Here is a 68,051-nt window from a genome sequence, read left to right on the forward strand (position 1 = left end):
CTCTTACTGGAAAGGGTTGAAGAGCCGTGCAGATAAACCACAGCATGTGGTTGCAACCAAAGGGAGTGTCCTTCCTGATAGCCTTCCTCTTCTCGCTAAGTTCAAGTTCACACAGATTCTGACATGAAAAAACTCAAGAGCTTTTTTTCAACAAACCTTGTGAGATATTTTGTGGTTAATACTTCAGAGCTTGTATATACATTTAAATAATTTTATATTTTTGCCATTTATTCCATATGACATCTCGAGAGGGGTCAGACACACTCTAATATTACACATTAAAGATGCAGTGAGTAGGACTAAGGGCATCTAGTGGTGAGGTTGCATATTGCAACTAGCTTTATACCCCCTCCTTTTTCAAGCATTACCTTAGTTAAAGAAAAGGCCTTCTCTAGAGCCTGTGTTTATCCTCTCTAGGCATCTGTAGAAAAATGGTGGGCTATGTGCAGGACGACCCTCTTCTTATGTGTAAAGGACTCCTCAATGCTGAGGTGACAGGAACAGAATGAATGTTTCAGGTGATTTATGCAGAAATGAAAACTATAAATAAATATATGGGTGTGTGAATTCAGAGCTGACAGAGGAATGGAAGTTATGCAAGGTAACTCATTACCTTTGCTGTTGAGTAATCAGCAAAGTAACACTCTCTTTTTTAAGGACTAATGTAATGTCATCAGTTTTAACAGCATAAAAACAAAAACAAAAATATCAGAGATGGGAAAAAGCAGCTGTCTGCCTCTGAGCTGGTTAACTGATTCTTGACTATATTTAGCCCCATCTACAGAAATTGGATCAATGAAATTACAGAGCACTAACAGTTAGACGCGAATGATCACACTCCCGGGGGAACACCAATGTCCGGATCACTATCACAGCAGGGGAAAAAAGGATTACAATGGTTTCTTACAATAATTTCTTAAATTTGATTTTAAATACACACGGATTTAAGCTACACACACATTAAATAATAAAGGAACAGAAATATTTAAACAAAAATGACCCCCCCAACATGACAAATATACACAACCTGTGCTTGTTGACACTGCATGTTAGTGGGGCAAATTATAGATCAAATTAACAAAGGCAACTTTGAGGACTTTTTAGATTAGGGCAATGCACTGCAAAAATACTTTGATCTATTCGATTCATTTTTGTATAGTCAGTATTGTTTAGATGGCAATCAACAGGATTGGAAAAAAAACTACAAAATAAACTAATGTCCTGACAAAGTTCATTTTCAGATCAAACTTGAGCTCTGTCATCCTTTCATCTTTGAATAGAGCCTTGATTTGATTTATAATCACTTCACAAAAGTATTGAGTCCAAGAAACATAACAAGCACTTTTGAAGCCTAGAGAGTGATTATAGTCAAAAGCTTTCACCATGATATATTATGTATGAGCCCCTCTCTCTATCTCTGACATTGACACCACTGATTAAACACAATTATATACTCCAATGGACACACAAAGAGAAAAGTCTGACACTACATTACTTGTCATTATAGAATAGAATAAACAATTGAATCTGAACATTTGAACTTACATAAGCCTTGTCTATGTACATGACAGTGACGGGTCTATGCAGAGACCGAACTCTCCCTCTAGTGGTTCATGTGTATAGTAAATATGCTGAAAATTAAAAATTCTATCTAAATTTTAATGATAGTCAAACTGGAAAGGAAGAAGGGAACTTTTATATTCGTGCGCATCTGTTCAGTAAAAATTATAAATTACCGCTTAAGATGGCGCATCAACACTAGTGTACAGTGAGCATGAACCTAACAGAGGAGAAGATATAGGTATTCTAACCCTTTAGCAGGCATGTAAGAATATTTAATATATTATATGTGTTTAGTCTGATTAAGTTTTAAATGCTGTTTTGAACAATGGTGTCTTGTGGAAATAACTCATGATACTTGATAAATGTGGTTTTACCAGAAGGCTCTAAAACAATAGTCAAAAAGAGAAAAACTGTTTTTCTCTCGGATCGACGTATAAGTTCCAAGAGACCTTGGGGGCCCCAGGCGATAGAATCACATGATACCAAACCACATAATTCCAATCTCCAAATGATGCTTTTAATATCAAAATTATAGACAAAACGTCAAACTGGGCCCACATAAATAATAGTAAAGTAGTAAAGTTTTAGTACAAGCCCACAGCACCAACCGAGGCACATCACATGTATTTAGACAGCTCACAGCCATTTGTCTGCTTTGCCTACCCTGTTGTAACGCCCCTGTCACCATAAACTCTGCTCTCAAATGCTGACAATGTTCAAGTTGTGTTTGCAGTTTGTTTTGATGCCCCTAAGTTACAGTTTAAACAAAGTTGTAAAGACTTTTAAAGTTTTGGGATAAATGCTGAAAAAGGCATTTCGAGCATGCTAACGGTAGTTGTTATGTTCTGAAACAGTGGTGGTGTACGTTTTGGATTTTGATTGGAAGTCATATCGAGGGAGATCTTAGTAGAAAATTGAAAAGAAGTCTAACAAATGAATAACGCTTACCCAAACTTGAATGATTCATGTACACAATAATATCTAATAATTCAATTATTTAACCTGTTAATGATCATATGTATATATGCTTTACCATGTCCTGTTTTTCTTGTTATTCATTCTTTAACACAATCATTCTGTGTCTCTTAAGTCACTATTAAGAGCATTATGACTCGAGAGGATTTGCTACTTTCATAGTGTGGAAAGATTCACACTCTCTGTTACAAGTACAGCACGTTCAACATGGTTCTAAAATGTGACACTTTCATTTACACCCACACCGAACTTGTGCTAAATCCGGGCAAGTGAGTCGGCCAACGTCACGTGTCAGGAGGTCACCACAGGATCATTCCTACTGACACACTGAGAGCATTTTAACTGTGAGACAGCATGCAGTGGCTAATATTTATTAGCAGCACTTAGCATTGCTGCATTGTAATATGGTTATTAGCACTTTAATTCCTGGGCCACTATCTCGATGCCTCAATGCTGTTCTGTGAAACAGGATAATAAAGAAAAATTGTAAATCTGTCGAGATTGAGTCCGTTTGACATTTCGATTTCCCAAGAGGTGTCATAAAGACTGAAGCTTTTCCCTTCTCTGACAAGCTAATACACACGCCTCAGTTCGTCCTACCAACTTGCTTTGGTGAGGATAGGACATTAAAGCAGGTGTTTACATGTAGGAACTAAGACCAGGTTACAATTTGGTGATTACAAAACATCTCCTTCATCATCAGTGTTTGTGTACAGTTGTGATATGGTTTTTAGTGGGAAGGACAGAAAGTTGTGTGTCTTTGCACTTTTAACGGCTTGTGTGTTTGTTAGTGTACGTGGGAGAAGGAGAGGGAGGTGAGAGAGACACCAAAAAACTGGGTCTAGTCAAAATTTAACTGGGACTAAATGCAGCAATAAAAAGGCACATTGACTGTTTACACGCTCCAACATGTGCATCACACTAATCCGCTGAAATTCTTCTACCAAACAGCATGGTGCAGTTCAACGTGTTAAGTTGTCACCCTTTTCTTTCATTTCAGTTCATTCGATCATGAAATTAGATTTTCCCAAGAGATGTCACCTTCAGCATTATTGATGAATAGAGAGTATTTTCTTAGAAGGTAGTTCGAGTGAAGCATGCTCACTTGTTATGGACACGTAAATTTTAACTTTTAGATTGGATGTCATGACGGCTCCCGAAAGTTAAGCCAAACCATCGCCAGCTGGTTGTGGGACTTTAATACTGCAGCTCTAGACCATGATCACACTGTGCAGACTGGTGCCCAAGTGGAGATCTTTGGTGCAGGATGGCAGCCTTTGTAGTCTGGATATTTTGGCTTAATTTTTGGACAGTGGGAGTAAATGTCAGAACACCCTTATAGCATGTCCTGGTACTTACCAGAGAAGAATAATTATGTACTTTTTCCTGTGGACCACACACAACACACTTTTAAGTAATAATTCTGCGAGTACAAATATTTTATATTTTTCTGTCTCAACTTTTTCTTTACTCCAAAGAAACTAGTTTTATTTTATTTTGGTGCCTTTTTCAACAAGATTCTCCCTCTCAAACAGAGACGTGATGTTTTAATCTTTATAACATCTGTTCCTTGCTCACCACCCTCCCCTCTCTGTCCCTTCTTCCTGCAATGCAATAACATATTTGGTCATTACATTGATTCCCAGGTGATGATGTATACGCCCAGGCAGACGTGAGAGAGTTCTCTCTTTCACTTCATCTATCTCTTCCCTCCCTTCATCCATCTCTACGGAGTCTCTAATAGGTTACTTAGTCATATGAGGTTTTTCAGGTGTGTTGCTGATTCAGAGCTGTTGCTCTGCTTTAATTAGTTTCTGTCTCAACCATATCTGTCACCATCTATCACAACAAGCACACAGACACACACGCACACACACACACACACACAAACACAGATTATCCTCGAAGCCCAGCTTCATCCAGCCTACATATTGTGCGACACTATAACATTATGGCCAAATGTGTCTTGCTATTTTTTCAATACGCATACCCACATGCAGACCAGTAAAGACAGCATTGGTATTGAGGGGATATTTGAATGAGTTAACAATAATCAGCTGTACTTTAAATCAGGTTCATCATCTCATCTCAACTTGCCCAAGCTAGGGGTCTGGACCCCCTTAAGGGAGGGTTGTAAGAGGATTTCTAGAATACAAATTTAAAACAATTAAGAATGACTATTATTATTATTAGTAGTATTATATGGTGTTTATTTGATCATGTTATGTCATTGTGAATACATTAAAACAACATTATATCTCAAACTGATCTCATCAATAAGTTGTGGTGGGATAATAAGAATAATTCAACATTCGTGACCAGACTGCCATATTTGTTTAAAATATTGGAAGAAATATTAGCCATCTGCTCTGTATACACACACACACACACACACACACACACACACAGACAATAAAACATCTACTGCATGCACGTACACAGAAGGATGAGGTGCAGCTATTTTCCTCTGTATCTTATAATGTGATCTGAATAAGGCTCATGCATTGTTTTGACATGCATGACTCATTTTCACAGACGCAGGAACATAATGCAAATATTTATGATTTTGTTGATGTCATTTACATAACTCTTTACAACAACCAGCTTCTCCCTCATCAAAAATAATCATTGTGTTTAATGAAGTTAGTTGAAGTATTGTAAAATGCACCATTTCACACGCCCCATGTGGATTTTATTAGAAACTAGATTTACCCAGTAATGTGTCTCCAGCATGAAACCACTTACACTGAAGATTGAAGTAAATTAAACTGCTTTTCTAACCACAAGGTACCAAACAGAGTAAAGCTCGACGCGGAGCAGGTACAGAATGCTGCAGGGATGATGTATTTTTGTGGTAGCATCCTTCTGGTTTCCATGACAAAACAAGATTTTACCATTGGCTTTTCCACTATTGGAGACGTTTGAATGTTCATGACACTTATTCATGCTGTCAAGTCACCACTTTTATAAATTTTGAAGCCTTGATAAAATCTCCAGAGGTCAAAAATATAAAATAATGTTGAGCTGCAAATGAAATCCAACATGGTTGCACAATTTCAGCATCAACACCATTAACTCTCCAATTGAATTCTGGTCTTGTGGTTTGCCACTGAATGTAAAAGCCTGCAACAGTTTAAAAGTGTGTGACAATTTATTTATTGTGGTATTTATTGATGCATTTAATGTCACAAAGTCAATTATTGAAATGTTAACTACATACCTTAATTGTTGTATTTTACCAGAAAACAAGGAAGACCCTCATTGAAAAAATGTACAACACAACCTGTTGGGCCCCAAATCAGTGATTAAACGATAGTGGTGCTTTTTTAGAGCTTTGCCAAGCTCTAATACATTTTGAGGTGTCGAAGGATTATTCACATATATTTCAAGAGTGTGGAGAGGACAAACAGGCAGTGGGGTAGAAATTTATATCAATCTCAAAAATAAAATAAACTATTTTCACATGTCAAATTTTTCATTTGTGCAAACACAGCATGGAGAAGTTATGCACTTTATTGACCAACAACTCAAGAAGAAAAAGCATCCTATTCTCTTTGAAATTCACTCATCGCTGTGACCAAGAGCACATTGTATACAAACGGTTTATTCTAAATCTATTATTGCTTTGGCTTGTTCCTAGTTTAAATTTTCTTCTAGCCTTCTTAAAGGATTTCAACTTCTCATTGTTTATAATCCGCAATCTATCACTCCTCACTAAACCTTCCTCTTGTTTGCATTCTATTTTTATCTCCCCCTCAAAGTTTCTCCGTCTAGTGGTGGATGTTAGCGAAAGTGACAGCAAAGCCCACCCATAAACCCACTCTTCCAGATCTCAAACACACACACACACACACAAACACACACACACAAACAAACACACGCACACACACACACACACACACACACACACACACACACACACACACACACACACACACACACACACACACACACACACATACACAAAGTGTACACGTACATACCTAGAACCATCCACAGATACTGGAGTAGTAGCTGCAGACACGTGTGCACATACATGCACACAACTTAACAAGCTGTGACATGTGCACAGAGACACACACACACATTCACTGCACCTCCTCCACCCACAGCCTCTATGATGCCTTCAGTCCTCCTCCCTCCCGTTGTTCACTCTTCCAGACAACATTGATCAGAGAAAAACATCCATTAAATTCACGTACTTCCCCTTCACTGCAGAGCTGGGAGGCAGGAGGGGCTTTTAAGAGCTACACGTAGACCCTGGATGTTGAAAATACAATGAGAAACACCCACAGGGCCGACTGCAGAAGATCAGCCCACACACAAGCTTTTTAATCAGCCGTACACTGAGAACATGGCCCTTTCTCACACTTATCTTTTCCCTTTACTGGGAAGACACAAATACCCAAGTGAAACCCCCTGCAGCTGCGGTGACTCATTTGACACCATATCAAAGTTTTCATTGATCGCTTCACCAAAGTCATTGAGGAAAAAGAGGATGGTGGAAAGGACAGATTTGGTTTGAAATCAATCAGTGCCAAAGAGAAAAAGAAGATTAAAAAACTACACAGCAACAAATTAGACTTGATCACCAGAGGAGCATATGTGTGGGAGAGGAAGAAAGGATGTGCAATAAGAGGGAAAAGATGAGAGAGGGAACATGGGAACTGAGAAGTGTTGACAGACTGAGGGTGGATTATTACAGTAATGAAGGATGGTTAATGACAGGTGGAGAAAAGAGGAGAGGGGGACTGAAGCTCGGAGGTCTTTGTTCACGTTTGACTTTTATATGTGCTCAAGTGCACAACTGCTGTCGTTATGGGATAAAAGAGACGGGGAGCGTGGGCACGATGTAAAAATAGATGATATGTTTTACTTGAGTTCAAGTATTTTAACTTGAGCAAATGAACCGAGTGATGCAAATGTTGCGCCAATCAGAAATGCATGACGTGTGCCAGACGACACGAACAGCACACATGATTCTAGTCATGTCTTTTTGCATCCTTGCACTGACTTTTTATGTAATTTCATAGTACTGAAAATTTGCATCACACCATAATGAAGCATTGTAACCTATTATAGCTTGAAAGGGGAATATGTGAGGGTCTGTTTTTCTGCTCTTTCTGCAGATGCCTCCACAGTGGGAACATATATATTCATAAGATGGCATTCAGGGACACTATTTGCAAGTGCATACCTGTCTGCATGCTTGTACACATTTAAATAAGTGGGACAAATCCTGAATTCATACCATCTAAGAAGCGTCGATTAGCCATCATCTATTTTGAGCTGACACCAGGTCGGGCCGTGGATTTCACACTGCAGAAATGGAGCGACGCCTGCGAGCTAGTTCAGGCAGCCAACTCGAGCTGAGCTGCTCCAATCATGTGACATACATCATGTGACATACCTCACTCTCCACAATCATATATAATACACACACAGAACATTTTCCATCACCCCCCTTCGCTTGCCCCCCTTGCAAATTTCTTCAGCCCCTCCACCACTACAGCATCCACCTGGAGGATCCGACGAGAGGGGTAACAAGTGTTTGCTCATCACTCCCATCACGTCTGTGTAATCATATCGTGGGGGAGTGATCGAGTCGGAGCCTCTCAACGCCAAACACTAACCTATTCTACTGTTGCAATAAACATTTCATTATGAGATGTCTGACTGAACTGCAGATTTGTCAAACCTCCGACTGTGAGGATGCTGTGTCTTATAAATAGAACTTTTGAATAGTGTTATTTTCAGTCTCACTTTTAAAATCTGTATACTATACACAACAGAAAACAACTAAAGTGAATTCCTGATTTAGTGCTCCTCATTAGTTATCATCCGTATAAATACTCAAAGGCACATGTAGTCATCTGATGCTCGTACAACTTAACCTTCCTCTTCAGCAAAAGAAATGAATGAACACATGAATCTCCTGCTAGTTGTCTTGAACAATTTTATATGTCGGCTATAACCACAAGCACAGTGCTTCCTCTGGGGAAACAGACGCATGAACCACCCACTGCCTCTCCCCCCTGCACTGCTGCTGCGTGCAGTATAGGGACCACGTTTCCTAGGGGGGACTTCTGCTTACACATATTAAACAACTCATCATGAACTATATGTGCACATGAACATGAATGAGAGCCCTCTGGCGTGCACACGCACACACTGGGAAAAACATGGGTCGGAGAAGTCGTTTATCCTTTGGCTGACACACAGTTCAGAACACACTTCACATGCTATTTACATGGGGAAAAAATTACGTCAATTCCCCCCCTCCAATCAAATTTGCACAAACACACACAGACAAACACACACACAGGCACACACACAGACACATACATGAACATACATCTATATAACGCAATAGTCTCATTAACTGTCAAAAAGCGTAACTCCAAATTGTAGCACGGTTGCAGGCTTAAAATAAATAATTTACGTTACACCATGCTGTCTCTCAGCCTTACACAACCGCAAACACACACACAAACACACAACTTTAAAGAGGATGAAGAACCTCAGAAATCAATTTTCCACTTCACCTTTTTTGTGTGTGCATGCAGATCACAAGTGTCCTAACCTGCAACTCACTCAGACTGCCTACTCCAGCTGGAGAGTTCGCACATAAATCAGCTCACCCACACACACTCACTCACACACACACACACACACACACACACACACACACACACACACACACACACACACACACACACATACATACACAAACACACTCACGCTCTCCCCATCAGTCATCTGGCTTGCAGTTTGCTGCTGCCAGCGACAGCAGTTAATGTTTGTCCTGTGTTTCTGCTCCAGCGTAGAAGGAGTGTGAAAGCCTCACCTCGGCTCCCCTGCAGATCCTTTACAAGCTGGGGTGAACATCTCGCAGTCAGAGGATGGTGCAGCATGTAGCAACAGACCAGTGGCCAGAGCGGGAGAGCGTGAGTGAATGTGCGTGAGAAAGAAAAGGAGAGAGAGGAGGAGGGAGAGAGAATAGTGGGAGAGGCAGTGCATATAGGGGGAGGGTACAGCGATAAGGCACAGGCTAGAGCAGAATTATGAGATGAGAGAAGGCGAGAAAATGTGTGTGTGTGTGTGTGTTAGAGTGGGAGATGGTGTTACCATGGAGAGGGCTACGCCTAAACTCCCTTCAAAGCCTTTATAAGACAGAGGGAGTAGAAGATGGATGAAAGAGGATGTCAGGCTGTAAAAGGAAGAAAAGGGAAGGAAATGTTTTGGCAAAGGCAAAGGAGACAGACTGAAGGAATAAAGAAAGTGGATCAGAAGAAAAAGGAAATTAATAAGGGAGGCGTGGGGAGGGACGGATGAGGGCCCTGAAAAGTTGAAAGGCCGTGACCTATAGGGTGAGATGAGCTCTCCACTCATTATTATCACTGACAGCAGCATTCCACTTCACACACACACACACACACACACGTACACACACACACACACACACACACACAAGCTCAACTTGAATTCCTCTGAACGAATACGCAAACCAAATCCGAACATTTTAATTCATGTCTTGACATGGGAGCAACCTGTGCTGCTGAATTGGAGAGAGAAAGAAAGAAAGAAACCACGGCCAAATAAAAAAACTTTGCAATACAAATTAAAAAGTACTGCCTTCAATTTAAGCTGTTTTTGGATTATTTGACTGGTAGGATAAAGAAAAACATTCTGCACTCTGCCTTTGACTGCATGTCCCTCCGACCATCAGATGTTTCTATTTATCGACCTGCGCCAGGCCTGTGATCACTGAACTGGAATAAATGAATTATGATTCTCAGCACAGTAAACATTTGCAGTTCACACTGTGCTCCCTGTGAATAAAACATTAACATTACTCATCTTGCATTTCGGTTTTAGCATTTTGATATTTTTTTCATCCAGATTTGTTTTTATATTGCACCCTACTTAATTGTCTCATGGCTGCTATCAATCCTTCACAGTGTTCAGGTGCAACAAAATTTGTTCAGCTTTCTCATCCAACTGAGGTACTTGGTTCAAAAAAATGAACTTTATATTAATAAATCCAGCCGAAATTCTTAGAACAAATGTTTCTCCAACATTATCTGTCCGTCCATCTGCTATAAAAACAATTTGAGGGGAAATCAAATTATCAAAATATGTCAATTTCTCCACAAGCATATAAATCTCTTTAAAAAGAGTCAGCAGGAAGTCTGGGGGAGCCTTTGTGAGAACAGAGCAGATCATCCGCAGGGTTCACCTCAAGTGAGTGGGTGTGTCGATGACGTTTCTAACACCCGACGGACACAAAAATTAAAGAACAAAAGACAAAAACTAGATGAAAAAAAAAAATACCTCAGGATAAAAACGTAGAGCCACACCTGTATAAGCCATCTTCATGTGCTGTAAATGAAAACATGCGATGTCCACAGCAAAATTAAACAATACATCCTGACTCTGCCTGCTGAATGTTCAGGAATATTTGTTGTTGTTGTGAATGCGTATGAGTGCATAATGTCTTGCTGCAAACTCGGGAGCTGCACAAGGATCAGAATGTTGGTTTGTAGCGTGCTGGAGTTTCCTGTGTCCTCCCTCCACACTCTTGCTGACCTAGACTCACTTTAACTAATAAACACCAACACTCATCACAAGTTATCAGGACCTGATCAGTACATGAAGTTTACTTCGTGTTTTTCTCAGTACAACATGAGACCTGACCAGAGGATCCGGATTAAAGATTAATGGTCATTCGTTTGTCATCTAAATCATAACCCACCCAATAAAAGAAGAAGAACAGAACAAATGAACATGAACTAATGATCATTTTCATCTGGATGAACTGAACTTTGAACAATTTCATTTTCATCTGGATGAACTGAACTTTGAAGTAATTATTTTTTGGGAGAACTAAGGTGGACTATGGGAGAGGCGGTGGACTAGTGGCAGAAAAATTGGACTATGGGTAGAAAGCTAGGGACATCGGACTGGAAGGTCTCTGGTTCGACTCCTCGCAGTGACAATAAAAAACATACCTGGATGGACAACACCTGGATCTGTTCCAAATCCCAAAGAGCAATGTCCCTACCCCCACTGTTTAAGTGCCCCTGAGCAAGGCACCTTAGTCCCCCAACATCTGCTCCCTAGGCGCCGTGCATGGCTGCCCACTGCTCTGTGTGTCCTGTGATGTTCACCAGATGGGACAAAAGCAGAGGACAAATTTCCCACATCTGCATGTAGTGTGACTGTGCATGTGTTTGGGATCAATAAAAAAAAAAATGACATAACAAAAAATGACCCAGGGGAAGCCATTTCTCGAACCTATGGTTAATGCGAACACAATGTTGTAACAGCTGATCTACATCACAGTTATTTAATAATCAGCTGTTTATCAAGTGTTTGTCATTATCTGCTCATCAAAAAGAGTTGACAACTACAACCACATAAAATGTGCAATAACTTTACTACAGCGATTTGCAATTGTTCATCTGGTTTTACACTTACATCCTCCAATGTGTATAGTTTCTTTGTAGAGTATCTTACTTTTTTTATAAAGCTTTTTTTACTTTACCTTTGTTTTTATTTAAACTACTGCTCTAATTGCCCTGCTGAGCTGACCTGCTTCTTCTCTTCCAACACTTTTTTAAATTGTTTCATTGTTCTGTTGTCCCTGTGTTAACTTACATTTAACAATACAACTCAATACAACTTGACAACTTGAATATCATACAACCTTAAAGGTTCAGTGTGTAGAATTTAGTGACATCTAGTCGCTTTGTGAACACCTCACCTTCCAAACATGAAAGAGAACCTGTTGAAACCTTCAGTTGTCATACAAACTTAGAAGCTGCAGTAAAAACCATGGCGGCCTGCGTAGAGAGGACCTGCTCCTAATGTAAATATAAAGTATTTAAATATAAAGGTCTAATACTAGAGTATATCGAACAACAAGCCAGATGAAACACACTAGTGAATAGTGAAAAATAGATTCCCTAAATCTTATATACTGGACCTTTACTTCATGCTATTATAACTCTGATTCATGCAGAGAAAAAACAGTGATGATGATGATGTTATATATATTTTGTATTTAGTCCTAATTATAATATTGTATTGTTTTAAAGCACCTTGTTACGTGTTAGTGTAAAGTACTATACAAATAAAGTTATTTTTTATTGTTATTATATTATAACTATTCATTTTAATTTTATTGTAATTATTATTATTATTACAACTGAATCGACAGCTTCTGGAGCCCAGAGATTTACTGATCCTGAGCTTGCAGCCTCAGCAGCGACTGCTCTGCTCTGTGCTCACCTCAGAGTTAACAGTAAAGGTCAATGATTTTCATATTTGACACACATTTCAACTCAGAGACACACAGGCACACAAAAGCCAACAAACACCACAGGATCACAGGTGTCACTTTATCAGCACAGTAGATCCCCCATTGAAGTACAAAGGCTATCAGATCAATCTCACACACACACACAATCACACAAACACAAACACACAGCTTGTGATTGATGTGTGGCTCAGAGGCCACAGTGTTCAACTAATGGCCTTAACAGAAGAAAAAAAACATCAGCCACTGTGAACTATTTCTTATTGATCTGGTTTCCAGCCCGTGGCTCAAATAACACACATGGATAAACAGCGGTCCTAAACAGAGAGAGGGAAACAGAGAGCGGGACGGAGAGATAGATGCTTTAATTAAATCCTCTCTCCCATAATGGATTGACCAGAGGAAACACAGCTGAGCCCATAGGTGCATGCTCATGCAAGGACACTCCCTCTGTGTCGCACACATGCGCAGTGATATGCACAGTATATTAATGTGTATGTTTTAAGTGTGTTTCTTCTTTTCCTCTAATCTCCAGGCAGTTTAGCACTCGGGTATCCTTTATCAGTTCTAATTGGTCCTGCTGGTTGGGTTTCCTTGGAAACCAGTTAGAAAGTGTTGGTTGGAGGTTGGCCAAAGTTTCAGATTAGACCAGCTGTTATGACCATAGCAACACTGCACTGTTCAGGTTACGGAGAATCTCTAACATTAAAATGGTTAAAGCGTTGTTTACACTCAGACACCTGCCGTCTTTACTCAACTTCTAATGCAGCTCCAATGACCTGATCACACAGTTCACTTTTTGGGGGATCCGGAGTGCAACGCCTTAACACGAGAATTCAAACCATCCTTTACAAAAACAGGATTCATATGATGTAAATTTGAGGAGCCTGGGCTGGTGTTAGTTTGTGACACTGAGTATCACTGTTGCATGCTGTCTGTCACAGTAACAAGACCCCTGCAGGCCTAAATCTGTCTCCGTGAGCTTCAGTAACAAGCCACGTGTCATGACAGGACTTTTTTTGTCGAGGAGTGGGCTGATGGCAGCCGTCTTCTGCTTAATGCAAGCAAGGGTTTACAGGTCTTTTAATTAGAATTTAAATTCAATTCAGCCATCCCTGAAGAGAAAAGCTTTCCATTGGACCCTTTTCCATCTGCAGCGATATTTAATTACTGTGTGACATATACACAAAAACACCACAAGCAGTGTGATGTTAACTGGAATCATAATCACCATGTTTCATGTTTCTCTCTGAACAAAAATTAGTAACTAACAGCTAATCCATATAAATAAACCATCAATCTGAATGTGAACGGTAAATGAAAAACAGCATCTCAAACATGTCAGCCTCTTCCATTCTCTGGGTAATATTCTGTGCTTCAATTTGAATGTGATTTTGTTCTTATTTTATAATCATCCGATAGTAAATGTAAGTTGTCGGTGGGGGTTTATATTTTTTTAAGTTTTAATAAACGTTGGACTCATGGACTACAAAGATGGACGACACAGATGGTGTGTCTCCACTTTCTCCAATGCTAAATTATCATGGATGCAGGCTTTGCCCTCTTGCGCTATTGACATCATTTGGGAACAGAGTCGGCGCAGTAGTGACTACGGTTTGGAGCATACAGTTGTATCTGTGGCTACAAATACATGTATCAATGATGTTGCACTGTATACTCAGATGTTTCTACAGTGAACATGAAACACATGAAAATGTACAGAATGATAATATTGTTAGTCTTGTTTAAGTGTAACTTGATATATTCTCTCATGGTATTAATATTTCTTTCACTTGCTGTGTACAAATATTCTGTCCTTCTTCCACCACTGCCGACACAAAAAAAGAAAGATAAAAGCAGTCATCTGTGTTCTTTCTCAAGGAGATTTTAGTGTGAATTATATATCAAGACACATCATATCATATCTCCTCAGTGAGGACAGTCACAGTAGGTGAGCGATATTAATGAATGTGTCTACGGGCTCTGAATCTTGATGGATTCTCGACAGGGTCAGTTATTTTCTGCCATCAATATCTCCTCAGATTTATGTCTGGGTCATAAGGACAGCAAGAGCATGTGTTATGGCAACAAAAACAAGTGGGCCAAACCAATGTGGGAAGGAGTGAGGAAATCAAACATCTTGTGAGGAATATAGAACAGAACCTGCTCCTGACTCGCACTGAGATGAGCACAGAGCGACGACCTTTGACTACAGAGGAGGGACAGAGAGCTGACAGGCAGTTCCTTTGGTGCATCCCACACACTCTCTATATCTGCACAGCAAGCTGAAAAGCACAACGATTGACATGAAGCAAAGGGAGCCTTCGTTTTTTTGCCCTTAAAAGTAAAATGTATTTAAAACACAGTAAGAATGTAGTGTAGATGTATGTCACTTACAATATGATTCATAAAACCTTCTGTCCATCACGTTATCTGGATGCCTATAATTAAATATAGTACAACATTAACTGATTACATTTTATTGGTCAAAGGTCAGGGTTATGGCAACCTCATGTTTGTCCCATTATCATGAACATTATCTATCGGGAGAGTCAGACGGCATTGGCATTCCAGTATTACAGTACAACTGTCCAAAAAACATAAAGACTAATTTCCACCAGACACTTTTGAGATATCATGTTCACAAGAAGACGCACGAGCAGCCCGACAACATCCATGCAGCCACTTTTTTAAGTGTGCATGTATATATGGAGTGTTAATGCTGATAGTCAGCTGATGTCTGACTATCAGCTCTTTTACCTTGTGTCCTCTACAGGTTTGAGCGTGATATGGAGCTAGTTGTGAGAGGGATGACCCACTGGGCTGTACTTCACAGTCAAACAGGCCTCTGTTGCCTCTGAACTGTGACAAAACATCACCGTCCTAGAAACCATGTTAAATAAATGAAACAACTAAATAAATATAAATAAATATGCATATTCTAAAAACTTTACATTTTACAATCAAAAGTATTCATGTCATATTCCAACTCAAAAATCATTCTGTCAGAGTGAAACATTGGTAAATTAAAGCAATCATTATACAGAAACTAAATGATAATATTAAATAAACAGTAATTCATTGAACAAAATATCGGCCTTACAAAATAAACTTTCCCACCATCCTAAAATAAAAAATTAGCTTTATCATCTCGTTTTCAAGGAGGGGTTCCAAGTACATACAAAACTATACGAGGGACATTAATAATAAAAACAGCTAAAGAGTTTTCTAATCTATTAAATTATATGTTTTCAGATTTGAATTGGAAAAGCACCTTTGCTTCCTCCTGGTGGCCAAGCTCACATACTACAACGTTTAGGCACAATTGGCCTTTTTTTTTCACACACAGAAGCAATGATAGGCAGGCATTAGAAAAAACATATACAAGACAATGCCAGAACTGAAATGGCAGATGATAGTGTTTGTTTCACAGAGAGCGAAACACAGAACAAAAAAGTGAATTCAAACGAAGGATGTTGGGATTTGATCTTTAATAATTGTACATGTAAGTTTCCTTTGAAAATATTTATGTTTAAAATCGATGCTCCGATAACAACCAAATAAGACAATTACATAGGGTGAATAAGAGTAACTAACCTCAGGCTCTTACTTAAAAGACTCACAAATAAAATAAATTTAGACCTTTCTCATGTTCCTCACGACATGGGGATGCTTGGTGATGATATGAGGAAAACAGCTTTTTTATAATACATGAAGTTATAATTTTTCAAATGGGAATAATGATTCTATACATTTTTGTGCTGTGTAACACAAAACTAAATGCTGACCCTTTCTCATGTTCCTCACGACATGGGGATGCTTGGTGATGATATGAGGAAAACAGCTTTTTATAATACATGAAGTTGTAATTTTTCAAATGGGAATAATGATTCTATACATGTTTGTGCTGTGTAACACAAAACTAAATGCTGACCCTTGTCTTATAAGAATGCATCAAATGCATCAAACATTAACATAAACCTAACCTTGTTGTCCTTAACATTTAATTTGAGTATTACATTATGGAGACTTTATTTTTGTCCCCGTAAAGGCAATTTCCTATAATGTGACTGTCCTCACAACATGAGTAAAACCCTGATGAGGAACCAGAGTAGCCCGAGGAGTACAGTCCAAAGAACCCTTATTATTCCTGTACAAGAGAAGTGGTTCACAAATGAGTTTACACAAATAACATATCCTACCAAATCCATTATATAATTGATTTTTAAGATTTTATTTTGAAGGTCAATCGTGGACTTGCATCTAAGAACATTACAGATATTTATATAGCATATTGAACATAGTTTCAATCTTGTTTTTATGTGCCACCTGTGTTTTACATGCATTGATCTTACAACCCTGTTCTTATGTAGGTTTTATCTTCCATGTGTTAAGTGGCAGTTAACTAGCAGACCCAAGTACAGACACAAAAAATTACAAAAGATGTAAAAGGAGATAGAAGCATCGAACTGTTGACTGAATCTCCGAACTGGCTGCGTGGCGATGGCAGGGTCTACAGTCTACAGTCTATAAAGGAGCCGGGTTACTGATGAAGTGCAACAGGTGTTCTGTCTCGACTCCAGCCCACCTGTGGGTTCTATATTTCATGTTTTGTTGTTTTTATATTGACTCTGTATTGTTTGATTTTCATTCCAGATAACACTTAGTAAATAACAATAATAAAGTAACTAAATAAAGTGATTATCACTATTACTTGTGTCTGTTCATAACCTGCAGGCCTACTCTCCATATCACAGTCCCGTCTGAAGACCCATGACCAATCTCTGGATCAATCTCCCTGATGTGTTTCTGTTAAGGAGGTTATGTTTTTTCTGTTTGTTTGTAGGCAGCATTACACAAAAACTAGACAACCAATTTCCTTTAAGTTTTATGGAGGCGTGGGAAATGAACCAACACATTAAATCATGCTGCGTATTTGGATCAGGGGGCGGATAACGTTTTTATTTATTTTACTTTCTTTTACTTTGTAAATGTTTGTCAACATTTCTCCGATTTCTCCAAGAATAATTCACGGATCTTGATGGAAAACAAATCTATGTTTATGGGAGTGATATGCATGAGTGTGTGCAATATGGTGATGATCTAAATAAAAATCCAGATCTAGTGAATTCAAATGTGGTTTCATGAGTAGACTTGAACCTTGATGGAGGCAATTCTTGTCTAATTACTTTCTAAATCTGAGATGACTTTTTGAATCATTTTATAATGTTTTACTTTATTTAGTTTTCACAAATTTATCATCAGTGACATTTTTATTCTTAAACTGTATTTCTCCTCCAATATTGTGTGATCTTCATATAGCTTTCAGTTCTTCTGCCCTCAATTCTTTATTCTTAACTTGTGTTTTGAAAGGTGCTATACATAAATAAACCTTATTAGCATGAAGGGGTAAATTAAGGTCTTAATAATATTCATTATTATATCACTGTGATGGTACATCATTACTAACAAATGTTATAAATAGTGACTAAATGTGAAAGACATGACTTTTTTTGTTCAGGCACTATACAGTACATAAAGTTTAGACTCATGTAGATTTCAAAATAAATGGTGGCATGTGAATGTTGTGCACTATAAACTGGAAGTGTGTTTCAATTTGGATTAGAGGCTATAGCTGAAAAAAAATTATAAAAAAAGAACAACAATTTGGTACTTACCCATTTTTACAATCTGTTGTATGTGTTGTTTGTGACAGTACAGTTTATATTATTAGGGTACAGTGCTTGAAGAAAAGTGAAACGTGCTATTGACAGCTCTGCACGACTAAGCTGTTCATTTTTTTTAACTTTTTCCAGAGATCCAAGTTTAATTGGTTTAAGTGAGAACAGCTTATGATTAAAACATTAGAAAAGGCTTTAAAAAAACGTTTTCATATAAAATGTAAATTTAATATGACTGTGTTGCAGCAGATGAAGAGCAGTGCAAATACAGCAAGAATAATAAGGCATATATCAGTCCTTCTACAGTGCAAAGTGAAGAAAAGCCAGTTCAATTTTAACCTCAGAGCCCCAAGACGTCTTTCTCTACCACAAAACCCAACAGTGTGTTTCCAGCTTCCACACACTCAGCTTCACATGGTGCTGAAAAAGAAAAAACGCACAGTAGAAAACTGAGTATAGACCAAAAGTTGATTGTGACCTTTACACATTTTTATAAACAAGATATTATTGACTACCATTCTGAGCACGGAGCCAGACACAGCCTTCATAGCCAGAAGCTCCCACTTTTGCTTGGCATGCAGCTTGAAACCATGAAGCCAGAGCAGAGCCAGAATGGTGGCCCACACTTCCTGGTTCACCTAATTAACAAAAATGAGAAACATGATAATGTTGAGGCCAACAGTATGAGTGTCTTTACTTTAACCATTCTACCATTCTCTCTGTTAAGGACGGACTGAAATATACACACAATACATAGAATATCTATTGTATGGTATTATACAGAACAGTGTATGTAAAAACCATTACACAACTTTTGTTGTAGCAGTTTTCTATTTTTCTTATCATACTTGTATTATTATTATTTTTAGTAGAAGCAGTAGTAGTAAGATTTTTATAATGTACTCTACTGTACTCAAAATGTACATTTTCATTACATATCTTAGACTGACCTTTATTGCTATTTATTATCAGTACCGGCCAAATATCGAATGGCCGTTCTCTGTGCAGCACACTGCACGCTTCATCACAAATGGATGTCCATATAAGGAGAAATAGAGGCGTGGCAGCATAATTACAGAGAGTGGACATGCGCCCGGCCATTTAGAATGATTCTGATTCACAAACACTCACACTCACAAACATTTGCATTGGATTTTGCACACACACTTATTTTTTGCGGAGAGTAAGAACCTCTCTGCGTACATTTCTGTTTACATTTTTCTTACCAGGATGTCACAAGATGCCGTAAGGATGCATACTTCCTCTTTTCTTGTGCTGAGCCCTTACTGATCTCTGGTAGCATTAAATATGTCTTAATAACTTGTTGCACCTTCAAATGTGACTGCAACCCACCGATGGAGGCTTTGTGTTCTCCACCTCCTCGATGGTCTTTCCCACAGCAGCAGCCAGAGCCGGATCAAGCAGCCAGCAGCCAGACGCCTTCTGCAGGGAGACCAGCTGCAGCAAAGGGTCTCTGGGTGGCTCCTTCGGCTCAATGCTAGCATCACTGCATGGAAAGGTTTCTGATGAGATAAAACAAAACGATCTTTGAGTTGGTGTACAGATGTGGGATTATAGGAATTGTAGGGACTGTATTGTTCAGTCACATAAAAAGTGTAAAACCTCCAGCCTTGAAGTGGATGCATACAACACATGGATTCCAGACAGACACACAAATAAATGCTGTGAGATTGAAGGTACTGTATTTCTTTTTAAATCCGTAGGAGCTTTGACAGATATAGTTCAATATCATGAGCAGAACATACAACTAAGATCCCTTTACATTTTGACACACATTAACAGGAAAAACACAGATCGAACAACTTTCTTTGACAATGACTCAGCTCTAATGAAATATCCGGCAAATATCATCTGTGAAAATGGTTTATCATCAAAGTGTGAGTAACAGCCTTTATAACAGGACACTTCCACTCACTGGGCTGATGCACTCAGACCAAGAACATCCCCAGCCCCCTCCTTACTTACAAAGCTCCTGGTATTATCATTTTAAGATTTAATGTCATGAATGTGTTTATTATGGGGGGATTAGCTCTCCCAGCAGAGTTTTTTTAGCTGCTTGTATTTTTTGACAACTGCCTCAAAAACCCACAGCAGCTGAATGAAGAGATTTCTGCTTTTCAAATGTATTTGATTAGTACTTTGAGCAGAAGCAACACAATTCTGTTCAGTTTGATTTGTTAAGAATCGTCATTTCATAATTTTGCACATCACTCTTTACATAGTGAAGAATTACAGTGACCTTAAAGATGCGTTTTGACATCACTACAAATCATCTAGAAAAGGGGAAAACCTTTACCAGATTTGACTTTCTTCTTCACAGACTTTCCTGAAAGTGTTGAGAGAAAAGCTGGGTAAGTTGAAATCTTTACATTTTCATTTTTTATTTATTATTATTTTTTATTTAAGTACTCAGTGCCAACAAGCCGAAAGTGTTTTACTGCCCACTGTCATGTTTAGGAAACACCCCAACCGAAATAAATCATGCACACTTCACATGCATAACTAATGTATGACAATGACTCTCCTGTTGTTGTGTGCCTCTGTCAACCAGTGTAGTTTCAGTCTACAGAAAAAAAAAATCCACACCCGGAAGAGGTCACTGTGACCTTGAACTTGACCTTTGACCACCCACATCTAAACAGTTCATCCATAAATCTAAGTGAACATTTGTGCTAAATGTGAAATGATTTTCTCGAGTCATTCTTGAGATGTTGGCTTCACAAGAAACAGACAACCTGAAAACATAATGCTTCCGGCCACTGGCTATTGCCAGTGCAGAATCATAGGCATAAATATTCTTACAAGAGAATTGAACTGTTCTGTTGCGTTACAAATGTGTTTTTGTCATAATTTTAAATATACAAACTGTGTTTAAATCAAAATTCAACTTTTACTACATATTACCTATGCTGCTCCATGAATCATCCCCAGAGAAATCCAGCACACCACCTTTGAGATAGACATCTTAGAGGAAAATAGTGCACATTAAACCACAGGTGGAAGTTAGAAGCTAATAACAAAAAAAAGTAAAGTAAAATCAGTGGGTTACAAATTCATTCTGAAAGTCAGTCACCAGTTGTTGGGATAGGTCTGCACAACAGAGGTCCTCTAATCGGCTCGCCATTGTCTTCGTTGACAACAATGAAGGCAGTGTATGAACTGCTCACTCCTGATTGGACACTGAGGTCAACCACCTTCTCTTGTTCCTCACCATTTTCCTCCTCCATCTCCAGGGACCGAGTCACAGTCCGAGCACCCAACCTGTGGACTGTTAATCTGCAGATTGGAGACAGGAGTGAACACGGGAAACCTTATCTTACATTTAAAAGAATGCCAACTAGATTCATCTAACCAATCATATTATAGGTCAGTGCAGCAAAGATTTATAAATCAGTTCAGATTTAAACATGCAAGTGGGTCAATATCACAACAACATCAGTAAGTTTCTTTCAACACTTCCAGATAATACAAACTTCTTCACCAGGTCATTCACAATTTGTTATTAAAGATATGCGGCACACGTAATTGTGTTTTTGAACTGTAAACTAAACGATATGACTGCTGTGATGAAACACATGAATGGTGATTTTTATATCTCATTTACTATAAAATTCATAAAATGTCATTGGTTGAACATGGTTCATAATGCCACCTAGTGTGGACCTTGCAAGGCCAATGCTGTCAGTCAATTGTTTGGGACATCTCTACATAATGAGATAAATATCTCCTTAATCTGGGAAGGTCCATGATCAAACTGTGTCCAATGGGACGCTCTCCATTTCGTATGACTTCTTACCCGGTGACCTCTGCAGGTGTGAGAGTGAAGAGGAGCTGGTACTCAGAGTCATTTCCTGCGAGGCTGTACTTCAACGTCACACAGCACTCTGCTGCCTCTGAGCTCTGAGAAAACATCACAGTGGTAGAAACCATGTTCATAAAATATATAATATGTAACAATTCTTAATTTATCATGTCTAAAACTACCTACTTTAAATATTTTGCTGACTTTTGTAGTTGCATTATCCAAAATGTTTCCAGCAAATTTAAAAACCAGAGAATCCCCCAATTTGTTTCAGTATAATGGCGCGTTTTATTATGGTCGCCTTTTAATTGCGTCAAATTTGTTTCACCCATGGCTATGAAGCAGTAGTCCCTCTCTGCTGCTACTTCTGGGGTAAACAATGTATGAAAAAGTAAAAAAAACTCTGATAGCAGGTTAGCCAGTCAGCTGTTTCTTCCTTACACAGTTTGTATTAATCCAAGTGGCCTTGTGCTGGCCATTCAGTACCTGAATTCTCCCTATTAAGAGATGATGCAAAGGTTATGAAGAAGAAGATTATGGACAATGGTGGTGAAGAGAACATCTCCCATGATCTCACACTACTTCCCAAAAATGATAAAAATAGGTGCGTGATTCAACAATCTGTTTGCTCAGGCACCTTCCTAACTGACAAACCAAGTGGCCGCCATAATTTTAGTTTTCAAATTCTTTAAAGGATAAGTAAAGAAGCGTCAATGCTTCCTCACTTATCTCCTTCGGCATTGGAAACATCGGACCATCCCCATGAAAGTAAAGGAGAAAATGCAGCCCCACAATGTCACATCCAGTCAACCACAAACATATTGAGCTTAAAGTTCACAATATCATCATTACAACCAAACACAAATGTAAAAGTAATTTAACCCCCTGGTTGTGAAAAACACCCCCAAAAGATTTGATCCATGTATATTCCTTGTATTATTCCATGTGTTTAAATCTGTTGTATTGTTATTTCCTTTAGGTAATAATTAATAGTTACCTCTGTAAAAGGTGAAAACATATTTTCTCAGGACCTGTATTTCTATTTTGGGCACGTGACTTTTTAGAACTCTCAGGGCACAGCCTCTAGCACAGAGTACTGTACATTTTTTGCGTACCTTCTGTTATAAACGCAGAGTGGAAGTAGAGATGGATTTTCTCTGCACCATGGTTCTCTTCTCCTAACTCCATACGGCTTCTCCTTTACATCTATCCCTGAACTCATGATGTATTCCATCAGGGTCAAGGAAAAGTGGTTGGGATAGATAGAAGATTATATGTACTTTCTGAATGCACCCCAGGGTCTTTTTATTCTGTATATAAGAGACCCCTAGTAGCCAAAGTTACATACCTGATTGAAAAGGAATTCAGTCAAGGAATTTGTTCACTTTAACAAATTCAATCTCAGATGTTAAATAGGAATTACAGTGAGAAGAGATGATGCTGCTCTTACCTGTTCAGTAAATCAGTGACCTCTGACCCAGGAAAATAACTGTGATTGGTGGAGAGAGAACAGTGAATGACATTCCTTCTGGTAAATCCCATGTGACTGCGATGTCCTCCATTGTTGGATGCAGAGCGAATCTCAGCAACCTTTTTATACGATTTATACGACTATCCATGATTTAATATTATTATCTATTTTTAATATCAACAATAATTTCTTACTTCAGGTTGCATCCTGACAGTTCCTGTGAGGAACTGATCATGACCTCCTCCTTCCATTTGCATTTTTCTTGTATTAAAAACAATCCTGTTTTGTACAGCTTGCTGCAATTTCTAATTATTCAAGTTAGTTTATTCTATATTAATGATTAAACTCAAACGTTATACCCATTGTCCTCTGGAGGTTTGAGAGAGAAGTGAAGCTGGTTCTGAGAGAGATGACCTGCCAGGCTGTACTTCACCGTCACACAGCCTTCTGCTGCCTCTGAACTCTGAATTATATAAAGAATTGAATATAATTCATGGTGTTTCCACTTATAAAATTTTTTTTATTTAGTATTTCATGTTAGGAGTGTGCTGCACCCACCTGTCCGGTGAGCTGGGCATAAATCAGTGACCTTTGACCCTGGAAAGGGTCACAGACACTCCTGTTGGTAAATCCCATGTGACTGAGATGTCCACCACAGCTGGCTGCAGAGCAAATCTCAGCGACTGCATCACCTGATGGGGAAAATACAGTTTTCAAAAGTAGGAACAGAAACTGAAGCTGCTTTCACACATTCGCTGAACTTCAGAGATCCTCCAGATATTCTACGGTTCTCCCAGTCCCCTAGAAAAAGTCTGCAGACAACAGAAGATCCTATGCAGGATTCAACGTGAGCTATTGGGACTGTTGATGACAATCAACACATACAAAAATGTCAGGAGAGCTTTTGGTGATAAGGACCGACACCAGTGTTGATGTGCTGATTAATGCATCATGTCCTGACCTTACTGAAGCCATGATTTGTATTGAGTTGTTTAAGCAGTGTGTAACGCAACAGTTTGCCATGTTCAATGTCTGTCTTACTTTAGGTTGTATCCTATCAGCCCCTGTGATGAACTGAGCGTGACCTCCTCCTTCCTTGGCTAACCCATTGATAAGAGCAGAGCTGGCCCCTTCCCCGATCCCAAAAGAGAAACACCTACAAAACAGTAGTTAAGTGTTTAACACAGACTGCATTACAACATGGGACACACTGTGAGCAGGACTCTGTGGTTTCACCTGTGGGAACCTGAATTCTTCTTCACCAGATCGATCACTTCTTTGGTGTTAGACACTTCTCCGTCAGTGAAGACAAATAGCTGGGGGGGGGGGAGTTACACAAGAGTTACATACCAGCACACCCAGTAACATGTCATCCAGCTAATTAAGAATAATGAGAAAGGTGTGGTAACTATGAGTTTCACACACACCATTGCAACATGCTCACGACTGTTCTTGGACATAGATGCACATAGATGCACTGTATGAATGTGTGCGAGAAGAACTGTAGTGTAATAATACTAAGATAAGTGCTATATAAATACAGGCGATTTAAAACTAATCTATAGTTTGAATTCCAATGATTTCTCTGAATAGGTCAGTGATACTATCCAGTATCACTGCAAACATGTCACTCTTGCACGACTGAACGATGCTAACGTTTAATGGCATCGTAAAATGATAGATATCATTTCTGCCTGACAAAGTTTTAAAGTTTTAGAGTGAGTATTCTCTATGAAATAGGGTTAGGGTTAGGGCTAACCCTATGCAGTTGTAGCCCAAAAACTCGAGTAATCCATAGCACAGCATCTGAACATGATCTGTGCCACATTTTATTCTAACAGAGTGAGGCAGGGCAAAGTAAGTAGGGACCACCAGTTGAGTTGCTTATGTGCATTTAGCCGAGCTTCTAGTTGTTCAAATACAGTGCCTTGCATAAGTATTCACCCCCCTTGGACTTTTTCCCATTATGTACTGTTACTAACTGGAATTCAAATAGACTTAAATAAACTTTTTCCCGTTTGATCAACAAAAAATGCATAGTACTTTGGAGGTGCAAAATAAATTTTATTGTGACGCAAACAATAATGAGAACAAAAAAGTTGACATCTGTTGGGTGCATAAGTCTTCACCCCCCTGTGTCAATACTTGGTAGAACCCCCTTTCGCTGCAATTACAGCTGCAAGTCTTTTGGGGTATGTCTCTACCAGCTTTGCACATCTAGAGATGGAAAGGTTTGTCCATTCTTCTTGGCAAAAAAGATGAAGCTCAGTCAGATTGGATGGAGACCGTCTGTGAACCGCAATCTTCAAGTCTTGCCATAGATTCTCTATTGGATTGAGGTCTGGGCTTTGACTGGGCCATTTTAAGACATTAACATTCTTTAATCCAAACCATTCCTTTGTAGCTCTGGCTGTATGTTTAGGGTCATTGTCCTGCAGGAAGATAAACCTCCGCCCCAGTCTCAAGTCTTTTGCAGACTGCATCAGATTTTCTTCAAGGATTTCCCTGTATTTGGCTCCATCCATCTTTCCCTCTATTCTGACCAGTTTCCCTGTACCTGCTGAAGAGAAGCATCCCCACAGCATGATGCTACCACCACCACGTTTCACTGTTGGGATGGTGTGCTCAGGGTGATGGGCAGTGTTGGGTTTTCGCCACACATAGCGTTTTGCATTGAGGCCAAAAAGTTCAATTTTGGTCTCATCTGACCAGAGCACCTTCTTCCACATGTTTGCTGTGTCTCCCACATGGCTTCTGGCAAACTCCAAACGGGATTTTTTATGGATACCTTTCAACAATGGCTTTCTTCTTGCCACTCTTCCATAAAGGCCAGATTTGTGGAGTAGACGACTAATAGTTGTCCTGTGGACAGATTCTCCCACCTCAGCTGTGGATCTCTGCAACTCCTCCAGAGTAACCATGGGCCTCCTGGTTGCTTCTCTGATTAATTTTCTCATTGTCCGACTCTTCAGTTTGGGTGGACGGCCTCCTCTTGGTAGGTTTGCGGTTGTGCCATATTCTTTCCATTTTCTTATGATGGATTTTATGGTGCTCAGAGAGATGTTCAAAGCTCTGGATATTTTTTTATAACCTAACCCTGCTTCATATTTCTCCACAACTTTATCCCTGACCTGTTTGGTGAGCTCCTTGGTCTTCATGATGCTGTTTGTTCAGTAATGATCTCCAACAAACTCTGAGTCCGTCACAGAACAGGTGTATTTATACTGAGATTAAATTGCAGACAGGTGGACCCTATTTACTAATTATGTGACTTGCAAATGTGAAAGGGGGTGAATACATATGCACTCAACACTTTTCAGATTTTTATTTGTAAATAATTGTGAAATCCATGTAATATTTCCCCCCACTTCCAAATGATGCACTATTTTGTGTTGGTCCATTACATAAACTCACGATGAAATAAATTTTAATCTGTGGTTATACCATGACAAAATGTAGAAAAGTCCAAAGGGGGTGAATACTTATGCAAGGCACTGTACATCTCCTGCGGCGCACATTCTGCGGCGCACATCATCACATCAGCGTGTGACGCACACCATCCTGCGGCGAACATCATCCTGCGCAGGAATTGCGGGGGCAGTTTGTTTGTTTAAAAACATTTTTTATTTATTTAATTTAATTTAAATGAATTTAAATTACTGCTGCTCTTGTTTGGTTTGTGCAGCTTGTGATTAACTGAAGTTGTCAAAAAAAAATCTTTATTATCCTTCAAGCGCAATTTGGATTCTGGATTCACACCAACATTTAATGGGTTCTTCAACATGCTTCTGCCAAGTTTTGTTGAAATATTTCCAGTAGTTATTGCACAATATGCTTACAAACAAACAAACCAACAGACAGGAGTGAAAACATAACCTCCATGGCAGGGGTAACATTCATTACATTAAATTTAGCTGACGCTTTTATCCAAAGCGATTTACAATTCGTGCATCAACATCTACGAGGGGCCATTTGAGGGGTTCAGTATCTTGCCCAAGGACACTTTGGCATGCAGATGGAGAAGATTGAGGATTGGACTACCGACCTTCTGTTTGGAGGACAACCACCCTACCCCTCAGCTACATTCACGTGAAACATAGCATCAAATGAAAATGGTAAACATGATATAAGCAGGACTTTAATGTTGAGACAAAATAAATGCTCTAAAATGGGCACCTATAAGATACAAAATCCTCAGAGCCCCATGGCGTCTTTCTGCACATGGCAACCCAACAGTGTGTTTCCAGCTTCCATGCCCTCTGATGGTACTGGAAAAAAATACAAAGAAAAACACAATACAAATCATCAGAAGCTGATGTTATCTGGTATACATTGTTAAAAACAACCTATCAGCTCTTAATATTGTGATTGTTACCATTCTGAGCACGGAGCCAGGACACAGCCTTCATAGCCAGAAGCTCCCACTCTGGCTTAGCATCCATCTGGAAGCCATGAAGCCAGATCAGAGCAAGAATGGTGGCCCACACTTCCTGGTTCACCTATTTCAGCAAATCAAAAAGAAAATCATACAGAAAAGGTACAACAGAAGAGAGAAAAACCAAAAGATCAAACATACATGAGAGTTTCAAATGGGAAAATAAGGCCATCAGAGACCATCAGGCTGTTTCTGAACAACTTAATGCAACATCATGATAAGAGATTCAGATGTATAAAGTTAAATGTCTCTTTGCAGACGGGTGGTCACAATATAATATCACTGCATTATTTTAAAACAAGAAATCATTCTTAATTTGTGTTATTATTTTTGACAGTAACTCACAGCTGAAGGCTTTGTGTTCTCCACCTCCTCGTTGGTCTTTCCCACAGCAGCAGCCAGAGCCGGATCAAGCAGCCAGCAGCCAGACGCCTTCTGCAGGGAGACCAGCTGCAGCAAAGGGTCTCTGGGTGGCTGCTTTGAATGATCCTGAATTGAGACTGAAGAAAGGAGTATAAGAATATCTATCCATTCATCCCATAGCTACATCACTTAATAATTGAGGTTTTCATATGATTTTTTTCCATCAAGATCCATGAATTACTCTCTGAAAAATTAGCGAAAGTGTTGAAAAACGCCTCTTAATGTTAATGAAAGTGAAAAAGTATTTTTGGATCCACTCCATGATCTGTATCGGCACCAAAATTGAACATGTTCTTCCTTAGGTCATTCCCCAGCCCTCACATGCACTGAACTCTGCAGATCCTCCGTATTTTCACCAGAGGAGGTGTATATGTGAACGCAAATGTCCAAGTGAGAGGCTCCATAGTTTCTGTGGACTTCCCCACCTGGCCTCTTACTATAATGTCTGTAGAAATCCAGAAGAAGACATAACCCCCTTGCTGTAATGATTCACATGTTTCTGTCTGATCAAAAAGGCCCACAAAAGACTACAAGGGGCATTAGTCTACTCACTAGAGGCTACTACAGGGATACAGTCTGATGAAGGTGTCTTTCAAGAAAAAGAGTAAATATGAACAAATAGTATCATAAATGGATGTTTGGCAGGTGTGTGCAGTGGTCTACTTACAAGTGGAATCACACATGGCGAGGGACATCTCATGTAGTCCCTTGGAAACTATCATTTCCTTCGGAGATGTTTTTTGTCTCCACATACTTTTGAGCTTCTTGTTCATAAACACGCTGCCAGACTCTACTTCTGGCATTAGTGGCATTGCACAAACTGATGGGAGAGCAGAGTAGTGTGAGAATAAATCCACTGGTAATGGTTTGTGATCTCACCCAGCATAATGGTATAGCTCTTTAAAGGGATATTGCGCAGAAAATGAAAAATCACTCATTATCTAGTCATCACTATGACGATGGAAGGGTGAGTGAAGTGTTTGAGTCCACAAAACACTGGAGTCTGAGGGGTAAACTTTGTTGCAACCAAATCCAATTCAATTGAAGTCACGAGTGACATCTTCTTTAGATGTAATAAAACAAATGAGAAATCGTAACGTGCCTCCATTCTGCTCCTGTGGTGTCATCCAAGTGTCTGTCAGACATATATCTATATATATAAAAATAGAACTACCACCTCGCCAATTGTTATGGCCAAAACAATTTTTGACCATCAAATTCTAATCAGGTCTTTTAGTCCAAGTGAACCTTTGTAGCTAATTTGACTTTATTTTCTCAGTGTTCCCGAGATACTATGTTTATGAGAGTGAAGAGACAAGCAGCAATACAAGCTTTACATCAATTTACTGTAATAAAAATTTCAATGTGTGTGGTACTTACGTGTTATCTCCCTGAAATTACTTCCCTGTCGCTGCATGAGAGCTGTGAGAAATAAGAAGTTTGAGGTTAAGTGAACAGCATGATAATTAGTGAACAATAAATAGTGAGGAAACTACTGGTTTCTGAGCTCATTTATAACTCACAATAACAACTTAATGAATACTTAAAATAGTCAAGTTGTTCAAATATATTCAATATAACATAATATAATAATTGCATCTATTTACATACATATAAAAATACGTCGGCATATGAACATATCAGCAAATGCGGACATACAAACACACTGAGCACAGTTGGAAATGTAGTTCTTATGTACAAATTAAAACCAATAAGAGTTAATTGTATTAGGGATGGGCATACCTAATCGACGATCGATTATTGATCATTAAGAATTTCGTCGATGACATTATTTTTTCATCGACGAAAAAACTGGATTTCGTTATGTGGCAGGAGGTCGGAATATCCGAGTTGCCCTGAACGCAGCACAGTAAGGATTTTAGCAGCTAAGGAAGAAGCCCGGAGCTAGCCTCCACTGTTCGGCTTCATGTCCGCACACGGACCCTCAGTCCACGGGGAAGGGAACCCGGACAGACCTGGGTCCGGTTGAGGGGTTCCGGGAGTGAGGGCGTGACAACAACCGGACTGAGAGGTCGAGAACCGTCAAATCCAGCTAGCTCTCAGCGGCTAGATGGTCTCTCTCCGTCGGCCAGCTGCTCTCTCATCGGGGTTTAAGAATACAGCAGTGCATATTTTCAAGTGTAACCAGTGAACGGATCCCGTTTAACTGCTACAAGAGTTATTTTCATTCTAATACAGATCTCAATGAGGAAACACGCTGTGCTTTTTATGTTTTCACTGCATTTTAATATAGCCTATAAATAGTGAATTTTTATATAAAAATATTAATGATTAATCGAAAATCGAACATTAGTTCTGCCGACGATCGATAAAGACAATTTAATCGAATGCCCATCCCTAAGTTGTATATTAGGAGTAGTGACACTTAGTGGAAGTTGAGAATAGAAGACTGTTACCACATGCCTCAGAGGTCACATGCACAGTTCCTGCTATCTTGAGAGTCCACATATTGATTCTCTCCTTTCATCCAATCACACACCTTGAACCAACCACCTGTAAGCGATCAAAGTTGAGCATGTTCTCACTTCTCATTCAGCCGTCAGTTCACTACTAGATCAATGAGTGACACACACCACCTTTACACAACCTCAACTAAGGATTCTGGGTCATCTTCCTTCAGTTGGCCAATCAGAAGCCTTCCTCCGACATCCGTCATTACCACCAACATTGCCTATCCAACATATCATTTATTTTTCCTCCATGGTGTTCAACCTCTCGCTTGGGTGTAAACGTTCCTTTTGCACACAATATGTTCAATTTACTTTGCCTGTTCTTATTTTTTTCTCTTTAAGTCTCTGTGAAAGAGCCAATGAGCCAAAACATTATGACCACTCACAGATCAAGCAAATGAATCACAACAACAGGTCATGACAGGGATACAGTCACAGGGAGAGAACAGTCAGGTCTTATAGTCAGTATGTTGGATGCAGGAGAAATAGGCAGGTATCAAAAACCTGAGAGACTGTGGCCAGCACCAAATTTGTAATGACCAGACGACTGGTTCAAGCTACCTGAGGCTTGAGGGGTCACAGTGTGTGGGGGGAGCCAGTCAGCGGTGGTTAGAAACTACCGACAGTGATACAAGGATGGAAAAATCACAAACCAATGGCAGGGGATGTGCGAGAACAAGTTCAACCTACATGGGCTCCACCACAGAAGGATGGAGATGTTATGTGAAACAGCATAGTAGGCAGAGGTGTTCAAAAGCTCTTGGATCTTCAGACTCTTGGTATCTGTTCGTCCTTTGCTATTTGCTTACCAGGTGTTGGAACAGGTCTCCGCACTAGAGGTCCTGTAATCGGCTCGCCATTGCCTTTGTTGACGGCAATGAAGGCCGTGGAGGAGCTGCTCACTCCTGATTGGACACTGAGCTGCACCACCTTCTCCTTCACTCCTCCATCTTGCTGTCCTCTGTGTTCTTTCTCCTCTGTCTCTAGGGAGCGGATCAGAGTCCGAGCACCCAACCTGTGGACTGTTAGTCTGCATACAGGAGAGTGAACACAGAACTAAAACATCTTATGAGGTCTAAAAACATCAGATTACTACTCCGTATATATACATGACAGTTATATCATTACTGCTACACTAATGAGCTACAAAAAGCCAGTGGTGAACATCAACTCGAGATTGTATTACTCTAATATTAAGAGTTTGATTCCTATGGTAAGATAAATAAGCATCTTTATTGATAGAAATGTGTCGCTCACTGGGATGAAACAAATCAAATTCCTAGATGAATAACACTAACAAGTATTTTTGTTTGTGTGTCTATCAGTAAATGTAACACTGCATTTTTCTTGTATTAAAAACAATCCGGTTTTGTAAAGCTTGCTGCAATTTCTAATTATTCGAGTTAGTTTATTCTATATTAATGATTAAACTTAAACGTTTTACCCATTGTCCTCTGGAGGTTTGAGAGAGAAGTGAAGCTGGTTCTGAGAGAGATGACCTGCCAGGCTGTACTTCACCATCACACAGCCTTCTGCTGCCTCTGAACTCTGAATTATATAAAGAATTGAATATAATACATGATGTTTCCACTTATACATTTTTTTTATTTAGTATTTCATGTTAGGAGTGTGCTGCACCCACCTGTCCGGTGAGTTGGGCATAAATCAGTGACCTTTGACCCTGGAAAAGGGCTGTGATTGGTGGCGAAAGAACAGTCACAGACACTCCTGTTGGTAAATCCCATGTGACTGAGATGTCCACCACAGCTGGCTGCAGAGCAAATCTCAGCGACTGCATCACCTGATGGGGAAAATAGAGTTTTTCAAAAGTAGGAACAGAAACTGAAGCTGCTTTCAGACATTCGCTGAACTCCAGAGATCCTCCAGATATTCTACGGTTCTCCCAGTCCCCTAGAAAAAGTCAACAGACAACAGAAGATCCTCTGCAGGATTCACCGCAAGCTATTGGGTTGACAGATACATAAATTAAAGAAAACACATAATTTGGGATGAAAAAGCAGAGCAACATATACAAAGATGTCAGGAGAGCTTTTGGTGATAAGGACCTACACCAGTGTTGATGTGCTGATTAATACATCACGTCCTGACCTTACTGAAGCCATGATTTGTATTGAGTTGTTTAAGCAGTGTGTAACGCAACAGTTTGCCATGTTCAATGTCTTTCTTACTTTAGGTTGCATCCTATCAGCCCCTGTGATGAACTGAGCATGACCTCCTCCTTCCTTGGCTAACCCATTGATAAGAGCAGAGCTGGCCCCTTCCCCGATCCCAAAAGAGAAACACCTACAACACAGTAGTTAAGTGTTTAACACAGACTGCATTACAACATGGGACACACTGTGAGCAGGACTCTGTGGATTCACCTGTGGGAACCTGAATTCTTCTTAACCAGATTGATCACTTCTTTGGTGTTTGACACTTCTCCGTCAGTGAAGACAAAAACCTGAGGTGGAGAGTGTACAGAGGAGTTACATACCAGCACACCCAGTAACATGCTGAGTCATTTAAGTAGTTCTATGAGAGCACTGTTAAGATGCCTCTGTAGTAACACAACTGTTTTTTAGGGCGGAGTCAAATACAATGATCATAAGTATGAGCATCAAACACACAGTCCGGTTGGTTCAGATTTGTATGTGCCATTTAATAAAATATTGGGAATCCTGTTCTGATGGTATGCTATAGTCTTACGCTATGTTGATGACATGCATCCTAAACACAATGAAGGACAACAAATTTACCAAAAAATAATGATTATATAATACTGTTTGTGATGAAAAGGCAATTTCTGTATTTCTGAAGAAGTGAATTGATTTACTTAAACATTTATTTATTGATGTATTTCTACATTTATAAAAACAAATCAATATTTATTTGTCTAAATGATAATTATTAGGGCGGGGTTAACTCAGTTTACAGACGGATTGGTTAAAACAGTGTGATCATCAGATCTACAACATCTGTCTTGAGTGTTCCAGTATAGGCTGGAACAAACATAGAAATACAGAAATAGCCTTTTCATTTATACGTTTGACATTTTTTTCATTCGTTGGTGTGTTTGTGTGTGTGTACGTGTGAGAGAGTTACTTGTCTAGGTTGATTAGAAATGCAGGTCTGGCTTAAAATATGTGTGAGGGGCTTGAGAATCTTTGTTCCTCCCAGATTTGCCTGCATCGATTCGACTTTCTTCAGAGCCTCTTCTAGGTTCTTTTCACTGTACTCCACACTCTTTCTGCGATCAAACACGTACATGAACACATGTAAACACACATTCACAAACAAGCATTAACAACAAGGACAGGATGAGATATGTTGAATGGACTTGAGGGAGTGACTTACGGGAAGATGTGTTCAAAGCTGGAGCCGAAACTGTAGATGTTGAAGTAGCAGCCCATTGGTAAGCTCTTCAACAGGAGCAGTAGAGTATCCTGAGGGAAGCAGAAACAAGATGGTGAAGGTAACTGTGTGTGAGACACTATGAAAAGTTTAATGAAAGAGTTTACACTCGCTGAATACCCTGGCACTGGCAATTCGAGTTTCTTGCTGCTTGCCATTACTCGTTGGACAACCCATACTCCCAGATCGATCCAGTAGGAGCACAAACTCTCCACGTGAGGCGAGTGAAGACATCACAGACTGGGGGAACTCAGGGTACAGGCTCAGCATCAGGACTGGATCGCCCATCAGACTCCCTGAAACATCATTTATTCCAACACGTGTAACTCAGTTGGACTAAGAAGATGATCGACTTTACAATTGTGCAAAGTAACAACCTGACTCGTTTTCACTCACCTGGTTTGGCAGACTCCTGTCCTGCCTCCACCACAGCAGTGGGCTTGTGAGCATCTCTGTAATAAATCAGCAGCTCAACATCTGTGTCAAACTTGTGTCCTGCAGCCAACTTGACCTGCAGTTCACAAAGCACACTCAGTTATATTTGTATCTCTCAGTGATGAGGAACAACCACACACAGCGGACATGTGAGCAGTCTACCTACCGTGGCCTGGGTCTGCTCTGTGTTGACGTACTGGAGAGGCTCCAGAGAGCAGCTGGACTCCACTTTGGAGATTGGACGAGGAGACGACACTCGGACAGAAAACGACAGACTGTAGGGAACCAGAGAGGCTGGAACAGAGGTCACCTGCACACCAGCACCTTCAGAACCTTAAGTTAGAAATGATCAAAATATCATTGCATTACATTTAAGCAAAAACCTCAGTAATAGGCACTGGGCAAACTATAACAAGATGCTGGTGGCTATTTGAGGATGGACATGTATAGCCATTAAAGGGATAGTTCTCAGAAAAATTTAGTTTCACTTATTATCTACTCACCACTATGTAGATGAGAGGTGGATGAAGGGTTTGAGTCCATTTAACCAAATCCCAAGTTATGTAAAAACACAGAGCCACACACTACACTATATCAGGCCTCTTTTATAGTTCTACTGGGGAAGCTGTGGCTGAGGAGGTAGAGAAGGTTGGTGGTTCGATTCCTGGCTCCTCCATTATGCATTCCACTGTGTCCTTATGCAATATACTAAAGCCCAAATAGCATGAACGGTTTGCCTAAAGAGTTGCTGAGTGCATGAATGGGTGAATGCAACTTATGCTAAACAACGCATTTAGTGGTTGGAAAGACTGGAATAGAGCTCTGTAAATACAGGCCATTTGCATTAATGCAGACAACCATGTCACATGGAAAAATATAACTGTTGCAGTAAATCCCAGGTTTAGTGTGATGATGTTTAAAGGGTTCAAAGTGCTGGCTGGGTTTCCTACCCTGAGGTTCATAGCGAGGGTTGAGCACAGCAGGCAGACAAAACCTCAGCCCGTCATCCGCCTGCACAGCCAGCTCAATGACGTACTCCAGCCTGATGGAGGCGCTCTCTCCTGGAGGCAGACTGCCCACACTCAGAGTGAATATATCTGGACTCTGCTCGCTCTCCTCCAACAGGAAGGCCTGCTGACCGGAGCTCAGCGCATCATCATACTCCTCACGAGCCTGAAGACACAGTAGTGATGGGAAGTTCGGATCATTTCACCGACTCGGTTCTTTGAATCTCGTTCAGTAAAATGAATTGCATTCCTGCATTAAAATAATGTATCATGACAGTTTGGATGTTTTGAAATGGTCATTTATTGTCACACTAGCATTTAATTATCACGGCAAACAATTACGCTGCACTGAACTCCAAGTAAAGTACAAAAAAGTTAAAATAACGAAACCTGTAATTAATACTTGTGAACGAATATCATTTACGTCTTACTAAACCTAGTCACGCGAAAGTGAACGAGGTCAACAAATCCTTTCTGTTTCGTCTTCTGAGCCTATGCAGGTCACATGGAAAATGATCCAAAGACTCGTACCCGGCAGATGAACGAATCGTTCACCTCCTGACCGTGTCTTCGGATCAACGATTCGTTCATTTGCTAACAGAGTCTTGGGATCAATGATTCGTTCATCTGCCGGATACGAGTCTTTGGATCCTTTTTCACGTTACCTGCATCAGCCTATGCAACAGTCTCGATGCGCGGCCACAAGAAAATGAACAAATCTCTCTTTGAGAGGACTCGTTACTCTTGTAAGGACTCGTTCAAAATGAACGAATCGTTCACGAATGACACATCACTAAGACACAGACACAACACACGTGAGCTACACTCACTGTTTTACTGGTTCTTTAGGATTCATCACACTGAGTGAGACATCACTGTCCAGCTCACCTTCTGTTTCTCCTTCACCTCAGCTACAATCTGTGTCTGTCCAATCTGAGCACTGAAGTGACAGACAGCAGCGTCTCCAGGCAGAGGGAAGACGAAAACAGCCTCCAGAGGTTTGTCCTCCTTGTTCTCGTAGTTCAGAGTGGAGACCACTGTCGCCACATGGTCCCTCACCTCCAGCTCCACCTCAATGCTCTTCAGGGGAACTGAGCGAGAAACACAGTGAACTTGACCAGAAAACAATATTGTTATGTGACACAAAGTTAAGCTTCCTGAATTGCCGGATTCCCTAAAGCATTAAACTGTATATTATACTGTCATGTTTAAAGATTCAAAAAGTTTGAAAAGACCTTTTTCTGCCACCCTCAAGCCCCAAAGCACACACTTGCATTGACCGTTTGTGTTTTACTTCCCCATTTGCTTTACTTCCCCATTTCCTGGGGAACTAAAACATAAAGTAAATATGAGTTGTGTTGTATGAAAGCTGTGTACCTGGCTCATTGTTGGTATTAAGTAGACCACAGCAGTTCACCATCATGTCAGTTCAGAACGTAACACAATCAAGGTAGTTATTCCTGTATAAAATGAAATGTTGCAAGAGTAACAGACAGACAACAAGATACAGTTAAGATACAGTCGAAAAAATGTTTTGCTTTTGGCATCATATGAAATGATTATAAATGATATAACAAGTTGGGCTTTCTGATTGGGGTTCTCCACCTTACTCACCATAGAAGTAGAATAACTAAATAAAAAAGACTCACAACAGCAACCTGTAATTTACATAAGTACTTGTGTATGTAGGCAGACATGATGGAACACTAAAGTGTGTTTTGAGAGTCAGTATGACACTGTCCTGTGTAAAGGTGGCACTGTTCACCTGGTGTATAATACACCTGAAGTACATCATACAGTGGGTTTACTACACTGTACGTAACATCCTGACCTATAAGTACAGTAGGCTATAGACAGTCAATAAAGACTATTATATTTAACTTGTAAAAACTGAACCAGATGCCTACCTTTACAGAGACCTTGTATCCTGTGCAGTCGGTGGCCACAGTAAAACACGGAAGAATGCTGCTTGAATATAGCTATCAAAACAAAGACACACCCACTACATACTGTCAGACGGAGTGAACATGTGACAGATGGAATTTCCCTTACTGAACACACACACACACACACACACACACACACACACACACACACACACACACACACACACACACACCTAGACACATCCAAGGGTTAACACTCTCCTGGGACTCACACACACACATATATCTCAAAGAGCAGGCCCTGGAACACATGATAGAGACTTTCTTTTGGTTTATAGACTTCATTCAATTATATCAGATATCAGTATTGAGCTCATCACTACCGTGGCCCAGAGAAAACAAGTTAATGGAGGAATCATCATTGCAACACAGCCAGGTATTCGTGACACAGCCAAATACTTGTGACTCAGCCACATTCTCACAAAACATCAGTGTTTCCAGGGGCAATAACGTGTTGAACATTGCTGGGACACTTTAGTTTGAGCTCTCAGGGCTACCCTACATGACTGAAGTGAGCCGATATCAGTGGCCAACAATTTATTTTACATCAAGGATTTAATAAGAGCTTTGAGAACTATAAAAGTTCATATATGCACCACAACCACATCACATTCCAAAGATTGTAACAAATGTGTCCCTCCCAGACCAGACTAGGCCGTGTCTTCCTTATTAGGACTTTGTATTGACTTCCATTCACTGTGTGAAGCCTAACCAAAACCTTATCTCTAACCTTAACCATGACAAATTAATAAAATGCCTAAGTTGACTGAACTTGACCTCATGTGAAAATCTTCTACATTTTTACAGCTTAATTTTTAATTTAGAATTATGGATAGTCTGTGCATTCAATTCGAACAAGTGAAAAGAAGTGGTTGTTACTGTAAACCTGGTGATGGTTACACTGGCCTGTGAGGATTTTCTGCAAGTGAACAGGAAACCTGCAAAAACCTCACCGCCCACCTTCTTCCAGTTAACTGAAGAGGTTCAGTAAAAAATAGTGAAATCTCTTGCTTCTCTTTCTGGAAATATGTGGGGGGTGTAACATACATCGCACAATGTCCAAATGTTTTTACTCGTCTTTCCTGGTTCTGTAGGTGTCCTGGTTCACAACAACTACCTCAATGTAACTTACTTCTTGTGTATTATTTCTGCTCTGGAAAATTTGATTATCTCGAATGTCGTTGAGAAACAGCCAAAGCTCAGAAACAACAGAAACCAAAGCTTGAGAATGCTCAGTTCATTTCACCACATTCAAACCCACAAAGTTCAACACTGTCCTCTGCGTTGGCTGGCAACTAATGCCCTTCTTTGCATTGCCATTAAAAGAGTGGGTAACTAGGTAGTGAGGAAGGGGCTGTGGTGTTAGCAGTTATGAAAAGCAGCAGTTTTTTTTTGGTGTCATTATAAAAGCAAGAGTGATGGACACAGAAAGGGCATGGGGGGGTTGGGGTAGGCCTGAGTCAAACACCCTGGCTGATAATGTATGCAGCCCTTTTGTGGTAAATCAATGCACCATGCAATAATGGGGGGTAAGGAGGGGCAAGAGGCTGTAAGGGAGCTATGACGGGACGTCTTCTGTCTCACGGTGTGCCCCCCTCAATAGGAAACACACCCAAGACCGCGCAGTGTCAACCAGACCCTCATGCTTCTTCCATTCTTAACTTGGATGTTATTTTTCTTACTGAGGAGCCGGCCTGAGATGAGACCCCAAGGACGGACAAATGTTGAGATAACATCATTTTAATACACAAACTAGAAAGCTGTGATAGCAGACACAGCTCCTTCTGCTCACAGGTTATATAAATCTACATGTGCGGCGTTCCTGTGCACTGTAACGGAGACGTCTCTGCAAAATGCACATCTGAGCAAAGTCTAAAGAGAAGGAGTCTGACCAGATGAACTGAGGTGAGAGCGCTTTTAATTTGTGTAACTTCTTAGATTGTATGTGCAATTTTGTGGAAATGTTTGTAGTTGCATTTTTAACAGAAAACATTATTTAAAAAGTAAAACAATATAAATGCACACTCTTTATTACATTATTGTAATTTACCATTTTACTACCTTAGTAATGATGGACAAACTAAGCAAAAGATGATGCACTGTTGTTTGATGTGAACCACAGCCCACGAGCTCTAAAGATTGAAGGTGTTAAAAACCAAAACTTTGCTTAATAATCTGTGTACAAGTATCTAAAACTGTGTCATTCCTGCAGAATGAATGAATAAGTACTTGCACTCTCCCTTTGGGACAGCACACCAATCAATTGATACGGATTGGCTGACTGGAGGCTGAGGCAGAGAGGAAGGAGCTGTTGTTTAACGGTGCTTTGTTTCGGTGTCTACCAGCACAGAATGAGGGAACAAAACCAAGGTATTGTATCCGAATAAAGTGGGCAAAGAACAATAGGGGCCTCTGTACAAACATAGTTGACAAAAATGGGAGGAGGTTTTGGGGTGGGGGGGATTGTTAAGAAGTGGGTGATTACAGAAAAGGACCAACCCAGTCTCATCAGAAAACGTTCAATGGCAACGTTGGTCCACTTGGAACGACGTTACCATCTCACAATCTGAGAGGCCAGATTGTGAGATGGTAACATTTAGTCCTCCCATCGTTTTGCATTGGCGTGTTCTCACGTCACGTGACTCTCAAGCTCCCGTCTGGGGAGAGGAAAGCATGGCGGAGATTCCTTGTTTTTTCAGATAAAAATATAATTTTGTAACTTAGGGCATAAAAATACATTCTGACACCATTTCTAGCGAGAAATGTGCTCTTTGCTTCCACAGTCTTCAGCCAGTTCGTGCTTATGATCAATATTTTAATAGTTATCACGCATGTTTTTATCGTTGCTATGACGGTTGCCATGCCACCACGGCGCAGCGTGGTGTTTAAATCACAGTCCCTGCGTGGTGTCCTTCAGTGATCGTGAATGTTATTCATGTTATATAATAGTAATATTTGAGGCTAGATTACATCTCTAATGAGAAGGAACCTGCGAGTCTGTTTATACCGAGGCCGGCCCGAGTGCGCGACCGGACCGAGTGCGCGAGCGGACATGACGTGTGGCTGTCGTAAAAACCCTATTTGTAACAAACCAGTCCTTTAACTCAGCGCTACGTCATAAACACGGCGCGCTTGGAAGACCACGATGTCATCTTCCTTCTGTCAGGTAAGTAGTTTATTGTTTTTAAAGATCGTTACGATCTAGGTTTACAGTCCGAGTGCGGAGAGAGTCCGTCAATCCACACTATGGACGCTGTTCATCAGCTAATACGCCATTGTTAGCCACATGCTACAGCCCACATTAGCCTGTGCTACCTGGGAGGTGAATACATGGTTGTTGAAAGCAGTTCAAGACGCTTAGCTCATCATTGAGGGACGCTACAATATAAATATAAACATGAATTTGATTTATGAATGCTTTAGATTAATAAGGAGTGTATTTCTCTACTATTACTCCACAATATCAGGTCAATTTGGTTTAATGTATAGTATGCACTATGACAATAATGTTTCCATGTTATGGAGTTGCGATTCATTTTATAAAACAATTGCTATGTTCTGTTTTTTAATCAAGGAGGATCCCAGTGAAGCTACAGGAGTTTCATTAACGTCAATAACTTGGACCGAACAGTTTGTTTTGCTTGATGAAGAGCAGGAAGGGCAGCCTGGAGAGAAAGAGAAGCCGGGTTGAGCCCACTACCATCATCCACGTACCATGAGGAAGATGAGGGAGAGAAATGATCCTACCATTAAAGAGGTACTTTTAAGTTACATACCAGAAACACCATTTTATATAATGTGCTAAATATACATTTTATTACATCCCCAAAGTACGCTTGCTGAAATACAAGTTTATATCACACTGAAAGAATTTTGATCAATCATGCTTCCCTGCTGTGATTGTTTAACTGGGAAAACAACTTTTTCCACAAGAAGGCAAGTAAATTTAAGGAATACATGTGCAAAGTTTTCCTCTGTTATGTATAATGATGACCCCCATCAAACATAATGTTAGCAATATTTACACCTTTTAATTTATACTGATTATTTCTGTCTACATGTGTGAATTTGCCTTCATTAGTTTCAGAAAAGAGCGATGATGTATCGGTCAGTGGGCGGCAGCACGAGACTCCGCAAACTAGTCTGTAAGCAAAGCAGACGAAGGCATCGAGGTTGCGGCCTGCCATCATTGTTATTTTTGCTTAAGGGACTGAATATGTTTCATGCAGGAATATTAGCATTTCCCTTATATCTACCAAAACTGCTTGTTTCCCAGACTGCAGTTTTGTTTTGATCCGATGTGGTGTGCAAATACAACCCTATCTGCAATGGGTTGTGGGGCATTAACATTTGTAACTCTAATTTTGTTTTGACAGACTGTGAAAAGAACGTTGAGAACATCACCACTCTACAGGAAGACACAGTCCAGTAATGGGTGTCAGAATTTCAGTAGTGAACGACAGGTACTGTGGAAAAATGTGTGTCATTGTTGTACAATGTCCTTTGACTCTGTTTACACAAGGTTAACACAAAAAGGTTTGATTGTAAACTGATATTGGTATGAATTCATGTTATTATCCTCTTCACAAGAAACAAACAATCAAAATTACCTGCAGAAAGCCCTTGATGGACGCTTCAGCTGCATCGTCAGACTGGCCAGACAGCAAGATGCCAACTTTAATGCCAATTTATTTGTGTAACATTCTGTGACCAAATGTATAGATAACTTTTTGTAGATTGTAAAAAAGATAACCCATTTATTAAAAAAAAACTACACTAGAATTACCACACTGCGTTGTATGACTCCGCTAACCAGTGCAGTGTCCGTCTACATATTTCTACATATTTTCTCTCGTATAAATGACACTGTGTCTCTTGACAACTGAAACCATAAGATGAGGTCAGTGTGGCTTTGACCTTTTGACTTTAACACAAATACACAGTTAGACAATCCGAAAACATACAGTAATGCCAAAATATATTTTGTTTCACATTCTAGATGGCATAAGCAGAGACATCAACTCAGGAAAAATATTTCTGTAGAAAAGAAAGCCCTGTACGTGTGTACGTATGTATACATACACACGTACAAACGCACTATTGAGACGTTTTGTTTTTTATCATATATTCTCAGGAAGGACTGATGCATTTACTGAGACGGGACGTGAGGGCCTACTCTGCGTGCTCAGAGTTCAAGCCCAGCAGGCTGCAGCGGTCCTGACATATTCCGGAACAGCAGCACAGTCTTTGGATGACTCCTCTGAAGATGAAAACATGGCGAGGTACTTCTCCACTGATGAAGAACTGTGAGGGCTGTGATTAGCTACACTCTCTTGCTACAAGGCTACTCTTGCTACTCCCTGGCAGCCTTAGGAAGGCATTAGCTTGCTGTGTGGTAGCTGTTAGCTTCAGCATTTTTAGTTTTTAGCGGCCTGTGTGTAGTATTAATGTGTTTGAATAAGTCAGGCCGCTGATTATCAGCTACGGATTGAAGTCAAACATCTACTGCTATCCTCTGTGTTGATTTCTTTAATGTTAAGAATGTTTCTCATAAGACCTTATCAGATGCATTGTGAAACATCTGGGTCACCTAAATTTAGTGTAAACAAGAGAGTGAACTCTTGACTAATGACGGTATGTATTTTGCACTGATACACAAACTTGATGTTACACATCTTAAACAATATGATATGGGTGTCCCTAGACAACCAGACCTGTGTGCTCTGCTGTGACTATAAATGACTGGAACCTCAGATAAAGAAAGTTATTTTCTGACTTCAATTACTGAGGCATTCTCTACAGAATGTAATGTGCCCATTCTACTTCAGATCCATTGGATTGTGTGTTTATGTTGCTTAAAGCAGAGCATTCACTGCTTTAATGTAATCAGCATCTTATCTGACAATATCATGGTGTAGAAGTGCAAGGAAATACCAATATGTTATGATCAATGTAATTTATTGTGCACAAACATTACATTAAGGCATCTGCTGGAAATGTTATGATCAACAATTCTCATGCAAAAAATACTTTAAAAACTACACAAATAGTGTTTTGGAGAGGGGGGTTTCAGAGGGAGGGGGCAGCTCTGGAGAAAGGTCTGTCAATCCAGGTCTGCTGCTTGGTGTGATGGAGACATGAGGTTAGCATCAGGAGCGGAGGCTGCAGGAGGGACCGTGGAGCTCAGGCACACCTGTACTGCTTCTCTTGAGAAGAACTGAAGGACACACAAACAAACCATAGTGTTAAATTATGAAGATGGTTCCCTCTGATTTTTTGGTTTTAAACATAAACGTCACACAGGCCGCTAAAAACTAAAAATGCTGAAGCTAACAGCTACCACACAGCAAGCTAATGCCTTCCTAAGGCTGCCAGGGAGTAGCAAGAGTAGCCTTGTAGCAAGAGAGTGTAGCTAATCACAGCCCTCACAGTTCTTCAGCAGTGGAGAAGTACCTCGCCATGTTTTCATCTTCAGAGGAGTCATCCAAAGACTGTGCTGCTGTTCCGGAATATGTCAGGACCGCTGCAGCCTGCTGGGCTTGAACTCTGAGCACGCAGAGTAGGCCCTCACGTCCCGTCTCAGTAAATGCATCAGTCCTTCCTGAGAATATATGATAAAAAACAAAACGTCTCAATAGTGCGTTTGTACGTGTGTATGTATACATACGTACACACGTACAGGGCTTTCTTTTCTACAGAAATATTTTTCCTGAGTTGATGTCTCTGCTTATGCGATCTAGAATGTGAAACAAAATATATTTTGGCATAACTGTATGTTTTCGGATTGTCTAACTGTGTATTTGTGTTAAAGTCAAAAGGTCAAGGCCACACTGACCTCATCTTATGGTTTCAGTTGTCAAGAGACACAGTGTCATTTATACGAGAGAAAATATGTAGAAATATGTAGACGGACACTGCACTGGTTAGCGGAGTCATACAACGCAGTGTGGTAATTCTAGTGTAGTTTTTTTTTAATAAATGGGTTATCTTTTTTACAATCTACAAAAAGTTATCTATACATTTGGTCACAGAATGTTACACAAATAAATTGGCATTAAAGTTGGCATCTTGCTGTCTGGCCAGTCTGACGATGCAGCTGAAGCGTCCATCAAGGGCTTTCTGCAGGTAATTTTGATTGTTTGTTTCTTGTGAAGAGGATAATAACATGAATTCATACCAATATCAGTTTACAATCAAACCTTTGGTGTTAACCTTTTGTAAACAGAGTCAAAGGACATTGTACAACAATGACACACATTTTTCCACAGTACCTGTCGTTCACTACTGAAATTCTGACACCCATTACTGGACTGTGTCTTCCTGTAGAGTGGTGATGTTCTCAACGTTCTTTTCACAGTCTGTCAAAACAAAATTAGAGTTACAAATGTTAATGCCCCACAACCCATTGCAGATAGGGTTGTATTTGCACACCACATCGGATCAAAACAAAACTGCAGTCTGGGAAACAAGCAGTTTTGGTAGATATAAGGGAAATGCTAATATTTCTGCATGAAACATATTCAGTCCCTTAAGCAAAAATAACAATGATGGCAGGCCGCAACCTCGATGCCTTCGTCTGCTTTGCTTACAGACTAGTTTGCGGAGTCTCGTGCTGCCGCCCACTGACCGATACATCATCGCTCTTTTCTGAAACTAATGAAGGCAAATTCACACATGTAGACAGAAATAATCAGTATAAATTAAAAGGTGTAAATATTGCTAACATTATGTTTGATGGGGGTCATCATTATACATAACAGAGGAAAACTTTGCACATGTATTCCTTAAATTTACTTGCCTTCCTGTGGAAAAAGTTGTTTTCCCAGTTAAACAATCACAGCAGGGAAGCATGATTGATCAAAATTCTTTCAGTGTGATATAAACTTGTATTTCAGCAAGCGTACTTTGGGGATGTAATAAAATGTATATTTAGCACATTATATAAAATGGTGTTTCTGGTATGTAACTTAAAAGTACCTCTTTAATGGTAGGATCATTTCTCTCCCTCATCTTCCTCGTGGTACGTGGATGATGGTAGTGGGCTCAACCCGGCTTCTCTTTCTCTCCAGGCTGCCCTTCCTGCTCTTCATCAAGCAAAACAAACCGTTCGGTCCAAGTTATTGACGTTAATGAAACTCCTGTAGCTTCACTTGGATCCTCCTTGATTAAAAAACAGAACATAGCAATTGTTTTATAAAATGAATCGCAACTCCATAACATGGAAACATTATTGTCATAGTGCATACTATACATTAAACCAAATTGACCTGATATTGTGGAGTAATAGTAGAGAAATACACTCCTTATTAATCTAAAGCATTCATAAATCAAATTCATGTTTATATTTATATTGTAGCGTCCCTCAATGATGAGCTAAGCGTCTTGAACTGCTTTCAACAACAATGTATTCACCTCCCAGGTAGCACAGGCTACCGTGGGCTGAAGCATGTGGCTAACAATGGCGTATTAGCTGATGAACAGCGTCCATAGTGTGGATTGACGGACTATCTCCGCACTCGGACTGTAAACCTAGATCGTAACGATCTTTAAAAACAATAAACTACTTACCTGACAGAAGGAAGATGACATCGTGGTCTTCCAAGCGCGCCGTGTTTATAACGCAGCCCCGAGTTAAAGGACTGGTTTGTTACAAATAGGGTTTTTACGACAGCCACACGTCATGTCCGCTCGCGCACTCGGTCCGGTCGCGCACTCGGGCCGGCCTCGGTATGAACAGACTCGCAGGTTCCTTCTCATTAGAGATGTAATCTAGCCTCAAATATTACTATTATATAACATGAATAACATTCACGATCACTGAAGGACACCACGCAAGGACTGTGATTTAAACACCACGCTGCGCCGTGGTGGCATGGCAAACGTCATAGCAACGATAAAAACATGCGTGATAACTATTAAAATATTGATCATAAGCACGAACTGGCTGAAGACTGTGGAAGCAAAGAGCACATTTCTCGCTAGAAATGGTGTCAGAATGTATTTTTATGCCCAAACTAAGTTACAAAATTATATTTTTATCTGAAAAAACAAGGAATCTCCGCCATGTTTTCCTCTCCGCAGACGGGAGCTTGAGAGTCACGTGACGTGAAAACACGCCAATGCAAAACAATGGGAGGACTAAATGTTACCATCTCACAATCTGAGAGGCCAGATTGTGAGATGGTAACGTCGTTCCAAGTGGACCAACGTTGCCATTGAACGTTTTCTGATGAGACTGGGTTGAAAAGGACACATGGATGAGCGGAATAGGCTGTTCAAATCAGCACAAATCTCTTCTGAACAATGGGGGACAGGTCACTTCATATTCCACTTAGTAAGAGGGAACTACTTTTCATGTTACAAAATCATGAATAAGTAAAACACTTGCCTGGAGATGTTGAGTCAACTCAGCTGAATTTGAAATGTGTGTTTGTGTTGCGACTGACTGCAAAGGCCTTCTATTTCATGCAGGTAGGATTCGACCTGCTCAGCCCATCTCCACGGCATAATGTCAATGAGCAGAATCTGGGAAGGAAGTGGGAAGCTAATTTGCTGGTTTGTTTTCGCTTACCTTCTCCTCTTGGCTTTACCATGCATGGGCTTCCTCCCCAACTTCTGGTCCCGAGTGTTAACGCTGTCCTGGGACTCACACACGCACCAACATATCACAGAGCAGGCCTTCCTGAGCTCCACCACGTCTGACCCGGTGTACCACTTTGTTTCAGAGCGCGTAGACAGCGCCACGCTGATGTTACGGCAGTTCTGGGCTCAGACTCTGCTCTCAGTGAGGGCAAAACAGTACCAAAGTGCCCGTCACAGCTTGGGCCAGCTATTTTCAAATTAGGATAACATAAGATGTGTATAACGTGCAATAGTAATAAACCGCAACTTATATCATATAGGCTACATTACGATGGTAATGAAACCTGCATTACTGCATGACACCAGTCAAATGTAACATGTGAAATGACTTGTTTATTAACAAAGATTGGACAGGATCAAGAGAACTACGAAGGATTTTGTTTAGATATGTGCGTGAAAGGCCTCAAGTCTTTTTAACATGTGTTAAACCAGGACTTCTACAGCCACAGTAACTGGGTGGAGATGGGCCGACACTCCATATACCTCCACCTGCTGCAGCCAGAGGAGCCAGTCATCCCTGTGGCTAAAGGTACAGTGCCTTGCATAAGTATTCACCCCCCTTGGACTTTTTCCCATTATGTACTGTTACTAACTGGAATTCAAATAGACTTAAATAAACTTTTTCCCGTTTGATCAACAAAACATGCATAGTACTTTGGAGGTGCAAAATAAATTTTATTGTAACACAAACAATAACGAGAACAAAAAAGTTCCCAAAAAATCTGTTGGGTGCATAAGTATTCACCCCCCTGTGTCAATACTTGGTAGAACCCCCTTTCGCTGCAATTACAGCTGCAAGTCTTTTGGGGTATGTCTCTACCAGCTTTGCACATCTAGAGATGGAAAGGTTTGTCCATTCTTCTTGGCAAAAAAGATGAAGCTCAGTCAGATTGGATGGAGACCGTCTGTGAACCGCAATCTTCAAGTCTTGCCATAGATTCTCTATTGGATTGAGGTCTGGGCTTTGACTGGGCCATTTTAAGACATTAACATTCTTTAATCCAAACCATTCCTTTGTAGCTCTGGCTGTATGTTTAGGGTCATTGTCCTGCTGGAAGATGAACCTCCGCCCCAGTCTCAAGTCTTTTGCAGACTGCATCAGATTTTCTTCAAGGATTTCCCTGTATTTGGCTCCATCCATCTTTCCCTCTATTCTGACCAGTTTCCCTGTACCTGCTGAAGAGAAGCATCCCCACAGCATGATGCTACCACCACCATGTTTCACTGTTGGGATGGTGTGCTCAGGGTGATGGGCAGTGTTGGGTTCTCGCCACACATAGCGTTTTGCATTGAGGCCAAAAAGTTCAATTTTGGTCTCATCTGACCAGAGCACCTTCTTCCACATGTTTGCTGTGTCTCCCACATGGCTTCTGGCAAACTCCAAACGGGATTTTTTATGGATCCCTTTCAACAATGGCTTTCTTCTTGCCACTCTTCCATAAAGGCCAGATTTGTGGAGTAGACGACTAATAGTTGTCCTGTGGACAGATTCTCCCACCTCAGCTATGGATCTCTGCAACTCCTCCAGAGTAACCATGGGCCTCCTGGTTGCTTCTCTGATTAATTTTCTCCTTGTCCGACTCTGCAGTTTGGGTGGACGGCCTCCTCTTGGTAGGTTTGCGGTTGTGCCATATTCTTTCCATTTTCTTATGATGGATTTTATGGTGCTCAGAGAGATGTTCAAAGCTCTGGATATTTTTTTATAACCTAACCCTGCTTCATATTTCTCCACAACTTTATCCCTGACCTGTTTGGTGAGCTCCTTGGTCTTCATGATGCTGTTTGTTCAGTAATGATCTCCAACAAACTCTGAGTCCGTCACAGAACAGGTGTATTTATACTGAGATTAAATTGCAGACAGGTGGACCCTATTTACTAATTATGTGACTTGCAAATGTGACTTGTGAATGCAATTGGTCGACCCAGATCTTTGTTAGGGGTTTCACAGTAAAGGGGGTGAATACATATGCACTCAACACTTTTCAGATTTTTATTTGTAAATAATTGTGAAATCCATGTAATATTTCCCTCCACTTCCAAATGATGCACTATTTTGTGTTGGTCCATTACATAAACTCACGATGAAATACATTTTAATCTGTGGTTATACCATGACAAAATGTAGAAAAGTCCAAAGGGGGTGAATACTTATGCAAGGCACTGTAACTCATATCTAGAATAGATTTTTTTGATTTGATGTTTTATGAGACGATGTGTGTTTTCCTAATGAGCATCGATTGAGGATGTTGTCTGATCTCATGATAAGTATTTGATCTCCAAGCACTAAAGGACACATTTTTACATTTGGGTTGATTTTAAGAATTATATTTAGCTAAGGAAGTTTCATAACTGAGTGAAGTGACCCAGAAGAATTTCAGCAGCCGCCATACTAAGAGCTGTGATTCCTGTTCACAGCTTTCAATGATCTGAAAGGGGACATATTATGAAAATTCCACTTTTGTAGTGCTTCTACACTTAATTTGTATATCTAGCAGGTCTACCGTCCCAAAAACTCTGGAAGAAAAAAAACTCCCGTGATTTGTTGTAGCGAAAAATACGTAATTTTCCAACCATGCCCATGTAGGGAGTCTCGCTACATGGCCTTGGACCACCCCCCACCATCATCTCACCGGCTACGGGGAGAGACGGCCCGGCTCCTCGGCTCCCATTAGCTTGCGAGCTAACGTTAGCTAACGCTCTCCACCCTCTCCCCGGGGAGACGGCGCCGAAGGAGCAGGGCCGATGGAGCGCGTTAGCTCGCTGCTGCAACCCGTCAGACATCTAAGTGGCCGATCGTCAAGGCGGAGACCCCCGGGACACCTCTAAACATTGACTCAACAGGGTGGAAGGATGCTGCTGCTGCGCCAGCTCCAGCTCCCACTGCTCCCACTGCGGGGCTGCACTTGGGAGTGTTGAGATATCTATGTTTCTCTGTATCTTGTGACTATATTTTACCTGTATCCTATGAATAATTTCAGCTGCATAGTCCATATTAAGCTTATGCTACAACTGTTTCTTTTCTTGGAATGATGTCTATCTTTTTGACTCAGACGCAGGGTTTGCACAACAGGCACGGGTGCTCAGGAAAGAGAGAGGACATGCCAGAACTAATACAGAGAGGTGCTTCATAAAACGTGGTGAGAAAAAGATATGAAATCCTCCTCTGTGTCTAATCTGCTGTGTCCGTCCGCTGTAGCAAACTCCCTGTTTGCCAAGGCCACAGTAGTGGGACACTGGTCGGTTGAATTTTCCCTCACAAGTGATGTGCTTGAAAAAAAACTGCACTTTGAGGAAACAGTATACATCTGGCCAATAACTGAATTCCCTCAAAGAAAAAAACCAGCCTCTGTGCTGCACCCTGTGTCTTGATAAATACTGTGGACTTAGGATGAGTGTGTGCTTCTTCTCGACATGATCCAGTGAACCTGGTTACGTGTCCGGCAGAACCCCAGAGACTCTCTGTAAGTATTTCATTGTTTTACAATAAATGTTCAATTTCCAGAACTTCATGTATAAGTGTCTAATTATTCCTTCTCAAATCCTGGTTCAACAAACACGTTTGTCCAATCACCGGAGGCGAGGTCACTGTTTAGTGCCCGGCGAAGACAGGAGCTGGGGTGCTTGGCCCCTCGAAGCCAGGCTTCGGCCCACCTGACTCTGGTTCAAAACGATACGGTTGCAAGATTGTGTCTTCATCTCCTGTAGCCATATTTCTATTATATATTATATTTGTTATAGTTCTACAGAGGTAATGGATTCAGAGTCATGCATTGACTCCTGAGCAATAGCGTACGATAATTAAAATAAATCCCATCTCTAAAGTCGACAAAAATCAATAACAACAGCTATAGAGCAGCAGTTAAATGGTCTTTAGTCGCCTAAAATAAATGACAATATGATCGATAAATTAGACTATAATAAAGAATAAGTAGAGGGTTTGATGTGACAAGATGACTAACCCTCCGTATATTCAATTGATTTATTTATTTTTCTATTGACCCAATCAATATATTCTCTTCAGCTCATACTGTCATCAACAATAATTTAGATAAATCTTTTACTTGAAACTTGAGTTATCACAACTAACTGAATTGAATTTGTCGAAAACACCTTGGAGTATATTTAACACTGAAAAATATATAGTTAGTATTTAAAGATAATTTATTTATTCTGGATCATTAAACGTAAAGAGTTAAACTAAATTCACATTCTTAATCAGTGTATTGAAGTGTGAGTGAGAGAGGACTAGGGTTGTATCATCTGCAGACATTATCATTGGAAAGGGTATTTGAGGCATTGCACAAATCATTAATGTAAATCAGAAAGAGTAATGGTCCAGGAATTGACCCCTGAGAAACCCGAAGATGTGGTTTGGCTTTGTAGGAACCCTTGACACTAACTCTATTTTTTGTTTGAAATCTAATGTTTAACCATATAAATGTAATACAGTGAGAATCATATTTAGCCTTTTCAGTAAACTTTAATGGTTGACTGTATCTAAAGGTCTATTAGCAGATGGCAACCTTCTGTTTTAATTAGAGTTATCTAGGCCATATAACATTATTTTGTCCAATCCTGTCTGCTTCAGAAAATTGAGCAAACTATTACAACGGTAAATACTATTTCCAAGCTCAGTTCTCCCACGCCTTTGCAATTTCCCACTTTAGATTTTCTCGTTCTCTAACATACTTCTTGCAGTGAATAATGAACTCCATAATGTCTCCACTATATGGCAGTAATCACATGATCCTGTTGGCATCTGTTTATTAAGTGAAGTGTTTTATTGAGTCTATGTCCCATCATCAACCTGGTCACTATGTTCTCCACTTCGGTGCTCCTTGTAGCTGTCCTCACAGTGCTCACTTCCTGCTGTACTGCATAAAGGTGTCTCCCTGTGTGAGCTACATCCAAGTAAGGCTGCCATTCTTTAATAATGTTTTCTTTGATTATTGTTTGTGTTTCCGATTTACTAAGTCAAATATCCATGAGTTCTTCATGATTTAATCGACCCCTTTATTCCTCTGTGTGCTGGTATTCACATAAAAGTAGTCACAATATTCAGAAAATTGCAATCTATACACAGTATCAGATATCCCATGGATATCCCATCAAACCTCCCTACTGTCAGATGAAAATTACTTTAACAACAATAATGCTGAGCACTAATCTGTACAACCATCCTGATTTGTAACTCCTGTACCCACTGTAGCTCCGGGTTTATGCCGGGTTTGCACAGGACGCGGAAGCGCCGCGGTGCGCAGCGCCAAGGGAAGCCAGGCGCCTCCTTTCCACCCCCCTGTAACACAATTGTGCTGTTCACATGGGCCGCGCCGCGCCAGGGGTCCTGCACCGATGGTTTCCGCGTCCTGTGTAAATCCGGCCGTAATGCTGCCGCAATCGCTACTATCTCCATTGTATAAACTGACAAATGATCTGGGGCTCTCCTGTTCACTGTAACTTTTAAGTCTGGTCTACTAAAACCAAAACCTGACAGTGGAATAAATCTTTCCACTGTGTTTCAATATCCCACTTGTGCCATGAACTATATAAAGTAAACAAAACAATTACAACAGAAATCATGCCTTTGAAACCTAAGAGTCTAAGATGCCTATGACATCAACAGAACAAAGGATCAGTTTATCAATACTTACAGGTCCGGCAACTGAAGCAGGAGAGTAAAACGTTTGAAGTCAATAAACCAGAGTCAATCAACTTAACAGAAGAAGAAGAGAGAAATCATTGATCAACTTTGTCATGTAAGTCTCTTTACACAGTTACATTCCTCATTGACTCATATAATCTGAGAATAGCTGACATGGCGACAATACAAGATCAAGCCACTCATCTCTTTGTACACCTTGCAAACAAGGCATGCCTACTGCACTATTTTGCAGCAGAAATCGGTTGTGCTCTTCGCTGAGCATTCTGACATTTAGCAGGAACATTAATATACTCAAATAGGTGAGTAGAATAAATTCAATATCATTTTTTACAGATTACTAACAGCAAACTATTGTAAGCTATGTAAGAATTGTTTTCATATTATAACAACAGTAAATACAGTCCCAAAAGGCAAATGCTTGTGTTTTCCTTTTTTAATTTTTAATAGAAAAGTGAAGCCATGGATGTGAAAGAACAGAATAGCAGGAAACCCGTATTTGCTCTCAAGAGGGATTGTGGTAATGATGCTGCAAGCTCCAAGTCATCTCACAAACTGCAAGGATCAAAACTATCTGGGGAGGAGAAAGGTATTCTATTCAATATGATTTAATTTGTGTTGAAGGAATTGGGTTTTTGGTAAACACAACCTTATTATATTGAATCAAACTCCTACAAACATGAGTAAATACACCCTCCACTCTCTACGCAGTCAGAAAAACCCAAGGAACTGTTCAGAGCCAAAGCTTGAAGTTGCCTCTGAACAAACCTCAGCAGGTTTCAAACCCAAAGACTCAGTGTAACAACCTGATCTGCATCAGTGAGCTGAAGATCGGGGAGGGGAATCTATTGCAGCAGCTGAGTGAGGTCCGGAATGAAAACAAACTGCTGAAGACTATCCAGCATTATGACACAGTGACAATTGAGCACCAAGATGCAGGAGACAGTATTTCAGAGGTAGGTTGTTGGTTGTTTCTTTTGTGTGTCCCATTCTCGGTCTGATCTGAATCATTGCTGAATAGTCTGCTGAAAATCTGTCCAGAGATTTCGTTAGTTTTCCCTCATCTTTTTCTTAAAATGTCTAGTTCCTAACATTGTCTTAATGCCATTCTTGTTCCCAGACCATCACCAAGTGTAGGAATGAAGTCCGGGCCTTGCTTCGTAACACCCTCGCCTACCGTGACCAACTGCAAGCTAAGCTTAAGACCAAAGAGGACAGGTTGCTGAACACCAAGGACCCTTTCCACTACCCGAGGCAACACAGCCATGATCACAACCTATGGGAGCGAGAGCAGCTCAGCAGCAGGATTGCCCAGCCCTCTGCTGAGCAGCAGGAGAGGAATGAGGTACAAAGATGATAGGTGGGATGGTTATGAGTGTGTGGGAGTCCAGTGTTTCAGCCACCAGAACTCAAACCAGAATCCGTAGTTGAAGCCCAAATATGTTGATTATAACCCCTGAGGTTTTAGTTGGTAATGTGCATTTTTATGATTTATTTTCTTTGTTCATTTTTTCTTCCTGTATTCTAGGACTTTGAGGGGCATATTCAGTTGGACCAAGCCTGGTTCAATCGCCAAGTCGCCTCTGGGCAGAAGTCCAATGGCCCAATGTGCTGTTACCCTCATTATCGAGAGCATCAACTCCTCCAGGACTTGCGGGTAAGTTGAAAAGCCATGCTTTCTTGTTCTTGGTAATATATCATGGGGCAAGCTTATATCTTCTAGAGATGTCAATAGTAGCTTCCAGTATCTTCGTGTCATATCCAACTTTAATATAAACTAAACGTTAATGGTAGAGTAAGGTGTTTTATTTTTCACCTATGATTGATCACCATGAGTGAACCAATGATACTGAGGACTTAATGCTTGACTTGTGGCGTTCCTTCTTAGTGGTCACCAGTGACACAGATCAAACTTACAGATTGTTGTAACTGTTCTTTATAAGCATTTTGAAGACATTCTTGAATATCAATTTATTTGTAATAGTGTTCCAATGAACTGTCACACCTTTACTCTGGTAGGATATCAGACTATATATTTATTTCAGTTTCTGCTTTCCCTTCAATAGGATGAAGGGTGTAATCAACAAACACAGAAAATCCTGAAAAGGATGGCCCCGTTAAGTAAGGCTTAGAAACACAAAATAAAAAAGAACAAGTTGTTGTCGTCACACACAAGATATTGTCTGACACACACATCTGATTCACAGCAAGTCAAAACAAGGATATTCCAACTGATGGCTTTGTACTTCCCCCCACTGAGGCCTTGGGTCCTGTTAAGTCAGTAACATATGAGACTGTGCAACTGGAGGAGCAGCAGGTGGAGCAGAAGGAGGAGCAGGAAGATGAGCATCTGGAGGAGCAGCAGAAGCCGCAGCTAGAGGAGCAGCTGGAGGAGGTGCTGGAGGAGCACCTGGAAGAGCAGGAAGATGAGCAGCTTGAGGAGCAGCAGGAAAATGAGCAGCTGGAGGAGCAACCGGATGAGCAGGAAGAACAGCAGCTGGAGGAGCAGGAGGAGGGGAAGGAAGATAAGCAGCTGAAGAACTTTGCAAACTCTGTAATTCATTGAAACATTCTCCTGTATATTTTCAATGTTTTTTATTGTTGATTTATTTCTAAATGTATTGCAGAATATAATCATTGTAAAAACATTAGATTTTTCTTTTGCAATGGAGACTTTCAGATCTATATTTAGTTGATTTAGGCATTTGTCTTTTGTCCAAACAAATATTTAAGATTCTGTTTCGTACTAACAAAGCCTGTCTATCATTTCAGTGCTGTAACGACCCAGTGCAGGCGTCTTTGAATACTGAAATAGAAGATCCAACAAATTCCATAAAGAGTCATGTTGATGTTCCTGCTAAGGAATCCTCAGCTGAAAAGGAGAAATCAGAGTCACCAGTGGCATCTGAGAACCCGCTGGTGTTCGAAGAAAAGCAGAAAACACAGGAACATGCCTTTGAGGAGTCTCTGAAAATGCTCAAAACAAAACAAAACTATACATTCAAGAAAACTATAAACAACCTGCACAAAGGAATACCTGCCTACAGATCTGAGTATTTCAAGAACCCAATGAGATCTCCAGCTGTCTGGGCCAAAATTCGTAAACTTCCACCTAAAAACCCACCACCTGGAGACCCCACACGAGATGGAGCAGGTAGTCCTCTGGTTAGGGAGGCCACAATCAGGAAGTTTTCACACTGGGTAATAAACAGGTGAAAATTACCGATAATGCTGTATATTTCGTCTGAAGATCTGTAGAGCAATTATAACCTTTATGATCTCTAACTTAATATTTTGTGCTGCGCTCTGCACCAATCTCTCTTTCGCCGTCTCTCTGTGTAGCCAATGCCCCGACTGCAGCACAGCATATCCTCATCTGCAATTAGTTTCCACACACGCACAGAGAGAGAGAAAGAGAGAGAGAGAGAGAGAGAGAGAGAGACACTATTGGGCAGATGAGGCAGAGGGCATGAAACCTGGGGTTGACACTCGCAGTCAACTCTCCTTTACCGCAAACAACATGCACAGAAGTATTGTGAATGTTTATAATCTTTATCTCTAGACCCCTTTCAGATGTCATCAAGATTAAAAGGGGGTGAGCAGAGCGCCTAACAGGAATAACCCCCGGGGTCTAGACACTGATGGTGGTACAACAGACAATCGATTGTTTGGATGGCTCATATATTCATGAGCATAACCCTGTTGGACTAACCATTAACCCTCAACAAGAGTAAGGAAAAACTACGAAAAACCTTTTGACAGGGAAAAACGTGGAAATCTCAGGAAGAGCAGCATGCAAGGGATCCCTCTTCCAGGACGGACAGAAGTGAAGGGGTACCATGAGTAATAGGTATATTGTCAGGCAGTCTTGTAGGTTTTTAGTCCGCGATCAGTTGCCTCCATGATCGGGTGTCGCCGTTATCCACGAGCCATTGGCATGATCTACTGATAATATTGGGATCCATCCTCATAGTCCATGATCACTGCCAACACGATGTGGGATTATACATACGATCAGTTGAGGTCGGGATCCGGAAGAGGTGATGAATATTCTAGAGAAGACTGGAGGAGATTGGAGTGGAGGAGGGGTTATGCGCGTCACTACATGACAGCTGAGTGGAGAAGGGATTTTTAAAGTTTGACAGCTGCTGAATGATTGGCAGAAAGAGACTGTGGCAGACCTTATTGGACATTTAGGAATGCCGACAATCAGCTGATCAATATGCAGCTTAAGTCTTCTTGACTGAATTTACGCTAAGCTTCATGAAAATACATGCCATTTTTACTCACTGGTTACCAATGACTGCGAGCATTAGCTGTAAGACACTAGTACTTGCGTATCGTGCTGCAAACGGATCGCGCCCGGTCTACAGACAGGACAGGAGACATCTTTTGTCATCAGCCTACCATAATACACCTACTGGAGCGAACTGTGTGCTCTAATATCCTCATCCAAGAGTTAAACATTAAATATTAAACTCATTCAGGACATCCTGCTTTTTCAACTCTACATAATTTTTTTTTAGATATTCAGCTTTTACTGCATTTTTTAATTGTTATTTAAATTTTTTATGGGAGACTTTTACGGTTCACTGCTTGGTGATATCACTGTGGAGACATGTGGCACAGAAAAATAAGCTATATCAGGCTTTACACTGCATGAAAACAAGAGTTTGTGACAGTAAGTGTCGCAGGGCGGCTGTGGCTGAGGGGTAGAGTGATCGTCCTCCAACCTGAAGGTCGGCCCCCAGTCTGACCCGTCTGCATGCCGAAGTGTCTTTGGGCAAGATGCTGAACCCCGAATGGCCCCCCATACAATAACAAAGTGCTGCGAATAGATGCACTGTATGAATGTGTGTGTGAATGGGTGAATGTAAAACTGTACTGTAAAGTGCCTTGAGTGGTCATCAAGACTAGAAAAGCGCTATATAAATACAAAACCATTCCATTTACAGGAAATTTCCAGAGAATTTTCGGTTAATAACTGTTCACTGGAATCTGAATACAGCACAGATAACTGCCAGGAACTGCCGGGAATGACGCGGGTTTTCAAGTTTCTGGAAGTTTTACAAGCCTGAGAATGTTGGGAGGTGACCACCCTGCTCCTAGGCCTACGGGAGGCTTTCACATGTAAATGACAATGCTGTGGGCTTTGCAAATCCAATCAGGATAGTTTCACTCAGTGGTGCAGAGGTAAAACCTTTTTCTTAAAGGTACTAAGTTAACAACTAAAATATCTAGAGTAAGTACACCAGGCCTATATTAAATATAAAATCTGAATTTGTAGCTTATATGGATTTCCCATAAGTAAATAAGTGTGCTTTAATGAATTATGTTAGCCTGACGTTGTCAGACTCACAATTCTAGTCAGAATGTGAGTCTGAGACCGCTCCATTGGGCTGTGATTATGGGGCGTGTTTCAACTGACCAGGAAGTGAAATTCCTCTTCGCTCAATTGGATAGACCTACAACCAATCAGAGCAACGTAGTATGTGACGTATGCTAAGCAACGCATTGTGAGTTATTTACTAACCCGGATTCACACCGGACGCTTCAGCGCAGCGCCAAGCCTTAAATAACAGCTGGCTCCCATCCACTCCCATGTTAAAACTTTGTGCCGGTCACACCAGAGGCTGAAGCACTGCGAGGCAGCCTTGGCGCAGCGCGGTGCTTCAGCCTCCGGTGTGACTGGCACAAAGCCGTGCAGCGATCTACTGGATCAACGGGTGATATTATTAGCGCTGCCCGGCGGTTCAGCGTCGCTTCAGCGTCGCTTCAGCGTCGCTTCAGCGTCCATTGTGAACAGCCAAGCGCCGGGGCGATAGGGATTAGCGCGGTGCTTTGGCGTCGCCTCCACGTTCTGTGTTCCTCTTTCAAAATGAATGCGCTGTCGATGTCTTCTAAAACAGACTCAATGGCAGCATCTACACATCTCAGCTCGCCAGCGGCAGGCACGTTTGTTGAAAACGAATTCAACCCAAGGGCACTTTGATGACGTGGTTGATTACGTTACCATTGATCATCTGTCAATCATCGTATAAAGCCCGCCCTGACAATCTGATTGGCCCGGTCGGGCATCATTTTTCCTCAACGGAGCGACTCCAGACCGAACTGCCCGACCAAAAATGTTCTCAGTATTTATTTCGGTATTTCTTCTTAAAAAAAAAAATCCAATACCAAGAATATATACAAACAAACAAAAAATGTAATAATGTCCCCCATCAATGACATACCTCTGAAGCCTAAGAATCAGAGTATTATGATATCAACAGATCAAAGGGTCAGTTGATTGATGCCACTTTGTATATCTATGTATATTTTATTTCTGTATTTAGTACATTTTAAATTTTTTACGGCCGAGGCAGCTGTTGGCCGCTAGTCACAGAAGTGGCTAGTGCAGTGGTAGTTCACCTGTTGATTTATGGTTATTATCATTTGCGGCTTGCTGTGTAAACACTGACAAATATTAACATTATTAATACAGTAACCTTATATTTTTGAATATGTCCCGTATCAATGACATACCTTTGAAACTTAGGAATCAGTCTTATGATATCAACAGATCAAAGGGTCAGATGACGATGCCCCTTTGAAGCTCTGTCTATTTTCTATCTTTTTCTTATTTGTTTCGGTTCTATTATTGTTTACTGGTAAATGGCAGTAATGCACCTGACGTTGGTGGCCACTTGCCAATAAATGGAACAAAGAAGAACTTTTGTCATGTCAGTCTATTTTGGGGAAATAATCTGAAAAGTCCAGCCATCTCTCTGTATACGTTAATAATATATTGATCGATTTTATTTATAGGTTCCTTTCACAGCATTCAAGGTCACCTTAAAAGGCAGAGAGAACAGAACTAAAATATAAATATGAGTGTAGTCTTTATGTTAATTATATTGAAATATAGAATCCATAAAATGTATTTAACAGCAGACTAATTTCAGTTATGTATTGATTTTATACTAAAACAACAGTAAATACGGTCCTAAACCTCCTTTAACTTTTGGTAAGGTTGAGTTTAATGTTTTCCTGTTTTTATTCTGAATAGAGTAGCAGAGTGCAGCTATGGATGTAAAAAGGCAGAGACTCAGGAAGCCTGTGATTGCTCTCAAGAGGGATTGTAGCATTGATGCTGCAAGCTCCAACTCATCAAATAACTTGCAAGGATCAAAATTATATGGGAAGGAGAAAGGTATTCTATTCAACATGATTTAATATGTTTGAAGTTGGAATTGTGTTGTTTTTTGTAATGTAAATATATTGATTTTTATCCCATCTAAATAAACTTTCCGCTCTCACCTCAGATACAAAAACCCAAGGAACTTTTCACAGCGGAAGCCTGAAGTGGCCTTCGCACAAGCAGGTTACAGATCCAAGGACCCAGTCTGACGACATGCTCTGCATCAGCAAGCTGAAGAACCAAGAGGCGGATCTGTTGCAGCAGCTGACTGAGGTCCGGAAGGAGAACAGACAGCTGAAGACTCTCCACTATCACACAACTGTGGCACTGCAGCACTTCCAAGAGGCACAAAACAGTTTTCCAGAGGTAGATTGTTGTTGGTGATGTTCCTCTGGTGTCTCCCATACTAATTCAGATATGAATCATAGCTGTGTGTAGAAAACTGTCCGAGACAAAAAACACAGGTGTTGGTGGTTTCCTATCCTTAAAAATGTAAACACTTTTATCTGCTCCCATGTATTACCCAAAATTAAAAAATCTATTGTTCATCTCTCACAATTTGATTAAATTTGTCCACATCATTTTCAAACTCTCCAGTTCTGTATTATTAACCTTACGCCATTCCTATTCCCAGACCATCAATAAACACAGGACTGAGGTACAGGCCCTGCAGGTTTTGATCCACGACACCGGTGCCTGCCGTAACCTGAATGCAGCTAAGCTCAAAGCCACTGAGGATAAATTGGTGGAAACAAACGATTCTCTCAAGAACCTGAAGCAAGTTACTCAGGATCACAACCTACGGGAGCGAGAGAAGCTCACCTTCATGTTGACCAAGGCCTCTGCTGAGCTTGCGGAGAAGGACAAGAGGATAAAGGTACAAAGAGGATGAATGGGGTGGTTTTGAGTGTGTGGGAGTCCATTTTCTCAGCCAACAGAACTCAAAGCAGCATCCGTAGTCGAAGCCCAATTATGTTGATTGTAAACCCTGGTTTTAATAGGAAATGTGCATTTTCATGATATCATTTTTTGGATAATTTTTCTTGCTGTATTCTAGGACATGGAGAAGCATATTCGGTTAAGCCAAGCCTGGTACAATCGCCAGTTAGCTTCTAACCAGCAGTAGCTCAACGTCATGACTTGCTGTTCCTTTTATTGACAAGGAACAGCAACTGATCCAGGACAGTCAGTAAGTTGTACTCTTTCTAGTTCTTGCTATTATATAATGGTACCCAGATCCTAGTGGCCCAAAGCAAGCACAAGTAATTATTTGGACCAATGCCAGGAGTTTTCACTATGGACAAAAGACTCGAGACAAAGAAGAGTGTAATAGCCCTGACAGTTCGTTGCGAGTGTGTGCACAGACTGCTGCTCAGACTAAACCCAAATCTCCATGCTGGCCCAGAGATGAAAGTGGACAGGCCCTGGACCTCTTAAGATTCCATATTCAAGGGAACAAGCTGTATCAGTAGTGGAAGCTCCTGTGCGCCGTGCTGTCCCTGCTGGGGTTGTTACTGTGTTACTGTGTTACTGAGAAATAAGTGACTCAAATCTAAAGCCATCCCCAAGGGCACTGTAGTAGCCCATGTCCACAAAACAGAAATAATCGCCCGGCTTCAGAGAGAGGACGTCTCTTCAAAGATAATAGATCCCTGATTATTCAACTTTGGAGATTCTCCCATCCCTCGGGATTGGAAAGAAGACTTGCTAGCAAGCTATCAGAAAGAGAATTAGTCTTTTCCTTGGGGGAATGGGATGTGGGACTGGCTAAAGGTGTTTTGCATGCCATTTGCCTAAGTGACAGTCGACCCTTCATAAAGCGTTCCAGGAGCCTTGCAGCAGCAGATTTATGACATGTGTTGCAACCTGCAAAAGTTTCTCGGGCTGGCATAATCAAAGAGTCATGCTGTGTATATGAAACCGGTCTCTCCTTTGTATGGTAAGCACTGCGTTGTGTCCGAATTTATGAAGACAAGCGGGACTTGCTTTCTGACACAGGACGTTTATTACTCTGTTCAGAGGATCAGCAAAAGAACAGAAAACACAATTTGTCATTTGGTCACATGCCACTCTCAGCTAGAATATTCTCTTTACAATCACACATTTTGTCAAATAAAAACAAAAAGGCCTATATAAGATTCGTATCTATTGCAAGGGGAAATAGTCCAATTCACTGGTGGAATGACCTTTTTAGGGCCTAAACATGCTCATATCCTCACCAAAGTTTGGGAAGTGGGAAAAATGTGGGTATTCTGGAGTAATTGGAAATGAGTGTGGCAAAATAGCTCAACAGCACCACCTAGAACTCAGCCCCTAAGATGTTACAAAAAGTCTCAAGGAGCATTATGAAGAACGAAACAGGAAGACCGCCATTTTGGCTTTAGTGGCCATTTTTCACATTTAACTTTGACGAATTTGTCCTAGGGCTTCACCAGATCATGGTGTTAAGGAAAGGACAGGCATGGCTAAATAACTGAATAGCCCCCCCTTAAGTGCAGCCCCGGCACCAGGATTGGCCGACATATCGGAAGGGACATGTGTTTTTTCATACCAAACAAAAAACTCTTGGATCGATATGCTAGAACAAACAGGAAGTTTCCCATTTTGAATTAAGTGGCCATTTTGACCATTTACACGTGTTGTATTTGAATGAACTCCTAGAGGTTTCATCAGATCAACTATAAATGCGTGTCATCAAAACAACATGGAAATCACAGCTACCTTGATTTGTTTAGTGTAAATCACACAGTCTGACCATGGCATGGCATCAAAGTTTGAGGATTCGCCAAAAAATAGGGATTTATTGTAACTCCTCTGTGCATTGTTCTTTCAGCCTCAAACCTCATTCACACATTCACAGTCCTGCCCTGATCATATTCATGTGTCAATATTGACTAATCGTCATCGTCATAATAGTGATGGCGCTAACTACTGGCAACAAGAAGTTAGCCTTGTTTAACAACTTTAATAAGATTAACTTAAAATGTTGACCTATGATCAGAGTCCTGGGGTCTCATTAATAAAACAGTGCGTACGATTCATACTAGAAGTGTACGTACGCACGAAATGGCGTACACCAAAGTAAATTCAGATTTATAAAACCGTATGCACGCAAACCTGAACGCAATGTTCGCTTTATAAATCACAGTCCATCTGGAAACGTTCGTATGTGGAACTGCCTCCAAATCTGCCCTCCACACGCCCACTTTCAACTATAAATGGTCAATGCAAAGCACGGCATGAATATTAAATTGTGATGCCGTCCAAACAACTTATAAAATTTAAAAAAAAAAAAATTTAATGGAATATTTAACCCATTATTGTATAAATATATACATAAATATGAGTTGAAATTAGAATAAAACCATGCAATAAAAACATTTCCATCAGTTTTTTCCCTTTCTTTGTTGACCCTTGAGGTTATTACGACACAGATTAGCGGAATGAGTGAGAGTTGCAAGGCCAAAGGAAAGTCCTTACTAAACAGACAGACATCCCAGCCGAAGCTCAAAGGGCATCATATGAGGTGGCATATTTCATTGCACAGGCAAAAGAGCCAGACATAATCGGCAAAACACTAAAGGGGACATGGTATGAAAATTCCACTTTTTTATTGCTTCTATACGTTAATTTGGGTATCTGTCTCCCAACCCAAAAACTCTGGAAAGAAACAACTCACGCGGCTTGTTGTGTTTCCTCTATGTCAGAAACGATACGCTTGAGTGCGTCAAATGGGAATACGACCGATAAGTACGTCATTGTCGAACCATGCCCATCTGGGGCATGGTTCGACTCCCGCAGCAGCAGCATCCTTCCACACTGTTGAGTCAACGTTTAGAGGTGTCCCGGGGGTCTCCGCCTCGACGATCAGCATGTTTATGCGGCCACTTAGATGTCTGTCCTGTAGCAGCAGCGAGCTAACGCTAGCTTGCAGCAACTTAGATCGAGATCTATACGAGGGCAGCTCACTGGGAGCCGGGGAAGCGGCGGTGACACGGTGCGATGTGGAACAGTCACGTTCACTGCAGCGATTTGATGATATAAGTACAGTGTCAGAAGGTATTATTAAAACCTATTAATGACTCGGCAACTCTGCAGTTAAATGGAATCTAAATGTAATATGCTGTAAGTTCTTTTATATATTATTAAAGGTTCGTGTGGAACAGATATGTGGTGCGAGCAAAACTAAGCTGTTGGTTTAATGTAAATGATGAATTGGATCAATAATCTGGCTTCGGTTCGCCACCTCACGTCTGCGTCGCCACTTTCCCGTCTCCAAAATGTTCGTATGCATGGGTCAGAGTTTGCGTTGAAATACGTTTGTTTTTATAAATCCCAACGTTTGCGTGAGAAGTTGCGTACGCAGGTTTCAGGCCCTGTTTTGTGCATACGCAACGGTTATAAATGAGACCCCTGACCTGAACAGCTCCATATATTAATATTAATTCAGGATCATAGCGCCACCTACTGATCAGTTTAAAAAGTTGTTGTAAGACCACTTTGGTTTAATTGTCCAATTAAACCAAAATTGCTCACGCTACATCAGAGTTTCGACTTGAACAGATCTATTAGTCTGTATGTAATTATAGCGATGGCACCACCTACTGGCAACAGGAAGTAAGCCTCGTTTTACAACTTTAATAAGAATAATCTACAATTTTCTATGTGTGATCCGCAATTGATGGCGTAGACTGTAATGCACAATTAGTAGGCAAGGATCGGCATCGCCTGATGAGTATGTATATTTGATGAATATTCTAAAAATCGTCTGTTCTCACTAAGGTATGAATTCTATAGCCTAGAATACTACATTTAAAAGGTTACCATAATTTATCAATTTCCGTTCTCTGTCAAAGTTATCCATCATATTCACTTTCTTTCCCTTCTCTTTTAATTTTTGGGGGTATTTTCTATACTATGTTTTGCTTCAACCCATTCTATTTCCGATGACATTATATAGAGTCTAAACGCCAAAGACTATAACATTCACATTACCTCCTGTGCACATGTCAATAAATATGATCAAACGTTGAGTTCAGTTAGAAAATACTTTACCCCTATTCAATCATTCTCAAATTTCTTACTCTCTCTATGCTTATTGATCAGCTAATTGGGGGCATTTCTAAATGGCCAATCAGATTCTGCCACAGTCTGTTCCAGCCAATCATGTGGCTGCTGTCAAACTTCAAATCCCTTCTCTTTTCTTCCACAGCCAGATGTCATTCAGTGACCCACGTAGCCCACCTCCACTCCAATCTCCTCCAGTCTTCAGCAGAATCATCATCACCTCATCTGGATCCTCAACCTCAACTGTTGCGGATAGTATTGGCGGATCCTGTATCGAGTTCATTGCTCAGCAATGCTTTTTCCGATATTCAAAACCGACCAAAAAAACTAACCAAAACTATGAATATGACACAGGAGAAAGAAAGTGTCTCTAGATGATAAACGTTTGGAGGTGATTTGTGCGAGGAGGACAAAACTCCTGAATAAGAAAACTGATGGTGAGATAGACAGGAAGCCACATACAGTGGACCGTATATGGGTGGACGGCTGAGAGGTGACCTGTTATTAAATGGAATGTTTTTTCTTGATAATTTTGGTTTGAAAGATGTATGCTCTCATGTCATCCCCCTCGTGCCACCATTGCCACCATTTAGAGATGAAACATTCAACTCGTTCATGACAGTTCCTCTTTTATATTTTCAACCCCACATTCATTATCAAAAATATTCCCTTTTTTAGGGTGGTCACCTCACTGCAAAGTGATATCGCTATGGAGACAGGTGGTAAAGAAAAATAAGCTATATCAGGCTGTGGTTTCACAGGTAATACTGGCTATGATCAGTGATGGTGGCTCGTAGATTGTGATTCGAGATCATGATGGTGGATCCGTATTAAGTATAGTGGCGATGGATCGTGATCGATGTGCTGGATCGTGATGGTGAATCCTCCTGAATATAAATATATATACAAATATATACATATATGAACTTAAAAAACACATCAATGAGAATGAAATGGGGTAATAGTGCATTGGTTTATGCAGAGTGCAAAGATGCTTCAATAAATATCGTAAGATATCACAGGATACTTTATATTAATGAGGTAGGTGGAATTTTTATATATATATATATACATATATAATTTTGAATATGTACAGTCCTGCTCACCATTATTGGCACTCAAGAAGTTACAGTACATAATGTGGAATATCTCCTGAAAAAAATTACTTTTGGAGATCTTTTAGCCTACTTCACTTTGTCAAGCAGGTTCTATTTAATGAATTTCTTGATTCAACAGGTCTGGCATTATCAGGCCTGGGTGTGGCTAGTGAAATTGAATTCAGCTTTCCAAAGAATGTGGTTAATCACAGTTCATTCATGATTTATCAAGGGGGGGCAATTACTTTTTCACATAGGGCCAAGTAGTTTTGGATAGCTTTTTTCCTTAATAAATGAAATCATCATTTAAAACTGCATTTTGTATTTACTTGGGTTATCTTTGTCTAATATTACAATTTGTTTGATGATCTGAATCATTTATATGTGACAAATATGCAAAAAATCGATGTCCTTGGGACCTTTGACTGTGCACACGTGGCCAGGTGGAATAGAGACAAAATCATTCAGACACAGGCAGAAGCAGACAATTTACCCAAAGCAATATTCTCAACACTCGCCTCTTCAGCAACTGCAACATCAGCGATGTCAGCGTACACCGTCAGGTCAGGTGAGTCGAGAAACAACTCTCCCTGGTCTCAAGCCCCTTTCCCACTGGTTACACTGGTTTTTTAAAACCACCAACATAATAACCACAGCACCGAAACAATGTCCTCATGTTGGTAAAAGCTTTTTGCAGCAGACAATAAGTACTCAACTGATTTATTGGTTGGATAAGAAAAGGCAGATATCAGCCGTTCAGTGACGTATTGCATCAGCGTTTATTTCCTGATCCACACAGAAGAAAAACATTTAATTTATAGAATAAGCAGAACATATTCATTCACGTTCTATATATTTGGCTGCATTTGTGTTTTTTATTGTCATTATAGCTATTTATGATGAAGTTTCTGGTTTAACGCTCAAATTACATTTATTTTTCATCAGGGTTTGATGAGATTACTGCAAAAGATAATTCATAGATAAAATCTAAAGCTGCAGCGCCACCATGTGGCTGATGATGTCGACTTGCAGGTGGGAGAAAGTATTCCCACTGAGACAAAGGTTTAAATCTTAAACACAAGAGTTTCCTGCCACAATAAAACACAAACTCAGAACAGAGACGTCATGTGGAGGAAAAATACAGCAGCTGCAGAGCTTCACTGTGCAAAGACCAGCTGACAAGTGCAGACATGAGTAACTTGCTGATGAGACACTGGTGGAACCAAAACAAACTCCCACACAGACAGGAAGTAAAACTGAGGACACTTAAGGTGAGGGATTTCAAAATAAAACAGGAAATATCGACAGAGTCCGGGTGGGATTTCAAAGTTTGATAATGATAAAAGAAAGAACACATTCAATTATGTATCTGAATTATAATCTGTAACAGTTCATCACATTACAAAACAAAAAGCTAAACCGTCTGCAGATGATTGTATTC

At 40.4% G+C, this 68,051-nt stretch overlaps 2 protein-coding genes and 2 long non-coding RNA genes across 10 annotated transcripts; 1 reads left to right on the forward strand and 3 right to left on the reverse strand.

The window, feature by feature from the left end:
* Positions 1 to 18,746: 18,746 nt before the first annotated feature.
* Positions 18,747 to 25,155, reverse strand: LOC128440023 (von Willebrand factor A domain-containing protein 5A). Of its 4 annotated transcripts, none has more exons than XM_053422599.1 (12): positions 25,071 to 25,155; positions 24,876 to 24,990; positions 24,393 to 24,526; positions 24,194 to 24,297; positions 23,479 to 23,852; positions 22,358 to 22,461; positions 21,773 to 21,837; positions 21,466 to 21,525; positions 20,858 to 20,887; positions 19,894 to 20,063; positions 19,056 to 19,178; positions 18,747 to 18,960 (listed from the first exon to the last, which is right to left on the reverse strand). In XM_053422599.1, the coding sequence occupies exons 7-12, from the start codon at positions 21,786 to 21,788 to the stop codon at positions 18,904 to 18,906; spliced, it is 456 nt and encodes a 151-aa protein (XP_053278574.1). In that variant the 5' UTR covers positions 21,789 to 21,837; positions 22,358 to 22,461; positions 23,479 to 23,852; positions 24,194 to 24,297; positions 24,393 to 24,526; positions 24,876 to 24,990; positions 25,071 to 25,155; the 3' UTR covers positions 18,747 to 18,903. The 4 variants fall into 4 exon arrangements, with proteins under 4 accessions (XP_053278574.1, XP_053278571.1, XP_053278573.1 ...); XM_053422596.1 differs by having other exon boundaries at positions 21,635 to 21,837; XM_053422598.1 differs by lacking the exon at positions 20,858 to 20,887 and having other exon boundaries at positions 21,635 to 21,837.
* Positions 25,156 to 27,144: 1,989 nt separating this feature from the next.
* LOC128440022 (von Willebrand factor A domain-containing protein 5A) lies at positions 27,145 to 38,051 on the reverse strand. Of its 3 annotated transcripts, XM_053422594.1 has the most exons (20): positions 37,927 to 38,050; positions 37,397 to 37,479; positions 36,908 to 37,110; positions 35,963 to 36,185; positions 35,179 to 35,345; positions 34,974 to 35,088; positions 34,698 to 34,873; positions 34,521 to 34,609; positions 34,269 to 34,413; positions 33,548 to 33,627; positions 33,353 to 33,467; positions 32,806 to 32,964; positions 32,608 to 32,711; positions 31,973 to 32,193; positions 30,073 to 30,114; positions 29,467 to 29,512; positions 29,360 to 29,376; positions 28,615 to 28,769; positions 28,210 to 28,333; positions 27,145 to 28,102 (listed from the first exon to the last, which is right to left on the reverse strand). In XM_053422594.1, exons 2-20 carry the CDS (start codon positions 37,440 to 37,442, stop codon positions 28,029 to 28,031), a joined length of 2,301 nt encoding a protein of 766 aa, XP_053278569.1. In that variant the 5' UTR covers positions 37,443 to 37,479; positions 37,927 to 38,050; the 3' UTR covers positions 27,145 to 28,028. The 3 variants fall into 3 exon arrangements, with proteins under 3 accessions (XP_053278569.1, XP_053278568.1, XP_053278570.1); XM_053422593.1 differs by having other exon boundaries at positions 29,360 to 29,512; positions 37,927 to 38,051; XM_053422595.1 differs by lacking the exons at positions 29,360 to 29,376; positions 29,467 to 29,512.
* A 2,748-nt stretch (positions 38,052 to 40,799) lies between these two features.
* LOC128440865 (uncharacterized) lies at positions 40,800 to 43,231 on the forward strand. 2 transcript variants are annotated; one of them, XR_008338591.1, is made up of 4 exons: positions 40,800 to 41,131; positions 41,540 to 41,722; positions 42,342 to 42,428; positions 43,100 to 43,231. It is a non-coding gene; the product is annotated as an uncharacterized LOC128440865 (long non-coding RNA). The 2 variants fall into 2 exon arrangements; XR_008338590.1 differs by having other exon boundaries at positions 40,800 to 41,722.
* Positions 43,232 to 43,912: 681 nt separating this feature from the next.
* On the reverse strand, positions 43,913 to 46,610 carry LOC128440864 (uncharacterized). Its single transcript, XR_008338589.1, has 5 exons — positions 46,534 to 46,610; positions 45,943 to 46,125; positions 45,237 to 45,323; positions 44,419 to 44,566; positions 43,913 to 44,182 (listed from the first exon to the last, which is right to left on the reverse strand). It is a non-coding gene; the product is annotated as an uncharacterized LOC128440864 (long non-coding RNA).
* Between the last annotated feature and the right edge of the window lie 21,441 nt (positions 46,611 to 68,051).

This window comes from Pleuronectes platessa, chromosome 5, assembly GCF_947347685.1.
Source record: "Pleuronectes platessa chromosome 5, fPlePla1.1, whole genome shotgun sequence".
Classification (NCBI taxonomy): Eukaryota; Metazoa; Chordata; class Actinopteri; order Pleuronectiformes; family Pleuronectidae; genus Pleuronectes; species Pleuronectes platessa.

Bases quoted from the DNA above. Each gene is read 5' to 3' on its own strand.
- LOC128440023 (XM_053422596.1), bottom strand. From the start codon at position 21,788: ATGGAGGAGGAAAATGGTGAGGAACAAGAGAAGGTGGTTGACCTCAGT. The intron at 20,064-20,857 runs GTAAAGGTTTTC...TTATCTCATCAG, and splicing joins GAAGAAGAAAGTCAAATCTG to AAACCTTTCCATGCAGTGAT. The intron at 18,961-19,055 runs GTAGTCAATAAT...TTTCTTTTTCAG, and splicing joins CTGGCTCCGTGCTCAGAATG to CACCATGTGAAGCTGAGTGT.
- LOC128440022 (XM_053422593.1), bottom strand. From the start codon at position 37,442: ATGATGGTGAACTGCTGTGGTCTACTTAATACCAACAATGAGCCAG. The intron at 35,089-35,178 runs GTAGGTAGACTG...TGTGAACTGCAG, and splicing joins CAGAGCAGACCCAGGCCACG to GTCAAGTTGGCTGCAGGACA. The intron at 33,468-33,547 runs GTGAATCCACAG...ACTGTGTTGTAG, and splicing joins AAGAATTCAGGTTCCCACAG to GTGTTTCTCTTTTGGGATCG.